This window comes from Bos taurus, chromosome 3 (genome assembly GCF_002263795.3).
Source record: "Bos taurus isolate L1 Dominette 01449 registration number 42190680 breed Hereford chromosome 3, ARS-UCD2.0, whole genome shotgun sequence".
Taxonomy (NCBI): Eukaryota; Metazoa; Chordata; class Mammalia; order Artiodactyla; family Bovidae; genus Bos; species Bos taurus.
In genome coordinates this window covers 37,900,722-37,972,810 of record NC_037330.1, presented here as the reverse complement: position 1 = coordinate 37,972,810, position 72,089 = coordinate 37,900,722, and the positions used below count along the sequence as shown (strand labels likewise).

Here is a 72,089-nt window from a genome sequence, read left to right as displayed (position 1 = left end):
GAGAGTTGGACTGTGAAGAAGGCTGAGTGCCGAAGAATTGATGCTTTTGAACTGTGGTCTTGGAGAAGACTCTTGAGAGTCCCTTGGACTGCATGGAGATCCAACCAGTCCATTCTGAAGGAGATCAGCCCTGGGCGTTCTTTGGAAGGAATGATGCCAAAGTTGAAACTCCAGTACTTTGGCCACCTCGTGTGAAGAGTTGACTCATTGGAAAAGACTCTGATGCTGGGAGGGATTGGGGGCAGGAGGAGAAGGGGATGACAGAGGATGAGATGGCTGGATGGCATCACTGACTGGACAGACGTGAGTCTGAGTGAACTCCAGGAGTTGGTGATGGACAGGGAGGCCTGGCGTGCTGCGATTCATGGGGTCACAAAGAGTCGGACACGACTGAGTGACTGAAATGAATTGAACTGAACTGATAGCAACTGAGCACATGGATAAAATGACGTTTGGTTGCGTTTGTCTCTCTTGTCTTCTATGAAACAATATTTAAAATTGTGCATTTTTAATCAAGCTTACCAGTGCAGTTAAATGAGGCAAAAATAATCAGATTATATTTATTACATTAATTTTTCTTTTTAAAAATAAAATCTGAAATTACTTGTCATGTCAATCTTCATGTTTATCTTTTGTACAAAACATTATCATCTTTATTGTGTAAAACTCTGAACACATCTAAAATTAACTAGCTTATACACAAATACTGCATTCTATTCTTTTAACCATATTATGCCTAAAATTTTTTATAATTTATTCTAAAAAGTATAGAAATCTATATCTCAGAGGTAAAATCTTATTACTAGCATAAATAACACAATGTCTTTTAAAATCTACTGAGTATTAATCAGGAGAGTAAAACATAAAGACATTAAAATAGTAAATCAGTTCATTTCAGTCACTCAGTCGTGTCCAACTCTTGCAACCCCATCAATTGCAGCATGCCAAACGTCTCTGTCCATCACCAACTCCTGGACCTTGCTCAAACTCATGCCCATTGAGTCGGTGATGCCATCCAACCATCTCTTCCTCAATCATCCCCTTCTCCCCCTGCCTTCAGTCGTTCCCAGCATCAGGGTTTTTCCAATGAGTCCATTGTTTGCATCAGGTCGCCAAAGTATTGGAGCTTCAGCTTCATAATCAGTCCTTTCAAATATTATTCAGGATTGATTTCCTTTAGGACTGATTGGTTTGATTTCCTTGCAATCCAAGGGACTCTCAAGAGTCTTCTCTAACATCACAGTTCAGAAGCATCAATTCTTTGGCGCTCAGCATTCTTTATGGTCTAACTCTCACATCAATACATGACTCTTGGAAAAGCCACAGCTTTGACTAGGTGGACCTTTGTTGGCAAAGTAATGTCTCTACTTTTTAATATGCTGTCTAGGTTGGTCATAATTTTTCTTCAAAGGAGCAACTGTCTTTTTTTTTTTAATTTTATTTTATTTTTAAACTTTACATAATTATATTAGTTTTGCCAAATATCAAAATGAATCCATCACAGGTATACATGTGCTCCCCATCCTGAACCCTCCTCCCTCCTCCCTCCCCACACCATCCCTCTGGGTTGTCCCAGTGCACTAGCCCCAAGCATCCAGTATCGTGCATTGAACCTGGACTGGCATCTCGTTTCATACATGATATTTTACATGTTTCAATGCCATTCTCCCAAATCTTCCCACCCTCTCCCTCTCCCACAGAGTCCATAAGACTGTTCCATACATCAGTGTCTCTTTTGCTGTCTCGTATACAGGGTTATTGTTATCATCTTTCTAAATTCCATATATATGCGTTAGTATACTGTATTGGTGTTTTTCTTTCTGGCTTACTTCACTCTGTATAATAGGCTCCAGTTTCATCCACCTCATTAGAACTGATTCAAATGAATTCTTTTTAATGGCTGAGTAATACTCCATTGTATATATGTACCACTGCTTTCTTATCCATTCATCTGCTGATGGACATCTAGGTTGCTTCCATGTCCTGGCTATTATAAACAGTGCTGCAATAAACATTGGGGTACACGTGTCTCTTTCCCTTCTGGTTTCCTCAGTGTGTATGCCCAGCAGTGGGATTGCTGGATCATAAGGCAGTTCTATTTCCAGTTTTTTAAGGAATCTCCACACTGTGCTCCATAGTGGCTGTACTAGTTTGCATTCCCACCAACAGTGTAAGAGGGTTCCCTTTTCTCCACACCCTCTCCAACATTTATTATTTGTAGACTTTTGGATGTCAGCCATTCTGACTGGTGTGAAATGGTACCTCAGAGTGGTCTTGATTTGCATTTCTCTGATAATGAGTGATGTTGAGCATCTTTTCATGTGTTTGTTAGCCATCTGTATGTCTTCTTTGGAGAAATGTCTATTTAGTTCTTTGGCCCATTTTTTGATTGGGTCATTTATTTTTCTGGAGTTGAGCTGTAGGAGTTGCTTGTATATTTTTGAGATTAGTTGTTTGTCCGTTGCTTCATTTGCTATTATTTTCTCCCATTCTGAAGGCTGTTTTTTCACCTTGCTGATAGTTTCCTTTGATGTGCAGAAGCTTTTAAGGTTAATTAGGTCCCATTTGTTTATTTTTGCTTTTATTTCCGATATTCTGGGAGGTGGGTCATAGAGGATCCTGCTGTGATGTATGTCAGAGAATGTTTTGCCTATGTTCTCCTCTAGGAGTTTTATAGTTTCTGGTCTTATGTTTAGATCTTTAATCCATTTTGAGTTTATTTTTGTGTATGGTGTTAGAAAGTGTTCTAGTTTCATTCTTTTACAAGTGGTTGACCAGTTTTCCCAGCACCACTTGTTAAAGAGATTGTCTTTAATTCACTGTATATTCTTGCCTCCTTTGTCAAAGATAAGGTGTCCATATGTGCGTGGATTTATCTCTGGGCTTTCTATTTTGTTCCATTGATCTATATTTCTGTCTTTGTGCCAGTACCATACTGTCTTGATAACTGTGGCTTTGTAGTAGAGCCTGAAGTCAGGTAGGTTGATTCCTCCAGTTCCATTCTTCTTTCTCAAGATCGCTTTGGCTATTCGTGGTTTTTTGTATTTCCAAAGGAGCAACTGTCTTTTAATTTCATGGCTGCAGTCACTATTTGCTGTGATTTTGGAGCCCAAGAAAATAAAGTCTGTCACTGTTTCTATTGTTTTCCCATTTATTTGCCATGATGTGATGAGACCAGATGCCAAGATCTTAGTTTTTTGAATGTTGAGTTTTAAGCCAGCTTTTTCACTCTCCTCTTTCATTTTTATCAAGAGACTCTTTAGTTCCTCTTCAGTTTCTACCAAAAGGATGTGTCTTCATATCTGAGGTTATTGATATTTCACCTGGCAATCTTGATTCAAGTTTGTGCTTTATCCAGCCCTGGATTTCCCATGAGTTAAATAAGCAGAGTGACAATATACAACGTTGACATACTCCTTTCCCAATTTGGAACCAGTCCGTTGTTCCATATCCATTTCTAACTGTTGCTTCTTGACCCACATACAGATTTCTCAGGAAGCAGGTAAGGTGGTCTGGTATTCCCATGCCTTTAAGAATTTTAAACAGTTTGGTGTGATCCACACAGTCAAAGCCTTTGGCGTAGTCAATAAAGCAGAAGTAGATATTTTTCTGGAATTCTCTTGCTTTGTGTCCAGCTCTTTGTGACCCCATGGAGTGTAGCCCACCAGCCTTCTCTGTCCATGGAATCCTCCAGGCAAGAATACTGGAGAGGGTTACCATTTCCTTTTTCATAGGATCTTCCCAACCCAGAGATTGAACCTGGGTCTCCTGCCTTGCAGGCAGATTCTTTACAAACTGAGCCCAGGGAAGCCTGAAATAGTAAATGCTACATACTAATATAAACATATGTTTCAAATCATACAAGAGACTTGAAGATTGAAAGTACATTTCAGGTAGTAAGGTCTATGTGTTAAGTTAATAAAATAGATGTTGAGCAGTATGAGAATCACCACTCTTACAAGACAGAAAGTACTGAAAAAAAATGGAAATTTCTACCCACAAACCCTTGTCAGTTTATACATCTAACTCAGGTTTAGAGAAACATTTAATACTTTTGTATTCTTATATATAGTATATAAATAAATTTTCTGTTTGCCTTTTTCTGTTTCCCCACACGCTCTCTAAATATGTTAGGAAAACAACAACAGAGGGTAGAAATTATTGGCTACTAATTTAAAAAAATTAAAAGACTGACTAGAAAATATAGATTTGTGATCTATCCTGAAAACAATAGTTTACTAGAAGATTAGAAATTTATAAGAACATTCACTGAATGAAAATTCACTAAATTGCTTAACTATGCTAATTATTTGATAGGTGTAAGAGAGTGTGCACAAGTTTCCATTATAGGATTCTGATTGCTTCAATTCACTGCCTATGAAGCCTGAGCTCGCATGCAAAGGAATAATTGTAACTGCTGAAGTTGAAATTAGAATTAAGTCACTGGATAAACTATGTTTATGTTTGTGTAAGCATTTTTATTATAGGAGAAATTTTAGAGATGTTTACATATTTGCATACAACTAAAAATATGTAAAATGCATTTAAGTGGTACAATGAACTCTGAATAATAATATAAATTTAAAAGAACAAATAAAATTTGAAAAATGTATACACATGAAAGCCATTATGTTCATAAACTCTAGCAAATATTATGCCATTTTAATTTCTTTAGGATTTCATGAATTGTTTTTAACCTTGCCTCATTCACTTAAATTAATTTCAGAATAACAAGACACAATATGACTTTACTTACGAGTTTTGGCAAATATTTATATCAAGCATACTTTTTTTTTACTTCAATGAAATATTTTGATTCCTGTCTATATAGATTTTTTTTGTTTATTAGTTCAATTATCTTTCATTTAATTTCTACAATTTTCAAGCACTGTACTTAAAATTGTTGTCTGATTGTTGTGTCTGACACTTTGAGACCTCATGAATTGCAGCATGCTGGGCTTCCCTGTATTTCACTATCTCCCTGATTTTTCTCAAACCCATGACCATTGAGTCAGTGATGCCATCCAACCAACTCATCCTTTGTTGCCCCTTTCTCCTCTTGCCCTCAATCTTTCCCAGCAACAGAGTCTTTTCCAATGTATTGGCACTTTGCATCAGGTGGCCAAAGAATTGGAGCTTCAGTTTCAGGATCAGTCCTTCCAATAAATATTCAGGATTGATTGCCCTTAGGATTGACTGGTTTGATCTCCTTGCAGTCCAAGGCACTCTAAATAATCTTCTCCACCGCCACAGTTTGAAAGCATCAGTTCTTCAGTGCTCAGCCTTCTTTGGGCTTCTTTGACTGATAGCTCAATCGGTAAAGAATCCGACTGCAATTCAGGAGACCCCAGTTAGATTCATGGGTCAGGAAGATCCACTGAAGAAGGAATAGGCTACCCACTCCAGTATTCTTGGGCTTCCCTTGAGGCTCAGCTAGTAAAGAATCAGCCTACAATGCAGGAGACTTGGGTTTGATCCCTGGGGTGGGAAGATCCCCTGGAGAAGGGAAAGGCTACCCAATTCAGTATTCTGGCCTGGAGAATTCCATGGACTGTAGAGTTCATTTCAGTTCAGTTCACTTCAGTCACTCAGTACTGTCTGACTCTTTGTGACCGCATGAACTGCAGCACGCCAGGCCTCCCTGTCCATCACCAACTCCTGGAGTTCACTCAAACTTACGTCCATCGAGTCAGTGATGCCATCCAGCCATCTCATCCTCTGTTGTCCCCTTCTCCTCCTGCCCACAATCCCTCCCACCATCAGTCTTTTCCAATGAGTCAACTCTTCGCATGAGGTGGCCAAAGTACTGAAGTTTCAGCTTTAGCATCAATTCTTCCAAAGAACACCCAGGACTGATCTCCTTCAGAATGGACTGGTTGGATCTCCTTGCAGTCCAAGGGACTCTCAAGAGTCTTCTCCAATACCACAGTTCAAAAGCATCAACTCTTCAGCACTCAGCTTTCTTCACAGTCTAACTCTCACACCCACACATGACTACTGGAAAAACCATAGTCTTGACTAGACGGACCTTTGTTGGCAAAGTAATGTCTCTGATTTTGAATATGCTATCTAGGTTGGTCATAACTTTCCTTCCAAGGAGTAGGCGCCTTTCAATTTCATGGCTCCAATCACCATCTCCAGTGACTTTGGAGCCCCCCAAAAATAAAGTCTGACACTGTTTCCCTATCTATTTCCCATGACGTGACCGGACCAGATGCCATGATCTTAGTTTTCTGAATGTTGAGCTTTAAGCCAAATTTTTCATTCTCCTCTTTCATTTTCATCAAGAGGCTTTTTAGTTCCTCTTCATTTTTTCTGCCATAACGGTGGTGTCATCTGCATATCTGAGGTTATTGATATTTCTCCCGGCAAACTTTATTCCAGCTTATGCTTCTTCCAGCCCAGCGTTTCTCATGATATACTGTGCATATAAGCTAAATAAGCAGGGTGACAATATACAGCCTTGACGTACTCCTTTTCCTATTTGGAACAAGTCTGTTGTTCCATGTCCAGTTCTAACTGTTGCTTCCTGACCTGCATACAGATTTCTCAAGAGGCAGGTCAGGTGGTCTGGTATTCCCATCTCTTTCAGAATTTTCCACAGTTTATTGTCGTCCACACAGTCAAAGGCTTTGGCATAGTCAATAAAGCAGAAATAGATGTTTTTCTGGAACTCTCTTGCTTTTTTGATGATCCAGCAGATGTTGACAATTTGACCTCTGGTTCCTCTGCCTTTTCTAAAACTAACTTGAACATCTGGAGTTCATGGGGTCACAAAGAGTCAGACAGGACTAAGTGACTTTCACTTTCACTTTTGAGCCTTCTTTATGGTCCAACTCTCACATCCATCCATGACACTGGGAAAAAGTCTAACTTTGACTATATGGACATTTGTTGGCCAAATGATGTCTCTGCTTTTTAATACACTGTCTAGGTTTGTCATAGCTTTTCTTCCAAGGAGCAAGCATCGTTGAATTTTGTGGCTGCTGTCACCATCCATATTGAATTTGGAGCCCAAGAAAATGAAATCTGACACTGTTTCCATGTTTTGTGCTTTATTGAAGCCACACAACTCAGGTGAGTCTTGAATCCACAGGCCAGGACTGGATCCCATGGGCTAGAACTTGAACCTAGTCAAAATTCAGATTGGGACCTACCCACGATCTTTTTTTTTTTTTTTTTTCATCTGTGCTGGGTCTCCTTTGCTTTGCATGGCCTCTCTAGTGGTGGTGATCAGGGGCTACTCTTCACTGCTGTGTGCAGGTATCTCATTGCATTGTCCTGTCTTGTTGTGGTGCAAAGGCTCTAGGTCTGCAGTCTTCAGTAGCTGCAACATGCAGGCTTAATAGTTGCAGTGTGTGAGCTCCAGGATGCGGGCTTAGGTAATTGGGGCACATGGACCTAGCTTCTCCACTGCATGTGGAATCTTCTCAGATCAGAGACTGAATCTGTGTCCCCTGCATTGGCAGGCAGATTCTTAACCACAGTGCCACCAGAAAAGTCCAAACCCACTGTATTTTAATCAAGATCACACACCTGGTCTCAGGGCTTAATGAAACTGAGGTTCTTTATGTCTCATGGCAGAAAGAATTCATTACAGTAAGAAACAAAGTGATAGATAAGCAGTGGATTCATTAAGAGAGATTCACATTCCATAGACAGAATGTGGTCTGTCTCAAAAGGTGAGAACAACTTTGGGGAAAACATACTCTACAGAAAGAGTGTGGGCCATCTCAAGAGGTGTGAGGTCCAGAGATATGGTGTGGTTAGATTTTTATGGGCTGCGTAATAAGGATAGCGCAGGCGGCTGCCTTGGCGCACATAGTGCAGCCAAGAGGAGCTACCCCACGTCAGAGGTCAGGGGCAGCGACCGAGAGTGCCAGGGTGCGACAGTGCAGGAATAGCCGAGAGGAGCTACCCAACCTCCGAGGTCAGGGGCGGTGGACTGGAGGAGCTACCCCACGTCCAAGGAGGGGTGGCTGTGTGGGCGCAGGAGGGCCTAGAGGAGCTATACCATGTTCAAGGTTAGGAGGGGTGGTGGTGAGGAGATATCACTCATCCAAGGTAAGGAGCAGAGGCTGCGCTTTGCTGGAGCAGCCATGAAGAGATACCCAATGTCCAAGTTAAGAGAAACCCAAGTAAGATGGTAGGTGTTGCAAGAGGGCATCAGAGGGCAGACACTTAAACCATAATCACAGAAAATTAGTCAATCTAATCACACTAGGACCACAGCCTTGTCTAACTCAGTGAAATTAAGCCATGCCCCTGGGGCCACCCAAGATGGGTGGGTCATGGTGGAGAGGTCTGACAGAATGTGGCCCACTGGAGAAGGGAATGGCAAACCACTTCAGTATTCTTGCCTTGAGAACCCCATGAACAGTATGAAAAGGCAAAATGATAGGATACTGAAAGAGGAACTCCCCAGGTCAGTAGGTGCCCAACATGCTACTAGAGATCAGTGGAGAAATAACTCCAAAAAGAATGAAGGGATGGAGCCAAAGTCAAAACAATACCCAGTTGTGGATGTGACTGGTGATAGAAGCAAGGTCCGATGCTATGAAGAGCAATATTGCATAGGAACCTGGAATGTCACGTCCATGAATCAAGGCAAATTGGAAGCGGTCAAACAGGAGATGGCAAGAGTGAATATCAACAATCTAGGAATCAGAGAACTAAAATGGACTGGAATGGGTGAATTTAACTCAGATGACCATTATATCTACTACTGTGGGTAGGAAGGAATCACTTAGAAGAAAAGAAGTAGCCATAGTAGTCAACAAAAGAGTTTGAAATGCAGTACTTGGATGCAATCTCAAAAATGACAGAATGATCTCTGTTCATTTCCAAGGCAAACCATTCAATATCACAGTAATCCAAGTCTATGCCCCAACCAGTAACGCTGAAGAAGCTCAAGTTGAATGGTTCTATGAAGACCTACAAGACCTTCCCGAACTAACACCCAAAAAAGATGTCCTTTTCGTTATAGAGGTTGCTGCTGCTGCTAAGTCGCTTCAGTCATGTCCGACTCTGTGCGACCCCATAGAAGGCAGCCCACCAGGCTCCCAGGTCCAGGATTCTCCAGGCAAGAATACTGGAGTGGGTTGCCATTTCCTTCTCCAATGCATAAAGGGAAAAGTGAAAGTGAAGTCACTCAGTCGTGTCTAACTCTTAGCGACCTCATGGACTGCAGCCTACCAGGCTCCTCCGTCCATGGGATTTTCCAGGCAAGAGTACTGGAGTGGGGTGCCATTGCCTTCTCCTCATTATAGGGGACTGGAATGCAAAGGTAGTAAGTCAAGAAACACCTGGAGTAACAGGCAAACTTGGCCTTGGGATACAAAACGAAGCAGGTCAAAGTCTAACTGAGTTTTGCTAAAAGAACACACTGGTCATAGCAAACACCCTCTTCCAACAACACAAGAGGAGACTCTACACATGGACATCACCAGATTGACAACACTGAAATCAGATTGATTATATTCTTTGCAGCCAAAGATGGAGACGCTCTAAACACTCAAAAAAAAAAAAAAAGACTGGGAACTAACTGTGGCTCATCATGAACTCCTTATTACCAAATTCAGACTGAAATTGAAGAAAGTAGGGGAAACCACTAGACCATTCACGTATGACCTAAATCAAATCCCTTATGATTATACAGTGGAAGTGAGAAATAGATTTAAGGGACTAGATCTGATAGATAGAGTGCCTGAAGAACTATGGATGGAGGTTCATGACATTGTACAGTGGAGAAATAACTCCAAAAATAATGAAGGTACGGAGCCAAAGTCAAGAGACAGGGATCAAGACCATCCCCATGGAAAAGAAATGCAAAAAAAAAAAAAAAAAAAATTGCTGTCTGAGGAGGCCTTACAAATAGCTGTGAAAAGAAGAGAAGCAAAAAGTAAGGGAGAAAAGGAAAGATATAAGCATCTGAATGCCGAGTTCCAAAGAATAGCAAGAAGAGATAAGAAAGCTTTCCTCAGAATCAATGCAAAGAAATACAGGGAAACAACAGAATGGGAAAGACTAGTGATATCTTCAGGAAAATTAGAGATACCAAGGGAACATTTCATGCAAAGATGGGCTCAGTAAAAGACAAAATTGGTATGGACCTAACAGAAGCAGAAGATATTAAGAAGAGATGGCAAGAATACACAGAAGAACTGTACAAAAAAGATCTTCATGACCAAGATAATTACAATGGTGTGATCACTCACCTAGAGCCAGACATCCTGGAATGTAAGGTCAAGTGGGCCTTAGAAAGCATCACTATGAACAAAGCTAGTGGAGGTGATGGAATTCCAGTTGAGCAATTTCAAATCCTAAAAGATGATGCTGTGAAAGTGCTGCACGCAATATGTCAGCAAATTTGGAAAATTCAGCAGTGGCCACAGGACTGGAAAAGGTCAGTTTTCATTCCAATCCCAAAGAAAGACAATGCCAAAGAATGCTCAAACTACCACACAATTGCACTTATCTCACATGCTAGTAAAGTAATGCTCAAAATTCTCCAAGCCAGGCTTCAGCAATATGTGAACTGTGAACTTCCTGATGTTCAAGCTGGTTTCAGAAAAGGCAGAGGAACCAGAGATCAAATTGCCAACATCCATTGGATCATCAAAAAAGCAAGAGATTTCCAGAAAAACATCTATTTCTGCTTTATTGGCTATGCCAAAGCCTTTGACTGTGTGGATCACAATAAACTGTGGAAAATTCTGAAGGAGATGGGAATACCAGACCACCTGACCTGTCTCTTGAGAAACCTACATGCAGGTCAGGAAGAAACAGTTAGAACTGGACATGGAACAACAGGCTGGTTCCAAATAGGAAAAGGAGTTCGTCAAGGCTGTATATTGTCACCCTGCTTATTTAGCTTATACGCAGAGTACATCATGAGAAACGCTGGACTGGAAGAAGCACAAGCTGGAATCAAGATTGCCCGGAGGAATATCAATAACCTCAGATATGCAGATGACACCACCCTTATGGCAGAAAGTGAAGAGGAACTAAAAAGCCTCTTGATGAAAATGAAAGAGGAGAGTGAAAAAGTTGGCTTAAAGTTCAACATTCATAAAACGAAGATCATGGCATCTGGTCCCATCACTTCATGGGAAATAGATGGGGAAACAGTGGAAACAGTGTCAGACTTTTTTTGGGGGGGCTCCAAAATCACTGCAGATGGTGACTGCAGCCATGAAATTAAAAGACGCTTACTCCTTGGAAGGAAAGTTATGACCAACCTAGATAGCATATTCAAAAGCAGAGACATTACTTTGCCAACAAAGGTCTGTCAAGTCAAGGCTATGGTTTTTCCAGTAGTCATGTATGGATGTGAGAGTTGGACTGTGAAGAAAGCTGAGCACCGAAGAATTGATGCTTTTGAACTGTGGTGTTGGAGAAGACTCTTGAGAGTCCCTTGGACTGCAAGGAGATCCAACCAGTCCATTCTGAAGGAGATCAGCCCTGGGATTTCGTTGGAAGGAATGATGCTAAAGTTGAAACTCCAGTACTTTGGCCACCTCATGCGAAGAGTTGACTCATTGGAGAAGACTCTGATGCTGGGAGGGATTGGGGGCAGGAGAAGAAGGGGACAACAGAGGATGAGATGGCTGAATGGCATCACTGACTTGATGGACATGAGTCCGAGAGAACTCTGGGAGTTGATGATGGACAGTGAGGCCTGGCATGCTGTGATTCATGGGGTTGCAAAGAGTCGAACACAACTGAGCGACTGAACTGAACTGAACTGAATTTCATAAGATCATAAGTGGGAGGATTATTCCAACTATTTTGAGGAAAGGGTAGGAATATCCCGGTATTGGGCCACCACCCACTTTTTGGCTACTTACACTTGGCCTCAGAACCGTCATGGCACTTGTAGTTGTGTCCTTTAGATGTTAATGTATTACAGTGTGCATATAATGAAGTCAATGTCTATGGGATGTCAAATCTTGGACCTAGTTGGTTCTAACCAGTTTTGGTTATTCCCTATGACTACGTCATTTTTAAAAAAGAATGTGCCCTGCCTCCTTCCTTCCTGTTTCATTATCAGTGTGAAGATTCCTGTCTCATGGAAAAGATATACATTTTTCAGGCAAACCTCAGATGTAGTGAGTTCAGTTCGAGACCACCACAATAAAGTGAATATTGCAATAAAGTGAGTTACATGAAAGTTTTGTTTTCCACTGCATGTGAAAGTTATATTTTACTATGTTGTATTCTGTTAAGTGTGAAATAGCATTACATCTTTAAAAAGTGTGCATGTTGTTTTTGTTTAGTTGCTAAGCTGTGTCTGCCTTTTTTGTGATCCCATGAAGTATATAGGCCACCAGGCTGCTCTGTCCATAGGATTCTCCAGGCAAGAGTACTGGATTGGGTTGCCATGCCCTCCTCCAGAATATCTTCCCAACTCAGGGTTCATACCTGTGTCTCTTTACCTCTCCTGCATTGACAAATGGGTTCTTTAGCACTAGAGCCAACTGAGAAGGCCCTCTGAGAGCATATCCTTGCTTAAATAAACTTTCACTTGCTTAAATAACATCTCTGCTTGTCTCTGAATTCTTTCACAACTAACATTAAATTTACCAGCAATAGATAATACCACAGCTTATTAATCTATACATCTACTGATTGGCATCTATATTGCTTCTGAGTTTTGACATTTATGAATAAAGCTGCTATAACATTAAATTTTGTAAGTATTAGCATATATTTTAAATATCACGTTTTTTGTGGGCACAAGTTTCCAATGCCTTTGGGTTAATACTAAGGAGCATGCTTGCTGGATATCGTGGTAAAAGTATGTTTAGTTTCTCAAAAAACATCATATTATCTTTCAAAGAGGATGTACCATTTTGCATTCCCACCAGCGTGAGCATTCTTCTTTCTCCATATTCTTGCCACCATTTTAGCAGTCAGTATTCTGGATTTTGGCCATTCTGATAGAGTGGCAAGAGGCTCAGCATAGCCAATACAATATTGAAGAAAAACAACAAAGTTGGAGGACTTATGCTCCTGACTTCAAGAATTACTGTATCACTATAGTAATCATGACAGTGTTGTAATATCAGAAAAAAAAAAAAAAAAAGACTAATGAAACAGAAGAGAGAACCAAGACATATATCCCCATAAATATTGTCAAATAATCTTTGACAAAGAGGCAAAGACAACATATTTCAACAAATGGTACTGAAACAGCTGAACATCTGCATGCAAAATCAGGAATCTAGACACAGTTGCTATAGCCTTCACAAAAATGAACCCAGAATGGATCATAGACCTATTTATAACATAAAACTATAAGATTCCTGTAAGACAACATAGGAGAAATCTAGAACCTTGGTTTTGGTGATACCTTTTTAAACAGAATGCCAAAAACATGATCCATAAAAGAAATAACTGATTAGCTGGATTTCATTAAAATTAAACACTTCAGCTCTGGAAAAGACAATATCAAGAAAACAAAAAGACAAGCCACAGACTGGGAGAAAATATTTTCAAAACACAACTGTTAAAGGACTATTATAAAAATGTATAACTAATACTTAAAACTTAACTCATTGACCAGAGATGTATTAATACATCTTTTGCTACCCAAACATTATTGACCAGAGTTGTTTCAGTATTAACTTACATAACATATTTTTGACCACAGGCATTAATGTTTGCAAGAATCCCCTGGTTGATAATGTTTATGGTAAAAAAAAAAGAATAATTTAATTAATAATTGGCCAAATATAGTATCAGATACCACATCAAAAAGATAGATGGCAAATAAGCATATGAAAAGATGCTCAATATCACATGGTTTTTAAAATTTTCATTCCTCTGGTAACATGATTTTGAGCATTTTTTCATATGCTTATTTGCCATCTATCTTCTTCAGTGTGGTACCTGTTAAGATATTTGGTTACAGTCCAGCTGATCTAATGTGGCATTTATTGCCAGTAATTTCTTATCACTTTTCTTCTAGATGATCTGTCCATTGATATGAGTAAGTCTTATAGTCCTCAACTGTTAATGTGTTTCTGTTAGTTTCTCCCTTTATGTTTGTTAATATTTGCTTTATGTATCTAGATTCTTCTGTGCTGGGTGTTTACATATTTATAATTGTTGTATTTTCTTATTAAGTTTATCCCTTTTTCATTATGTTTTCTTTTTTGTCTCATTATAGATTTTGTCTTAAAATCCATTTTGTCTGATACAAATATAGCTACCAAGATTTTCTTTTTATTTTCATTTGCATGGAATATCTTTCTAATCCTTTACTCCCTGAATGTGTCTTAGATCTTTAGTGAATTTCTTATAAGTAACATATGTATGGGTCTTGTTCTTTATTCAGGCACTCTGTGTCTTTTGATTAGAGCATTTACTCTGTTTACATTTAAAACAGTTATATACACACATGTATTGCCATTTTGTTAAATGCTTTTAGGTTGTTTTTGAAGGTCTTTTTTTTTTTTTCTTCTTCTTCTTCTTTTGTTCTTTTTCCTTGGGTTTTGTTGACTACCTCTAATGTATGTTTGGATTCCTTTTGGTTTTAGTGTGAGGTGTCTGTAGGCTCTTTGGAGGCTGGGGTGGGCTTCCCCTGCAATTGCGCCTGTTACCTAGGTGGGTGCAGAGCTGCTTCCAGCCTAAGATGGTTGGGACCAGTTCCCCAGACAGCCATCTGCAATGCCGAGTTGGAGACATGGCTGATGCCAGACTGCTATTGGGTGTGGTAAGCTCCCAGGTGTTAACAGGCTAGAGGGAGGATTTTAGAATGGTGCTTCATAAAACCAGTGTTTTTCAGTAGAAATAGCTCTTTGAAATTCCCACCATCACCATTTCTATCTCCAGAGTGAGGCCCACTTGCTTCCTACTTCTCTGAAAGGTTCTTCAAGATTAGCAGGTGTCTTTGACCAAGGCTTTTTTTGAACTATTGCCTTTGTGCTGGGACTCCAAACATATGAGATTTTGTGTGTACCCTTTAAGAGAAAAGTCTATTTTCTGTAGCCCTCCCCCTCTCCCAAACGTAAGCCCCTTGGTTTTCACAGCTAGATGTAATGGGAGCTCATTTTCCTGTGCAGGACCCCTGGGCTGGGGCACCCAGTGTGGCTATGATTTTGATATTTCTCCATTTGTGATCACCTACCTGCGGAGTCAATCCTGGCGATACTGAATCTCTGCCACTCCTACATGTCTCTTTGTGGTCCCTTCTTTATATCTTCAGTTGTGGAAAATCTCTTTTGCTAGCGTTCTGGTCGTTTGCATAGATAGTTGCTCTGTAATTAATTGTAACTTTTTCTGGGAGAAGAGGTGAGTTCAGTGTTTTCCTCTCAGTTTTGCCTAGGGCATCCTTCCCCTAGATTTTAGTCTTCATGAGATCAGAGTCAATGTATCCTTATTTACTACTTTCTTATCAGTGTCTTAATAAATGGCACATATTGGAAAACTGAACAAACATTTGTTTAAAGAATAAAATTAAAAGTAATTATTACCTAACATAATATCAAATTATATTTTATATGACATTACCAACTAGGAATATTAAAAATATATAATATTCAATCTATAGCAACTATAATATAAAAATAGTATGATTTTCTTGCTTTCAGTTCAGTTCAGTTGCTCAGTCGTGTCCGACTCTTTGCAACTCCATGAACTGCAGCACGCCAGGCCTCCCTGTCCATCCTCCTGGAGTTCACTCAAACTCACATCCATCGAGTCGGTGATGCCATCCAGCCATCTCATCCTCTGTCGTCCCCTTCTCCTCCTGCCCCCAATCCCTGCCAGCATCAGAGTCTTACTAATGGAATACATATAAATAAGTATATTTTACTGGTGGAAGACAGTATCATGTAAATATCAGCCACATATGGAAATAATTGATTTGGTTTAGCTTTAAATTATTCATTTTCTAGCCAAGGATATAAGCATGCCTCTGTTGCTGCTGTTGCTGTTGCTGCGTCGCTTCAGTCGTGTCTGACTCTGTGCGACACCATGGACTGCAGCTTACCAGGCTTCTCTGTCCATGGGATTCTCCAGGCAAGAACACTGGAGTTGGTTGCCATTTCCTTCTCCAATGCATGAAAGTGGAAAGTGAAAGTGAAGTCGCTCAGTCGTGTCTGACTCTTATCGACCCCATGGACTGCAGCCTACCAGGCTCCTCCAGCCATGGGATTTTCCGGGCAACAGTACTGGAGTGGTGTGCCATTGCCTTCTCCATGCCTCTGTAGGTATTATATATCAAGAGAGAAAGACCCATCTATTCTAGTTTAATCTGATCTTTACTTTTGTTCTTCAAATTAAGTCCTTCCAAGAAAAAGTAAATATAAAAGTCCCTTAGAGTTAATGGAATAACCCAGAACACAATTCCAAAGGCATAGCACTTTCAAAACTGTTAATTTGCTGGAAATCCATACCTGTTGTCATGGAAATCATCTTTATAAAATCCATATGTATAGATAACATAAATAAGATATAACCACAAATAAGATATAGAAGAATATAAAGATTAAATTATGAAAAAAGTTAACCAAATAATATCTTAATTATAATAATATAACTTTTCTTTTGTCAGTGTATGATGATCAGCTTATTTTTACATCAGAAAGAATTAGAATGTAAATTAAATTTACAGTGATTTGGTAAATTCACTTATATCCTCTGAAGTTACAGAGACTTATAGGGGAAGTTGTTCAACACATGATTTATATTTGTTTAAAATTTCTCCTACTGAAGTAGATACAGGTATTTTCTATTAAGTCAAGCTGATTTTCAGAAAGTAAAATATGTATGTAAATTTCAGTAGAGCATAATTTATAGTATTTGGAAATACTGTAAGTTATTTAAGTTCATAAAATTTAATTGACCTTTCAGCAAAAAAAAAAAAAAAAAATGCCCCTCCCCATCAAACCCAAAGCTCAAAGGATAAAAATAAACAAGATTGTTAAACACAAAAATAGGTATACTCATGTCAGTGATTCTTAAATTTTAGCACACAAAGTATTGACGCAGGAAGTTCATTAAAACACTGATTTCTGGGCTACATCCTTAGAGTTTATATTTCTACTTCAGTAGCTCTGGAACTGGGTTCAGAAATTTGCATTTATAACAAATTTTCAGGTGATATTTCTACTGCTGATTTGGGGCCACATATACAGAATTGATGATCTTAGACTCTCCCTGAGGAAGAGGTCTGACTTTAAAACTGCATGAGCTGGATTTTGATAATAACTATATCACAGATAAAAAATAAAATGGAATAATGTGAGTTTTAATTTTTAAATATTCAGTAGATGCAAAAACAATATTTGTGGCTTCAAATATTATTAATACTATTAAAATAGTAATGACAATGACACTCTTAGATTACCTGGTTATTTGTTTAGACAAAAGAAGTCTTTTTTTTTTTTTTTTTAGTATTTTTTTAAATTTTATTTTATTTTTAAACTTTACATAATTGTATTAGTTTTGCCAAATATCAAAATGAATCCACCACAGGTATACATGTGTTCCCCATCCTGAACCCTCCTCCTTCCTCCCTCCCCATACCATCCCTCTGGCTCGTCCCAGTGCACTAGCCCCAAGCATCCAGTATCGTGCATCGAACCTGGACTGGCAACTCGTTTCTTACATGATATTTTACATGTTTCAATGCCATTCTCCCAAATCTTCCCACCCTCTCCCTCTCCCACAGAGTCCATAAGACTGTTCTATACATCAGTGTCTCTTTTGCTGTCTCGTACACCGGGTTATTGTTACCATCTTTCTAAATTCCATATATATGCGTTAGTATACTGTATTGATGTTTTTCCTTCTGGCTTACTTCACTCTGTATCTACAAATGACTAATCTGTCTAGTCAAAGCTCATCATACCATACTGGTATGGTTTTACCAGTAGTCATGTATGGATGTTAGAGTTGGATTATGAAGAAAGCTGAGTGCCGAAGAATTGATGCTTTTGAACTGTGGTGTTGGAGAAGACTCTTGAGAGTCCCTTGGACAGCAAGGAGATCCAACCAGTTCATCCTAAAGGAAATCAGTCCTGAATATTCATTAGAAAGACTGATGCTGAAGCTGAAACTCCAATACTTGGCCACCTGATGCAAAGAACTGATTCATTGGAAAAGACCCTGATGCTGGGCAAGATTGAAGGCAGGAGGAGAAGGGGACGACAGAGAATGCAATGGTTGGATGGCATCACCGAGTTGATGGACATGAGTTTGAGCATGCGCCGGAAGTTGGTAACAAACAGGGAAGCCTGGCATGCTGCAGTCCATGAGGTCACAAAGAATCAGGCGCGACTGAGTGACTGAACTAAACTGAACTGAGCTGAAGTTTAAGACAACTAGCTGTTTCACAAGATGCTGTTGTGAACAGGGTACACCTGGTTGAAATTTCTAAGTTTATTTTTATGAAAGAGATGTAATGCAAATTGCTAAGTAGGACTTTATTAATATTAAAATCCCACGTTCTGTGAAAGACACTTAAGAAAATGGAAAGAAAAAGAATAAACTAAAAAAAGCAACTTTTGCATAACACACATCTGATAAATGTTTCATTTCCAGAATATATTAAGAGCTCTCATTAATAAGGAAACGAACTAGTTAATTTAAAAATAAAAATAAGCTAGAAGATTTGAACTGCAGTTTTGCCAGAGAAGATGTATGGATGACAAACATGCAGAAAGATGCTTAACATCATGATTTAATAGGAAAAAGCTAATCTAAAACAGGAGATACAACACATATTGCTCAGACACTCAGTCATCCCTGACTCTGCGACCCCATGGACTGTAGCCCTTTAGGTTCCTCTGTCCGTGGAATTCTCCTGGCAAAAATACTGGACTGGGTTGTCATGCCCTCCTCCAGTGGATCTTCCTGACCCAGTGATCGAACCCATGTCTCTTAAATCTCCTACACTGGCAGGCAGATTCTTTATCACTGTCATCACCTGGAAAATCCCACAACATGTATTAGAATGACTTAAAATGACAATACCAATTACTGATAAGGATTTGAAGCAATTAGAATTCTCATCTATTGTTGGCTTAAGTGCAAAAAGGCATACTTTGGAGAACAGTTCTCAGGTTTTCATAAAGTTGAACATATACTTATCATATGACCCACTGATCCCATGCCTAGGTACTTTGTCAACAGAAATAAAAAATTATATTCAAAACAAAGATCTGTAAATTAATGTTGCTAACAACATTTTCATAATTTCCTAAAACTGGAAATATGTAAATGCCATTAACTATAGAATGGATAAGTACATTTTGGTTCATCCATGTAATGGAATCCTACTGAGTAATAAAAAAGGAACAAACTACTAATATATCTCAAAATCTCAAAAATGTATTGCTAAGTGAAAGAAGTTGGACTCAAGAAGTTGGAAGTGCTCTGTGATTCAGTGTCTATGACATTCTGGAAAATGTAAAATTACAGGGACAGAAAAGAGATGACTTGTTTCAGGGTTGAAGGTGGAGCTAGAAACTTGACTAAATGGGACAAAAAGGAAGTTTGGAGGTGATGGAAATATTCTGTATCTTGAAAATAGTGATAGTTAAATGATAGGGAAAGTTTATAAAAATTCATAGAAAAGCACACCATAAAATTATGAATTTTAGTAAATAAATTATGCTCTAATCTGACTTCTAAATGTAATAATTTGCTGATACTGAGCTGCATGAGCTGCTTATATATTTTTGAGATTAATCCATTGTCAGTTGCTTCATTTACAGTTATTATCTCCATCCTGAGGGTTGTCTTTTTATTTTGTTTAGAGTTTCCTTTGCTGTTCAAAAGCTTTTAAGTTTAATTCAGTCCCATTTCTTTATTTTTGTTTTTATAGTCATTACTCTAGAAAGTGGGTCAAAGAGGATCTTGCTGTGATTTACGTCAAGGAGCATTCTGCTTATGTTTATCTAAGAGTTTTATAGTTTCTGGCCTTACATTTAGGTCTTCATTCCATTTTGAATTTATTTTTGTATATGGTGGTGGTGTTCAGTCACTAAGTTGTTTCTGACTCTTTGTGATCCCATGCCAGGCTTCTCTGTCCTTCACTATCTCCCTGAGTTTCCTCAAACTCATGTCCATTGATTCAGTGATGCCTTCCAACCATCTCATCTCTGTCGCCCCCTTCTCCTCTTGCCCTCAATCATTCCTAGTATCAGGATGTTTTTCAATGAGTCAGCTCTTTGCACCAGGTGGCCAATGTATTGGAGCTTCATCTTCAGCACGAGTCCTTCTGTGGTGTTAGGAAGTATTCTGATTTCATTCTTTCACATGTAGCTGTCCGGTTTTCCCAGCACCACTTACTGAAGAGGCTGCCTTTTCTCTATCATGTTTCTCCTCCTTTGTCAAAGGTAATCTCTGGGCTTTCTATCTGGTTGTCTTTTTCCATTGATCTATATTTCTGTTTTTATGCCAGTACCATACTGTCTTGATTACTGTAGCATTAGCTTTGTAGTATTGTCTGAAGTCAGGGAGCCTGATTCCTCCTCTTTTTTCTTTCTCAAGATGGCTTTAGATGTTTGGAGTCTTCTGTGTTTCCATACAAATTGTAAAATTGTTTGTCCTAACTCTATGAAAAATTCCCTTAGTTATTTGATAGGGATTTCACTGAATCATTAGATTATTTTGGGTAGTATACAGAGTGAAGTAAGTCAGAAAAACAAGCATCATGTATTAACACATATATATGGAATCTAGAAAAATTATACTGATGAACCTATATGTATAACAAACAACAGAAGCACAGATATAGAGAATGGAATTGTGGACACAGCATGGAAAGGAGATGGTGGGACAGATTGAGAGAGTAGCATTGACATATATACACTATCATGTGTAAAACAGATAGCTATTGAGAAGCTGCTGTAAAACACAGCAGCTGAGTGCCAAAGCTCAGCGCAGCACTCTGTGATAACCCAGAGGGATTGCTTAGTGGTGGGAGGGAGGTTAAAGAGGGAGGAGATATATGTACACTTATGGCTGATTCACATTGTTGTACAGCAGAAACCAACACAACAATGTAAAGCAATTATCCTCCAGTTAAAAATAAATTTAAATTAAATAAATAAAATGTAATAGGGATCATTTGAAACACATAGATACAGTTAAAAACAAACAAACAAACAAACAAACAGACCTCTTGTATAGAGAGTTCATGAGTTCTTCAATTCAATTCAGTCGCTCAGTCATGTCCAACTCTTTGTGACCCCATGAACCGCAGCACACCAGGCCACCCGGTCGAGCACCAACTCCCAGAGTGCACCCAAACCCATGTCCATTGAGTTGGTGATGCCATCCAACCATGTCCTCCTCTGTCGTCCCCTTCTCCTCCTGCCCTCAATCTTTCCCAACATCAAGGTCTTTTCAAATGAGTCAGCTCTTTGCATCAGGTGGCCAAAGTATTGGAGTTTCAGCTTCAACATTAGTCCATCCAATGAACACCCAGGACTGATCTCCTTTAGGATGGACTGGTTGGATCTCCTTGTAGTCCAAGGGACTCTCAAGAGTCTTCTCCAACACCACAGTTCAAAAGCATCAATTCTTTGGTGCTCAGGTTTCTTTATAGTCCAACTCTCACATCCATACATGACCACTGGAAAAGCCATAGCCTTGCCTAGATGGACCTTTGTTGGCAAAGTAATGTCTCTGCTTTTGAATATGCTATCTAGGTTGATCATAACTTTCCTTCCAAGGAGTAAGTGTCTTTTAATTTCATAGCTGCAATCACCATCTGCAGTGATTTTGGACCCCCCAAAAATAAAGTCAGCCACTGTTTCCCCATCTATTTGCCATGAAGTGATGGAACTGGATGCCATGATCTTAGTTTTCTGAATGCTGAGCTTTAAGCCAACTTTTTCATTCTCCTCTTTCACTTTCATCAAGAGGCTTTTTAGTTCCTCTTCACTTTCTGCCATAAGGGTAGTGTCATCTGCATATCCGAGGTTATTGATATTCTCCAGGCAATCTTGATTCCCGCTTGTGCTTCCTCCAGCCCAGTGTTTCTCATGATGTACTCTGCATAAAACTAAACTCATAGTTCCATCTTCAGTTCAGTTCAGTTCAGTCGTTCAGTCGTGTCCGACTCTTTGTGACTCCATGGACAGAAGCAATCCAGGCCTCCCTGTCCATCACCAGCTCCCAGTGTTTTCTCAAATTTATGTCCATTGAGTCAGTGATGCCATCCAACCATCTCATCCTCTGTCGTCCCCTTCTCCTCCCGCCTTCAATCTTTCCCAACATCAGGGACTTTTCAAATGACTCAGCTCTTTGCATCAGGTGGCCAAAGTATTGGAGTTTCAGCTTCAACATCAGTCCTTCCAATGAATATTCAGGAGTTAGAAATGAGTTAGAAATGATTTCCTTTATGATGGACTGGTTGGGTCTCCTTGTAGTCCAAGGGACTCTCAAGAGTCTTCTCCAACACCACAGTTCAAAAGCATCAATTCCTTGGCACTCCGCTTTCCTTATAGTCCAATTCTCACATCCATACATGATTACTGGAAAAACAATAGCCTTGACTAGATGGACCTTTGTTGGCAAAGTAATATCTCTCTCTGCTTTTTAACATGGTGTCTAGGTTGATCATAACTTTTCTTCCAAAGAAAGCATCTTTTAATTTCATGGCTGCAAATACCACCTGCAGTGATTTTGGAGCCCCCAAAATAAAGTCTGCCACTTTTCCCACTGTTTCTCCATCTATTTGCCATGAAGTGATGGCATGGAGTGGCGAGTGGCCAAGAAGAGATACCCCACATTCAAGGTCAGGAGTGGCAGCTGCGCTTCATTGGAGACTCTGTGTGGAGATACCACATGTCCAAGGTCAGAGAAACCCCAATAAGACGGTAGGCGCTGGAGTGGCTGTGAGGAGATACCCCATGTGCAAGGGCAAAGGAGAAGCCCCAGAAAGATGGTAGGAGGGGCGTATTCACATTTACAATTAAACCCCATTCCCGCCAGAGACGCTTACAGGGCTCAAACCAACCTTGTGCACACCAGGGCCCAGGCACCCCACAGAGACTGAGACAGAACTGTGTTTGAGCATCTCGTGTGGAAGTATAGGTCGGCAGTGGTCTGCTGCAGGGACAGAGGCTCTGGGTTCAGCAGACCAGGGTATGGCATAAACCCTCTTGGAGGAGGTTGACATTAACCCCATAGCAGAGCTGCCGGTTAGAACTGGACATGGAACATCAGACTGGTTCCAAATAGGAATAGGAGTACGTCAAGGCTGTGTATTGTCATCCTGCTTATTTACCTTATATGCAGAGTACATCATGAGAAACGCTGGGCTGGAAGAAGCACAAGCTGGAATCAAGATTGCCAGGAGAAATATCAATAACCTCAGATATGCGGATGACACCACCCTTATGGCAGAAAGTGAAGAGGAACTAAAAAGCCTTTTGATGAAAGTGAAAGAGGAGAGTGAAAAAGTTGGCTTAAAGCTCAACATTCAGAAAACTAAGATCATGGCATCTGGTCACATCACTTCATCGCAAATAGATGGGGAAACATTGGAAACAGTGGCTGACCTTATTTTTGGGGGGCTCCAAAATCACTGCAGATGGTGATTGCAGCCATGAAACTAAAAGATGCTTACTCCTTGCAAGGAAAGTTATGACCAACCTAGATAGCATATTCAAAAGCAGAGACAGTACTTTGCCAACAAAGGTCCATCTAGTCAAGGCTATGGTTTTTACAGTGGTCATGTATGGATGTGAAAGTTGGACTGCAAAGAAAGCTTAGCCTCAAACAATTGATGCTTTTGAACTGTGGTGTTGGAGAAGACGCTTGAGATTCCCTTGGACTGCAAGGAGATCCAACCAGTCCATCCTAAAGGGGATCAGTCTTGGGTGTTCTTTGGAAGGACTGATGCTAAAGCTGAAACTCCAGTACTTTGGCCATCTCATGCGAAGAGTTGACTCATTGGAAAAGACTCTGTTGCTGGGAGGGATTGGGGGCAGGAGGAGAAGGGGATGACAGAGGATGAGATGGCTGGATGGCATCACTGGCTCCATGGACATGAGTCTCAGTGAATTCTGGGAGTTGGTGATGGACAGAGAGGCCTGGCGTGCTGCAGTTTATGAGGTCACAAAGAGTTGGACACAACTGAGCGACTGAACTGAACTAAACTGAGAGCTGCCAGAACTTACACAGGACTTGGAAATAGACTCTCGGAGGGCACAACAGAACCTTGTGCATCAGGACCCAGAAGAAAGGAGCAGTGACCCCACAGAAGACTGCCCTGGAATTGCCTGTGAGTGTCTGGGAGTCTGGTTGAGGCAAGGGTTGGTGGTGGCCTGCTGCTGGTTTAAGGGCAGAGTGTAGCAGTACATGCATAGGATCTTTTGAGGGAGGTCACCATTATCTTCATTATCTCCACCATAGTTTGGTCCCAAGTTAATAGCAGGGATGGAACACAACTTCACCCATCAAAGAAAATTGTATTAATGATTTACTGAGCATGGCCTGGCCAATCAGAACAAGACCTAGTTTTCCCCTCAGTCAGTCTCTCCCACCAGGAAGCTTCCATAAGCCTCTTATCATTCTCCATCAGAGGGCAAACAGACTGAAAACCACAATCACAGAAAACTAACCAGTCTAATCAGATGGACCACAGCCATGTCTAACTCAATGAAACTATGAACCATGCCTTGTAGGGTCACCCAAGATGGGCGGGTCATGGTGGAGAGTTCTGACAGAATGTGGTCCACTGGAGAAGGGCATGACAAATCACTTCAATATTCTTACCTTGAGAACCCCATGAACAGTATGAAAAGTACCATCTTAGATTTATTTAATTACGTTGTGTTTGTATAGTGTACTTGTAAATGCTATTTATTTAGTTGGCTATATATTCTTTTTCACATTTTCCTGATGACTAAGACTTAAAAAAATTACCATCATCCAAAGCAAGCTGAGTTGCCAAAACAAGTAAAAGGAAGAATTGAGACCGGTCATAATTTTTTTATCTACAGAGGGCTTTCCAGGTGGCCCAGTAGTAAAGAATCTGCCTGGCACTGCAGGAGATGCAGGAGACACAGGTTTGATGGCTGGGTTAGGAAGATTCCCTGCAGTGGGAAATGGCAACCCACTCCAGTATTCCTGCCTGGAGAATTCTTTGGACAGAGGAGCCTGGTGGCCTACAGTCCATAAGGCCACAAAGAGTTGGACATGACTGAGCACACACACACATAGATACTCTGACAAATATTTTCATAAGAACCTCCTCAAACCTCTTCTTCCATTCATAAATGTTTAAAAATATAGCTTCCAATCTTGGGGTATAGAGTTCCAAAGTTTGGTTTTTTGTTTTTTTTTTTTATATGACAGCTTCAGATGCAAAAGAGGTGCTTTTCCTTCTGTTTCAGAGGCATGAAAAATGAAAGATAAATAAAGGATTTCACCTAACATGGAACTCACTCATCTGAATGGCAGTTTATTTAGGACAATGTTATCATTCCACAATAACAGAGTCATTTGCCATGAAGAATGTTACAAGATTTTGTTTAGTATATCTTATTTCATAAATATATTTTTTAAATTTTATTTTATTTTTAAACTTTACATAATTGTGTTAGTAAGTTACAGTAGCTTAAAGTATTAACCTACATGGTTTAGCAAGTATGAGCATACATTGGTAATTTGTAAATTACAACTTTTAAGTACATAAAGGATTCCAGGTTTTGGAGAAAGAACATAGTTTATAAAAAAGTTTCAAATTACTTTTGCCAAGAAAAAATGAAGCAACTTTTGATTAATTAAGTTATCATCACATGAGGAGTGGTTTAGTTAAAGGTCACATAATTTACTCTCCATTTTCAACTTATGATATGACACTTTGAGGCAAATTCATATAGTTATGAGTGATAACATATTGGGAAAGCATGTAGCAATATTATCTTATTATGCTCCTAGGCATTTATTATCTTCTTTGAACATGTTCTACCATATTTTATTACTTAAATAAAATTTTTAACTGCATTAAAAGGTAAAACAAGAGTAAAGTTACATTCTAAAATTATGAATATTATTTTGTAAGTGCATTCATATAATTTTAGAAATAATATTTTTATTTTCTTCCTTTCAATAAATTACTGGCTTTGTTTTTTTCTAGTATACTTTTTTCCAATTTTTTTATTTATAAGATTTACCTTTTAACCTTTTATAACTATACAGTTTAGTAATATTAAATACATTTGTAATGTGTGCAATCATTACTACTATCCATTTCCATAATACATTTCATTTTGTAAAACTGAAATTCTATGCCTGTTAAAAAAATAATTGTATTGATATATTTTCCCCTTTCCCCATTTCGCCTGAGAAACATCATTCTGCTTTCTGTTTCTGATACTGATTACACAATGTATATCCATATTGTAATATATTTTGAAATTTCCATCATTTTAAGGCTGAATTACATTCCTTTCATGTATATGCCACATCTTGATTATGCATTTCTCCAACTATAAATATTTGCGTTGCTTCTATGTTTTAGCAATTGTGAATACTGTTGCTGTAATCATGGGTGTGCAAATATCTCTTTAAGACCCCCTTCCAATTCTTTTGAGTATATACCCAGACATAGAATTCCTGGATCATATGGTAATTCTATTGTTAATCTTTCAGGGAACTGCTGCCCTGTTTTCCAAAATAACTATACCATTTAACTTTCCTTGCAGTAGTGGACAAGGATTTCAGTTTCTCCACATCCTCACCAACACTTATTGTTCTCTGTTCTCTTGATAGGAACCATTCTCATGCATGTGAGGTGACATCTCATTGTAGTTTTAATTTTCATTTCCCTAATTATTAGTGTTGTTGAACATCTTTTAATGTTCTTATTGACCATTTGTATAATATATCTTCTTTGGAAATGTCTATTCAAATCTTTTGACCATTTTTAAATTGGATTGTTTTTATCGTTTTTGAATTTCAGCCTTCTGTGTATAACTTAAATATTAATCCCTTATCAGATATAAATTTGCAGACATTTTCTCCCTTTGTATGGATTATCTTTTTACTCTATGGAGAGTGTCTTTTGATGCATACATTTAAAAATTTTCATGAAGTCCCTTTTGTCTATTTTTTTCTTTTACCACCTTGTGCCTTTGGTGTCATATCCAATAAGTCACTGTCAAATCCAGTGTTGTGAGGATTTTGTTATATGTTTCTTCTAAGAACTTGATTGTTTTAGATCCTGCATTTAGGTCTTTGATTTTTTAATTAATTTTGAATTTTTGTGTATGGTAATGCTAAGTAATTTCCATTTCAAAAATATAGCTGACTGAAATTCATTCCAAGTGAATTACTTTGTTTTAAGGACATTTGCTTTAATTACTTTTTTGGACTCCAAACTATTCACATAAATAATATAGTCTAGTCAATATTATTTCTTATTGTTGAGTAATACTGAAAAATAGGGAAAAGGGTAAAAGGTAGTTTTCTTTGTAATTCTGTACTAGAATTTTATATAGACTGGGAAGGAATTATGTCATTTAAAAAGCCTCCTTCAGTGTTGGGAGTCACCTATTTAGAATATTGAAAGTCAGTATTAAAATACATGTTCATTGTAGCAGCAACTACCAGAAATAATAAAATTTGCATAAATATGTGTATTAACTTACGAGAGGAAAACTGATTTTAGCCTTTGGGGAATGAGTTAGACAAATACATTTGTACAAAGGAGTAGGTTTATTTAGGAGATGAGCACTAGAAATGTGGGGTGTAGTAATAAAAAGATATTCAAATGAATCAAAGTATTTAAAAGAAAAAAGAAATGGAAAAACAGCAAATTTCATATTTCCACTTGAAGATAGAAATGATGAAAAGCTATAATGAAATAAATATATGAATGTTTATATATATGTTTAACATGATTTATATCTTTCTAGTGCTGTTTCAGTCATGTCCAACTCTTTGTGCCCCCATGAACTATAGCCCACCAGCCCATCAGATAATGGTATCTAAAAGATATAATAATGAAACCAATAATATCCACTAGTATGCCAGTAATGATACCAATGATATCTTTTAGATATCATTATTTCAAAGATTAAAAACTGGCTGTTAATCTGGTGGGTATCATTATTTGGTTGGTATCATTATTTAATTGGTTAACCTGATTTTTATCATTATTTCAGAGATCAAAATCTGGTTGTTTAATTTTACATATTTTCATTGTTGAACCAAGAGCATTATTGATAATTGATAAAAGTGACAACTTTAATGGTTTATGTTTACAGTTAATGTAAAAGTAGAAACTTAGATTTTTTATTAATATATTTAGGGATTTTAATTATAGGAGGAAAAGTCAATAAACATATTCAAGACTTCAAAGAGCCTCAACTATTAATTTCAGACACATCAACCTAATAGTGGTTACTGTAATGAACTCCTCTGTTTTTATATACTGCTTTTAAAAAATATAGTATAAAACAATTTCCAAAAGTTTGATTTTTTTTTTTTTAAACTCTGTGCCTTCTGACATGTGATTCTTGAATAAACACTGTGTCTGCATAGCTTTCTTTTAGGTAGGGTTCAGTTCAGTTCAGTTCAGTCCCTCAGTCCTGTCCTACTCTTTGCGACCCCATGAATCGAAGCATGCCAGGCCTCCCTGTCCATCACCAACTCCTGGAGCTCACTCAGACTCACGTCCATCCAGTCAGTGATGCCATCTAGCCATCTCACCCTCTGTCGTCCCCTTCTCCTCCTGCCCCCAATCCCTCCCAGCATCAGAGTCTTTTCCCATGAGTCAACTCTTCGCATGAGGTGGCCAAAGTACTGGAGTTTCAGCTTTAGCACCATTCCCTCCAAAGAAATCCCAGGGCTGATCTCCTTCAGAATGGACTGGTTGGATCTCCTTGCAGTCCAGGGGACTCTCAAGAGTCTTCTCCAACACCACAGTTCAAAAGCATCAATTCTTTGGCGCTCAGCCTTCTTCACAGTCCAACTCTCACATCCATACATGACCACAGGAAAAACCATAGCCTTGACCAGATGGACCTTTGTTGGCAACGTAATTTCTCTGCTTTTGAATATGCTATCTAGGTTGGTCATAACTTTCCTTCCAAGGAGTAAGCGTCTTGTAATTTCATGGCTGCAGGTAGGGTTATATCTAGCCATTCCACTTTGTAGCCTTCTAGATTTCTAACTGGAGAAGACAATGGCACCCCACTCCAGTACTCTTGCCTGGAAAATCCCATGGATGGCGGAGCCTAGTAGGCTGCAGTCCATGGGGTCGCTAAGAGTCGGACACGACTGAGTGACTTCACTTTCACTTTTCCCTTTCACGCATTGGAGAAGGAAATGGCGGCCCACTCCAGTGTTCTTGCCTAGAGAATCCCAGGGACGGGGGAGCCTGGTGGGCTTTCGTCTATGGGGTCGCACAGAGTCAGACACAACTGAACCGACTTAGCAGCAGCAGCAGCAGATTTCTAACACACACTTGACATGCTCAAAATTATTTTATAAAATGGTATTTTGCTATGAGAGGAAATCAGGAGACTTAGACTCTAAAATTGTTATTACTCAAATATAATGTGTATTTTTACACATTTTTACACATAAAAACCAAGACACATTTATTCAAGGTGATAAGCGTCCTCCATTTACAACATGTTACTTCCAAAGTCACCCTGATCATTAACATCCTTTTTGTAAAATAAGAGAGAACATAGATAATCATTTGTTAGAAATTGGCACTGAGGGAAATATGTCACTTTTGCCCACATCTCATTGGCTATAATATCATTTTTATAATCACTTATCTGCATGGGATACTTGGTTACTTAGGAATATGATCTATCTCCGTGTGCAGAAAAAGAAAATCAATTGGGAAGAGCAAGTATCAATCTCTTATGTCTCCCTTTTTTTTTTTTTTTTTCTCATACTTCACACTGCAACGTAAACACTGTAATATCTTCTATCATCACTAATAAAAATAATAGCAGTAATTGTAGCAATATAACACTCTTTAAATACTCTAATAATATAACAGCATTTCTTCATAGAGGTCCTATAGTTTCAATGATATTATTCAAGTTTACAAATGTGAAAATATAAGAAATGATAGTAAGGTAAATTGCCAAATGTTAACAAAACTATTACTGCAGGAAATTTGAGTCAAGATTATTTACTTTCCGCATATATAAACTGATATTCTTTAACACTGTGATTTGGGGGAAAGTTTGGTTTAAACTTTCTGAATCAGTTTTCTTATCTTCAATTCAGTTCAGTTCAGTCGCTCAGTCGTGTCCGACTCTTTAAAACCCCATGAATCACAGCACGCCAGGCCTCCCTGTCCATCACCAACTCCTGGAGCTCACTCAGACTCAGGTCCATCGAGTCAGTGATGCCATCCAGCCATCTCATCCTCTGTCGTCCCCTTCTCCTGCCCACAATCCCTCCCAGCATCAGAGTCTTTTCCAATGAGTCAACTCTTCGCATGAGGTGGCCAAAGTACTGGAGTTTCAGCTTTAGCATCATTCTTTCCAAAGAAATCCCAGGGCTGATCTCCTTATAATGTGGAAAATATATATATATATTAGAATTAGTGAATATGTACATTAGGCTGTGCCTGGAAATGGCAAAACTAGTTTTTAATGCAGAGTATCAATCACAATTTTAACCACAATGACATTCTTGCTTTCACTTTCTTCTGTTCTAGAATTAACTGTGATCCTCTTTGTATCATAACTATAGACACTGAACTTTTAATGTTATAACTCCATAACTTCATGTTGTATGCATGAAATACTTTATAAACGTAGTGTTTTAAGGTGTGGAACTAAAGATAATATAGTAAATTTTGAGAGATTATCATTTAATAATGCTTGCAAATGAGATTAAAAGACTTGCTCTCCTTCTCTTAGTTAGCTGTATTCCCATCCTGAAGAGGATGAAAACTTTAATTGATATTAAGGATAAGGAATAATTTTAGCAGAAATGAACTTTGCTCATGATAATTCTATATGAAGCAAAATGTCTTAAAAGAAATAAGAAAGAAGAGCTTAGTAAAAGTTTGGTGAAGTGTTCATAAACACAGGTCTTTTATTTATATCTGTAAAACATTTAATTGGTTCCAACTGCTCTTCTGGTAAGGATTTCAATCTTTAATATGGCTCTATGTCTTATTTCATTTAGACTCTATCTACCTCTAGAATATTATTGCTCATTAGTTTCACTTATTTTCCATGTTCTAGCCATGAAATTATTTTTACCTTTCTAAGCTCATTTCTGTGTAAGATGTTTGTACAAAGTTGGTGAAAAGTAATCTCACATGAGTATCTCCCTTAATACTCAAATGCTATTTTGAGTATTTAGCTCAAATGCCATTTTGTCAAAGAAACCTTGCTTTATTTATCAGATTACATTAATGCATGTCATTGTGTCTAACATTTGTCTCTGATTCTAAATTTTAGCACTTACCAGAATAAGAAATTATGTATTTATATATGACTATGAGATGACTGGATGGCATCACTGACTCGATGGACGTGAGTCTGAGTGAACTCCGGGAGTTGGTGATGGACAGGGAGGCCTGGTGTGCTGCGATTCATGGGGTCGCAAAGAGTCAGATACGACTGCTCGACTGATCTGATCTGATTGAACCAATGCCTTTCTCCTATCAGACTTGGGCTTTATTGGACCAGGGACTGTATGATTTTCTCAGTGTATTCCCAGCTCTTAATGCCCTAAATGGTACATGACAGAGTTTTGGAAATACTGCTAAGTAAATAGGTGAATCTAAAAAATATTTTTGTAGATTTTACATTCCTAATAATTTTTCCCATTGTTTTTCAATGTCCTTTTCCAACAAAATTCACCAAAAAACGGCATTGTTTTTTTGTAGTTGTACTTTAGAATATTGTTCATATTGAATCATGGTGGAGTAACATTTCTTGGAGTTGGGCAATATGATACAAATTAGTAAGCAGTGTGTAAACTACCAAGAATGCTGTTCAGTCACCCAGTCGTGTCAGACTCTTTGTCACCCTGTGGACTGCAACACACTAGGCCTCCATCCCTCACTGTCTCCTGAAGTTTGCCCAAGTTCATGTCCATTGCATTGGTGATGCCATCCAGCTATCTCATCCTCAGACTCCCTTTTCTTCTACCCACAATGTTTCCCAGCATCAGGGACTTTTCCAGTGAGTTGGCTGTTTGCATCAGTCACTAAAATACCAGAGCTTCAACATCAGTCTTTCCAATGACTATTCAGGGTTGATTGCCTTTAAGATTGACTGGTTTGATCTCCTTGCTGTCCAAGGACTCTCAGGAACCTTCTCTAACACCGCAGTTTGAAGACATCAGTTCTTTGGCATTCTGCCTTTTTTACGGTCCAGCTCTCACAACTGTACATGACCACTGGGAAGGACATGGCCTTGACTTTACAGACCTTAGTTGGCAGAGTGATATCTCTCCTTTTCAACACACAGTCTAGGTATGTCATAGCTTTACTACTAAGAGGCAATCATCCTATTTCACAGCTGCAGTCATCATCCACAGTGATTTTAGAGCCCAAGAAGAGGAAGTCTGTTACTGCTTCCACCTTTCCCCCTTCTATTTGCCATGAATTAATGGAGCCAGGTGCCATGATCTTAGTTTTTTTTGTTGTTGTTGTTGTTGTTTTTTAGTTTTAAGCTGGCTTTTTCACTGTCCTCCTTTACTTTCATCAAGAGGTTTTTTAGTTCCTCTTCACTTTCTGCCTTCACAGTGGTATCATCTGCATATCTGAGGTTGTTGATGTTTCTCCTGCCTATCTTGATTCCAGCTTATAACTCATTCACCCCAGCATTTCTCATGATGTGCTCAGCGTATAAGTTAAATAAACTGGGTGCCATCAGACAGCACTTTCTTAATCCTGAAACAATGAGTTTTTCCATACAGGATTCTAACTGTTGCTTCTTGAACTGCATACAGGTTTCTAGGAGATAGGTAAGATGGTCTGATAGTCACATTCTTTAAGAGCTTTCCACAGTTTGTTATGATCCACATAGTCAAATACTTCAGCATAGTTGACGAAAAAGAGGTAGATAATTTTCTGGAATTCTCTAGCTTTCTCTATGATCCAGCGGGTGTTGGCAATTTGATCTCTGATTCCTCTGCCTTTTCTATGAGCCATGCTATGTAAGGCCACCAAAGACAGATGGGTAATAGTGAAGAGTTTTGACAAAAAGTGATCCACATAGTATTCTTGCCTTGAGAAGCCTATGAACACTATGAAAAGGCAAAATGATAGGATACTGAAATAGGAACTCCCCAGGTCGGTAGGTGCCCAATATGCTACTGGAGATCAGTGGAGAAATAATTCCAGAAAGAATGAAGGGATGGAGCCAAAGCAAAAACAACACACAATTGTGGATGTGACTGGTGATAGAAGCAAGGTCTGATGCTGTAAAGAGCAATATTGCATAGCAACATGGATTGTTAGGTCCATAAATCAACAAAAATTGGAAGTAGTCAAACAGGAGATGGCTAGAGTGAACCTCGGCATTCTAGGAATCAGCGAACTAAGATGGACTGGAATGGGTGAATTTAATTCAGATGACCATTATATCTACTACTGTGGGCAGGAATCCCTTAGAAGAAATGGAGTAGCCATCATGGTCAAAAAAAGAGTCTGAAATGAAGTACTTGGATGCAGTCTCAAAAACGACAGAGTGATCTGTGTTCAGTTCCAAGGCAAACCATTCAATATCACAGTAATCCAAGTCTATGCCCCAACCAGTAATGCTGAAGAGACGGAAATTGAATCGTTCTGTGAAGACCTACAAGAACTTTTAGAACTAACACTCAAAAAAGATGTTCTTTACTTTATAGGGGACTGGAATGTAAAAGTAGAAAGTCAAGAAACACCTGGAGTAACAGGCAAATTTGGCCTTGGAATACGGAACGAAGCAGGGCAAAGGCTAATAGAGTTTTGCCAAGAGAATGCACTGGTCATAGCAAAAACCATCTTCTAACAACACAAGAGAAGACTCTACACATAGACATCACCATATGGTCAACATAAAAATCAGATTGATTATATTCTTTGCAGCCAAAAATGGAGAAGTTCTATACAGTCAGCAAAAACAAAACCAGGAGCTGACTGTGGCTCAGATCATGAACTCCTTATTGCCAAATTCAGACTTAAATTGAAGAAAGTAAGGAAAACCAAGACCATTCAGGTATGACCTAAATCAAATCCCTTATGATTATACACTGGAAGTGAGAAATAGATTTAAGGGACTAGGTCTGTTAGACAGAGTGCCTGATGAACTATGGACTGAGGTTCGTGACATTGTACAGAAGACAGGGATCAAGACCATCCCCGTGGAAAAGAAATGCAAAAAAACAAAATGGCTGTCTGGGGAGGCCTTACAGATAGCTGTGAAAAGAAGAGAAGTGAAAAGCGAAGGAGAAAAGGAAAGATATAATCATTTGAATGCAGAGTTCCACAAGAACAGCAAGGAGAGATAAGAAAGCCTTCCTCAGCGATCAATGCAAAGAAATAGAGGAAAACAACAGAATAGGAAAGACTTGAGATCTCTTCAAGAAAATTAGAGATACCAAGGGAACATTTCATGCAAAGATGGGCTTGATAAAGGACAGAAATGGTATGGACCTAACAGAAGCAGAAGATATTAAGAAAAGGTGTTAAGAATACACAGAAGAATTGTACAAAAGAAGGTCTTCATGACCAAGATAATCACAATGGTGTTATCATTCACCTAGAGCCAGACATCTTGGAATGTGAAGTCAAGTGGGCCTTAGAAAGCATCACTACGAACAAAGCTAGTGGAGGTGATGGAATTCCAGTTGAGCACTTTCAAATCCTGAAAGATGATGCTGTGAAAGTGCTGCACTCAATAAGCCAGCAAATTTGGAAAACTCAGCAGTGGCCACAGGACTGGAAAAGGTAAGTTTTCATTCCAATCCCAAAGAAAGGCAATACCAAAGAATGCTCAAACTACCACACAATTGCACTCATCTCACATGCTAGTAAATTAATGCTCAAAATATTACAAGCCAAGCTTCAGCAATACGTGAACCGTGAATGTCCAGATGTTCAAGCTCATTTTCGAAAAGGCAGAGGAACCAGAGATCAAATTGCCAACATCCACTGGATCATAGAAAAAGCAAGAGAGTTCCAGGAAAACATCTATTTCTACTTTATTGACTATGCCAAAGCCTTTGACTGTGTGGATCACAATAAACTGTGGAAAATTCTGAAAGAGATGGGAATACCAGACCACCTGACCTGCCTCTTGAGAAAGCTATATGCAAGTCAGGAAGCAACAGTTAGAACTGGACATGGAACAACAGACTGGTTCCAAATAGGAAAAGGAGTACGTCAAGGCTGTATATTGTCACCCTGCTTATTTAACTTATATGCAGAGTACATCATCAGAAACGCAGGGCTGGAAGAAGCACAAGCTGGAATCAGGATTGCTGGGAGAAATAGCCATAACCTCAGATATGTAAATGACACCACCCTTTTGGAAGAAATTGAAGCGGAACTAAAAAGCCTATTGATGAAAGTGAAAGAGGAGATTGAAGAAGTTTTCTTAAAGCTCAACATTCAGAAAACTAAGATCATGGCATCTGATCCCAGCACTTCATGGGAAATAGATGGGGAAGCAGTGGAAACAGTGTCAGACTTTATTTTGGGGGGGCTCCAAAATCACTGCAGATGGTGACTGGAGCTATGAAATTAAAAGATGCTTACTCCTTGGAAGGAAAGTTATGATCAACCTAGATAGCATATTCAAAAGCAGAGACATTACTTTGCCAACAAAGGTCCGTCTAGTCAAGGCTATAGTTTTTCCAGTGGTCATGTATGGATGTGAGAGTTGGACTGTGAAGAAAGCTGAGTGCGGAAGAATTGATGCTTTTGAACTGTTGTTTTGGAGAAGACTCTTGAGAGTCCCTTGGACTGCAATGAGATCCAACCAATCCATTTTAAAGGAGATCAGTCCTTGGTGTTCTTTGGATGGAATGATGCTAAAGCTGAAACTCCAGTACTTTGGCCACCTCATGCGAAGAGTTGACTCATTGGAAAAGACTCTGATGCTGGGAGGGATTGGGGGCAGGAGGAGAAGGGGACAACAGAGGATGAGATGGCTGGATGTCATCACCGACTCAGTGGACGTGAGTTTGAGTGAACTCTGGGAGTGGGTGATGGACAGGGCGGCCTGGCATGCCGCGATTCATGTGGTTGCAAAGAGTCAGATACGACTGAGTGACTGAACTGAATTGAACTGATCCACTGGAGGAGGGAATGGAAAATCACCTCAGTACACCTGCTGTGACAACCTCATTATCTGCATAAAAAGACAGAAAGATATGATACCTAAGTATGAGTACCCCAGGTCGGAAGGTGTCCAATATGCTTCTGGGGAAGAGTGGAAGACAACTGCTAATAGCCCCAGAAAAAATGAAGTGACTGGGCCAAAGCATTAAAGACACTCAGTTGTGGATGTGTCTGGTGATGAAAGAAAAACCTAATGCTGCAAAGAACAGTATTGAATAATAAACTGGAACATTAGGTCCATGAATCAAGGTAAATTGGATGTGGTCAGGCAAGAGATGGTAAGAATAGACATCAATATCTTAGGACTCAGTGAACTAAAATGCACAGAAATGGGCAAATTTAATTCAGATGACCATTATATTTACTATTGTGGGCAAGATACCCATAGGAGAAATGAGTAGCCCTCATAAACAACAAAAGAGTAATAAATATAGGACTTGGATGCAACCTCAAAAACAACTGAATAATATTGGTTTGTTTCCAAGGCAAGCCATTCAACATCATAGTAATTCTAATCTATGCCCTGACACCAGTGACAAAGAAGCTGAAGTTGAACAGTTCTATGAAGACCTAGAAAATCGCCTAGAACTAACACCAAATAACGATGTCCTATTCATCTTTGATTGGAATTGGATCTTTGATCCTGTCTTTGATTGGGATTTGAATGCAAAAGTAGAAAATCAAGAGATACTCCAAGGCAAGTTTGTCCTTGGAGTACAAAATGAAGCAGGGCAAAGGCTAATTGAATTCTGCCAAGAGGATGCACTGGTCATAGCAAACACCCCTTTTCAACAACAAAAGAGACAAATTTACACATGGACATCACCAAATGGTCAGTACCAAGTTGATTACATTCAAACTTTTTTTTTTATTACATTCAAAAAAAGAATATTAAATTATAATTTTATTGACTTGAAAATAGATATTTAAGATTAAGGCAAAGTTATATTAATTACATATTTTCAGAGAATAGGAATTCTAACATGCCAAAACTAATTTTACATAAAATAGAAATATTTAATGGCTAACTCTTCCATTTCCAATGTAGTGGTGAAAAAACAATCTCATCACCTTGCTTATCACTAGGCTGGCAAATTTTGGAACATTACGCAAGTTATATAAACATTTAAAAGGTTTACATAATTATAGAATGTTTCTATGCTTCTGTAGCTTCTCTTAAAATCACTTTTGTGGTTATTGGAATGAAAGCCAATGAGAACTACTGTTTTTTGAGAAGACACAAATAAGAAACAAATCATTTATCAAATCCTCTGGTAGCAAGATTAACAAACATAATTATGTGCCAGATTTTCATCTCTAACCTAAGCCCCCAGTGAACATTTACTTTGAAAGAGCCAATAACAAATTCAAAGGGAGGATAGAATCCATAAGGTGAGAAAAAAAAAAATCAACATCTGGCTCCAAGTCGTCCTGTATGCAAATATCCAACCAATTACACAGACTGAGCAATTGAGAATTGAGTTTACAATCTCATTGCAAATTTTTAAAGAACTTCATACTTCAGTCCTTTCATTTTTGTGTGAGTTAATCTATGTTCATGTTCAAACCTGTCCTCTGAATTCTTCAGAGCTGATTTATTTTTCTAAAGTCATATGTGCCTCAGGCAGCATCCAGCTATCAGGTCTCTGCACACCTAGGAGCTAATTGGTGGAACTGCTTTCCATAAAATATTCATTACAGAAACTATTTTTAAAGTTAATTTCAAAACTATTTCTCTTTTCATTTTAATCTCAAATATTGCCACTGAAATTTTATGTGATATCTTTACCTACAGACAAACCCAAAAGGTATTGCAAGTTATGAACTTCCTTAGAGAAAAGGTAGTGTGACTTCACAGTCAGTGGCTCACTACTCTAGACTGCAGCTTGACTTTATTGAAAGTTGATAGGAGTCACCAGTCCCACAAGACAGTATGAGAACTTATAAATTCATTTTCTTGAAAGCACTTTGATGTTTCCATGTATGATGTGTTCTATTTTATTTAAATCCTTTGGTCTTGGGAAAAACAAAAAACAAAAACACATACACACACAGAGTTTGATACTGCTATACAAAAGAAAAGCAGATATATTTTCTTTAATTTTGTTTTTATTTATAAGTGATTGCATAATTTTATACTTCTAAAAATATTTAAAAAAATAGCATGGAATTTCAGAGATCTTGAAATTCACTCTCAATAATTTCTATCATTCAAGGAAGCAAAGGAAGCATGTCCCCATATCCTAGCTCTAATAAAATTTACTTAATATTTAATGTTCAATTTTTCAATCAATAGAATTAGAATAATAGCAGTATAGCATCATAGTATTAATAAGATAATTAAATTAGATAATAATATACTTTAAATTCTTCTAAAAAGTAGATTTTCATTAAATATTGCCAATTTCAACTTTAGTTTGTTTTCACTGTGAACTTCAGGATTATATGTGGGCCTGCATCAGAATAATTTTTCTTTAATAAAATATCATATTATGAAAGACCTGTTCAATTCTTGTGTAGTCACTGCCATCTATAAATATAAAAATAATTAATGAAATGTAACGTGCATGCAATCTATACAGTTGGTGTCATATATATCATTTAAAGGATTTTGGGATAGAAATCCTTTAAAGCATGCTGTTTTCACAAAAGTAAAATCCTATTTTCAAAGAAAATAGACAAGGAGAAAAAATATATGTATGGTTAAATTTAATGTGCATAACTAATTGAATGTTGTTCTAATAGGCAACAAAATTTAAGTCTTGAAAATGGATACTTTATGCCACACTGATAATAATATCAATTCATACGTTTTCTGGATACTTTTATGCTGATTATTTCTCTTGTGTCTCAAATGAAAAGAAGATATAGGTGATAAGCAGCATTATAAAATTATTCTGTCTCCAAAGAGATTATAGAACATGAACAGACCAGCTTTCCATAAACTTGCTTCACTTGAACTAAAAATATATAACTTGTGGGTTTATTGACTAACTAATAATTAGAATCAATCATTTGCCTTTAGATATGTAAACTTCATAGTTGGAATGGACATCTTACTGATATTGACATTGCATTTATACTGCATCTCTCATCACTAGCGATACTGCATTTTGGATGATTTCTTACAATTCATTTAATACACACACACACGTATGGATATGTATTTTTTTATTCAGAAGTTGGACCCAGAGATTTGTTTCTTGACAGGGACCTGTTTTAAAGGTGATTCTCATGCATTTAAAATATCAGGTTTACTGCTTTAAAAAATGCATTTCTTTTGTGTTTATTCATTTGTTTGTATTTTTGCATACCTTAATTCCTCTCATAACTCCTTTAGTCCATCTGAGAATAATTTTACTCAGCCTGAAGAACTGGTATTTTGGTACTGTTATTCTACTGGTGACCAGTTATTTAAGCTTTTATCTGAGGATATCATTACTTGGGTTTAATTTTGAGGCATGTTTTTAGCTGGGTATAAAATTATAGATTTGTAGATTTAGTGAGGGGAGTTCAGTGTCTGAATTGAATTAGCAAATGCTTTTGGTGAGAAAACAATCAGTGATAATGTGCTTAGGTTAAATCACTAATTCAGATCCATTTTAATACTGCAAATATTATTTATAAGATTTCTTATTAAAAAAATATGTTACAACGGGGATGGTGTTATTTTTTATCTATTCCAATCAGTAAATGGAGTTCCATTTACAATAATAATTAATAATAACTGAGGTAAATGTATTTCTATATTAAAAAGATACTCTAAGAATGAAAGTAACAATTAATAAAGAAGCTAAATTTCTAAACCTCATATTATTACTATTATAGAATGATGCAAATGCCATTTTTATTCATTCTGCTTAATTATTGAGACCATTTCAATCAAATGTGTTTTTCTAAATTAATATGGAAAAGATTTTGAGGATCTCCAAAATCTATAAGATAAAGACAATCGAAGTACTTAATAAACCAAGTAAAGGAGTAAAAATTATAATCAAGGAATTCATTTTATTGATAGTGGATAAATGCATTCTTTATACCAAAATGCCTCTTCAGGAGCCAAAGTAATTAATAAAAACTACTCAATTCATGTTATCACTGCAAAACAAAATAAGGCAGAAGACTGTTTAAAATTATGTAATTAATTTTGCTACAATAAGAAAAAAATCTACTTGGCATCATAGTCATTGAAATGCAATATGCAATGTGTATCAGTCAGTTCAGTTCAGTCACTCAGTTGTGTCTGACTCTTTGCAACTCCATGAATCGCAGCACGCCAGGCCTCCCTGTCCATCAACAACTCCCAGAGTTCACTCAGACTCATGTCCATTGAGTCAGTGATGTCATCCAGCCATCTCATCCTCTGTCATCCCCTTCTCCTCCTGCCCCCAAATCCCTCCCGGCATCAGAGTCTTTTCCAATGAGTCAACTCTTTGCATGAGGTGGCCAAAGTACTGGAGTTTCAGCTTTAGCATCATTCCTTCCAAAGAAATCCCAGGGCTGATCTCCTTCAGAATGGACTGGTTGGATCTCCATGCAGTCCAAGGGACTCTCAAGAGTCTTCTCCAACACCACAGTTCAAAAGCATCAATTCTTTGGTGCTCAGCCTTCTTCACAGTCCAACTCTCACATCCATACATGACCACAGGAAAAACCATAGCCTTGACTAGACGGACCTTTGTTGGCGAAGTAATGTCTCTGCAATGTGTGTGTGTGTGTGTGTGTGTGTGTGTGTATATATATGAGCAAAATGAAACATATATATGGGTGTTCTCTCTCTCTCTACACATACACACACACACACACAATCTGAATTGAGTATAGTAGGGGGAAAAAAAGGGATTATGAGATGATATTCTATACCAAGCCACATTATGATTCACTGCAATCGTAATGAAAAGTGTATCTTTTTGGAAACTCCTTGGCCAAAATGACATTATACAGTCATCTTGTCCTTATCTTATGATTCTATTTTTCTTCTGTCCTTATAAATGGAATGATTTCTGAAGCATATTTGTCTTTCGCTAGAGTATCCTCCAAAATACCACATTGTGATGGACATGGAAATGCACTAACCATATTTCTCCTCAAAGAACTACTTGTTACCTCAGTTGTTAGCAGACAGCCTACAGGTTTCAGCTCCAGCATAATATTTAATAATCCTTATCTGCAGAGAATCACATTAAAGGGCATATGCTAACCAGAGCAGCCAACATCCAATGAATAGTTGAGGTATGGGTGCAAACACCCTGCTACTTTGACTCAATGTGGGTTTCCTCTGATGGGTTATATATGCTCCAGCTATCCCCATATAAATTTGACCAAGCCTTTGTTGAGCCAACATTGCAGTTAAACTTTTTTCTCTGCTCTGCTTTTTTTCTCCATCTTTTCCATAGGTGTTTATCACCTATGGAATATCCTGTATGCCAAACTCTATCTCAGCGCCTGCTTCTGAAAATCACAAGCTATGCCATGTAGATACCACTGTGATACTGCAGAAATCAAAGTACAGATAGGAAGGGATATGGTAGCAGTGCACACTAGGTATCACAAGTTTCCAGATATTCTACCTAAATAGAAAACATGAGGCTATGTTTTATCTGTGCTGTACTGTGCTTAGTCACTCCATCATGTCCAACTCTCTGTGGCACCGTGGACTGTAGCTCATCAGGCTCCTCTGTCAATGAGGATTCTCCAAGCAAGAATACTGGAGTGGGTTGCCATGCCCTCCTCCAGGGGATCTTCCCAACCCATGGATTGAATCCCGGTCTCCTGCCTTGCAGGCAGATTCTTTATGGTCTGAGCCATCAGGAAAGATCAAGAATACTGGAGTGAGTAGCCTATCCCTTCTCCAGGGAATCTTCCCCACCCAGAAATTGAACTGGGGTCTCCTGCATTGCAGGTGGATTCTTTACCAGCTGAGGTACCAGGGAAGCCATTATTAGATACTGGTAATTGAAATACTCAGCATATTATCCAGATTTGTATTAGAAAACCAGCTTTGAATACTAAACAAGTGAAAAGAGTAAGAAAAGCAGAACCAGATATATTTGCTTTAGATACACATTGAATCTAGGTATATAAAATTTTTGTTTGAGGAAAAATTTTTAAAAAAACAAGCAAAAAACACAGCCCTGATAACAAGATTTAAATATTAAGAAACCCATGTAGAATTATTGATGCTTAACCTCAGCCCTCAAAATTATTTTTTCCTACCCTCTCAACTTCAATAAGTAAACCCCATAAGCATCTTAATTTAACTTACTTTAATAATCAAAAAAGTGCTTATAAATACCTGACATTGTCTTATTTATTTGCTTCCTAATTTACTTGGTACAGAATGTAAGCTCAGGGACCTTAGTATCATATGCATCACTATTTCTTCATATAATGATAAAAAAGAAGTTCCTAGCACACAGCAGATGATTCAGCACAGTAAAGACAAAAAGATCTTTAAAAATAGGCCAAACGGAAGACTAAGGCAAAACACAAATGAAAATATGCACATTAAAAGATGGTCAGTTTTATTAGTAATCAGGGAAATTACTTAATATAAATGTTGTCATGGAAACAGCAAATATTTATGAAGGAATGCATCAGTGGAAATTGTCACATTCTGCTGATGTGAATATAAATTGACACACTTCATTGGAAAGCAGTTGACCTAACCTAGTACATTTGAACTTATGCATACTCCATGATCTTGAGATCTTTCTTCTTGGCCTATAAACTAAATAGATCCTTTTTTTTTTTTTTTTTCCTCCAAAAGATATGTAAAATCATTCTGCAAAAATAATATACAGAACTGCAATAATGTGAGAAACTCAAACAGCCCTCAGCAGAAGTATGGGCATTTTGGGTTTTTCAAACAATATCTGACAGCTGTGGAAATAGATGACAATTACATGTATAAGGAAGGATAATTAAGATAAACAAACAAACAAAAAATGAAACGGAAGAATGCACAATGAATTATTCAATTAATATCCTGTTCAAAATGTGCTAAATTAAGCAAGCTATTTTTTCAGGGGTATATACATTTGTGATGAACTGTAAATGAAATTTAGATAAACATCACATTAGGACAGTGGTTATTTCAAGTAGTAAAGAAGAATAGTGCAATAGAGATGGAGTCCACAAAGGGATCTACATTTATTAGTAATGTCTCCTTCTTGAGCCGGGTAGATTGTTCACTAGAGAACATTTTATATTTTTCATAATATAAATAATTAAAGATAAAATGACTACCTGCTGTTGCTGCTAAGTCGCTTCAGTCGTGTCCGACTCTGTGCAGCCCCATAGACGGCAGCCCACCAGGCTCCCCCGTCCCTGGGATTCTCCAGGCAAGAACACTGGAGTGGGTTGCCATTTCCTTCTCCAATGCATGAAAGTGAAAAGCGAAAGTGAAGTCGCTCAGTTGTGTTCGACTCTTGGCGATCCCACGGACTGCAGCCCACCAGGCTCCTCCTTCAATGGGATTTTCCAGGCAAGAGTACTGGAGTGGGGTGCCATTGCCTTCTCCTAACCTTCTGTAAAAACATGGAAAGACTTATTTCACAAAAAAGATATGTAAATAACAATAAACATGCAAAATGTTAAAGATTCTGAATAAGTATTCTTTCTGAAGCATTTTGAATTTTTAGTGAAAAATAAATCTAAAAATTATCTATTAAAATTGGTGTCTATATTTTGTATATATACTATACGTTTATAGAAATAATATCTATGAAGTCATGAATATGGAAAATGGAATGAATACCCCATTCATGTAATAAATGCTATTCCATCATCAATGGCAAATGTAAGTCATTTTTATACTGTATTATAAAGTCTAAAAATTAGAGTGCAGAGAAACCTCTAATCATGTACATATTTGTAGTTAAGCACTGAGATAAAACTCTGAACTTATATAGTTAAACATTCTAATGAGGGAAAGAAAAGATAATGATGTATGAGACCAATATCAGAATAAAACAGGAAGTGCTAAAGAGAGATTTTGAGATTTTGAAAAAGAACCATATTCTTGCCAGAAAGCTTCATTGTGTGAGTAATAAATCTCTGCATATCCTATTGCTAAGTGTGTCATAAATTCTGACCTCTCAACTAATTTTTGAGTGGAAAGTCCATTCAGTCTTTTTGGCATTATCACAACAGTATTAGTGAATACATTATTTTCACCCCTATCAGGGGAGACTATAATGTGGTTCATATTCCCATGGAAAGGACAAAGTATACACTAATTGTCTTCCTTATGCCTGTGTTAACGTTCTATCCTTCCACCACAGTTTTGTCTGAAAGGAATTAGACTGCTCATACATGACAAAGAGCATCATATGGTCTACTGTTTTGATGACAGCATGTTAATAATATGAGATAAACAAGATTAGCTAGTTGTTGTTGTTCTGTTGCTCAGTCACGTCTGATTCTTTGAGACCCCATGAACTGCAGCATGCTAGGTTTCCCTGTCCTACACTATCTCCCAAAGTCTGCTCAGACTCATATCCATTGAGTTGATGATGCCATCCAACAATCTCATCCTCTGTATACCACATCTCCTCTTGCTCTCAATCTTTACTGGCATCAGGGTCTTTCCCAAAGAATTAGCTCTTTGCATCAGGTAACCAAAAGTATTGGAGCTTTAGCTTTAGCATCAGTCCTTCCAATGAATATTCAGGGTTGATTTCCTTTAAGATTGACTAGTTTGATCTCCTTGCAGTCCAAAGAACTCTCAAGAGTCTTATCCAGCACCACATTTTGAAAGCATCAGTTCTTCAGTGCTCAGCCTTCTTTATGGCCCAACTCCCACATCCGTACATGACTACTGGAAAAACCATAGGTCTAACTATATTAACCTTTGTCAGCAAAGTTATGTGTCTGCTTTTTCACACACTGTCTAGGTTTGTCATACTGTTTCTTCCAAGGAGCAACATCTTTTAATTTCATGGCTGTAGTCACCATCCACAGTGATTTTGGAGTAAAAGAAAATAAAGTCTGTCACTGTTTCCATTTTTTTTGCCATCTATTTGCTATGAAGTGATGGGACTGGATGACATGATCTTAGTTTTTTTAATGTTGAGTTTCAAGCCAGCTTTTATACTCCTTTCACCTTCATCAAGATTGTCTTTAGGAGGCAGTCCCAAGATGGTGGAGGAATAGGATGAGGAGACTACTTTCTGCCCCACAAATTCATCAACAGATCATTTGAACGTTGAGAAACTTCCACAAAACAACTTCTGAATGCTTGCAGAGGACACTAGGCACCCAGAGAGGCAGCCCATTCTCTTCAAAAGGAGGCAGAGCAAAATATAAAGGACAAAAAGACAGACTGCCCAAAGACATGCCAAACCCATAGATATCCCAAAACTCACTATTGGGTATTTCATTACACTCCAGAGAGAAGAGATCCAGCTCCACCCACCAGAACACAGATGCAAGCTCCCACAACCAGGAAATCTTGACAAGTCACTAGTCCAACCGCCCCTCACAGGGAGCAGGCTCCACAATAAAAAGGAACCATGAACTTCCAGCCTACAGAAAGGGCATCCCAAACAAACTAATCTAAACAAAATGAAAAGGCAGAGAAATATTCAGCAGGTAAAGGAACATGATAAATGCCCACCAAACCAAACACAAGATGAGGAGATAGAGAGTCTACTTGAAAAAGAATTCAGAATAACGATAGTACAGATGATCCAAAATCTTGAAAACAAAATGGATTTACTGATAAGACAAGGATTGAAAAGATGCAAGAAATGTTTAACAAGGACCTAGAAAAATAAAGAAAAGTCAGTCAATAATGAATAATGCAATAACTGAGATCAAAAGCATTCTGGAGGGAACCAACAGTAGAATAACTCAGGCAAGATGGTAGTATAAGTGAGGTAGGATGTTACAATAGTTGAAATAAATGAAGCAGAGAAGAAAAAATAATTTAAAAAATGAGGGCAACCTCGGAGACCTCTGGGACAATGTTAACCGCCCCAACATTCGAATCATAGGAGTCCCAGAATAACACTTGAGGAGATAATAGTTGAAAACTTGGCTAAAATGAGGAGGGAAATAGCCACTCAATTCCCATAAATCCAGAGCTCCAAACAGGATAACCCAAGGCAAAACACCCCAAGACATATATTAATCAAACTAATGAAGATCAAGAACAATGAGCAAATATTAAAATCAGCAAGGAAAAAGCAACAAATAACTCACAAGGGGATCCTCATAAGAATAACAGCTGATCTTTCAATAGAAACTGTTCAGGCCAGAAGGGAATGGCAGCACATACTTAAAGTGATGAAAGAGAAAAACCTACAATCAAGATTACTATACTCAGCAAGGATCTCATTCAGATATGAAAGAGAAATCAAAAGCTTTACAAACAAAAACTGAGAGAATTCAGCACCACCAAACCAGCTCATCAACAAATGCTAAAGGATCTTCTCTAAACAGGAAATACAGAAAAGGTCTATAAACTAAAATGCAAAACAACAAAGTAAATGGCAATGGGATCATACTTATCAATAATTACCTTAAATGTAAATGGATAGAACACCCCAACCAAAAGAAAAAGACTGGCTGAATGGATACAAAAATAAGACTCTTATATATACTGTCTACAAGAGATGCACCTCAACCAAGGGACACATACAGACTGAAAATGAAGGGCTGGAAAAAGATATTTCATTCAAATGGAGGCCAAAAGAAAGCAGGAGTAGCAATACTCATATCAGATAAAATAGACTTTGAAATAAAGACAATGTAAAGAGACAAATAAGGACATTACATAATGATATATTTCTCATTTCCACTGTATAATTATAAGGAATTTGATTTAGATCATACCTGAATGGTCTAGTGGTTTTTCCCTACTTTCTTCAATTTAAGTCTGAATATGGCAATAAGGAGTTCATGATCTGAGCCACAGTCAGCTCCCGGTTATGTTTTTGCTGACTGTATAGAGCTTCTCCATTTTTGGCTGCAAAGAATATAATCAATCTGATTTTTGTGTTGACCATATGGTGATGTCCATGTGTAGAGTCTTCTCTTGTGTTGTTGGAAAAGGGTGTTTGCTATGAGCAGTGTGTTCTAGCAAAACTCTACTTTAGCTTTTGCCCTGCTTCATTCGGTACTCCAAGTCCAAGTTTGCCTGTTACTCCAGATGTTTCTTGACTTAATATTTTTGTGTTCCAGTTCCCTATAATGAAAGGGACATCTTTTTTGGGTGTTAGTTCCAACAGGTCTTGGAGGTCTTCATAGAACCATTCAACTTCAGCTTCTTCAGTGTTACTGGTTGGGGCATAGACTAGGATTACTGCGATATTCAATGGTTTGCTGTGGAAACGAACAGAGATCATTCTGTTGTTCTTGAGATTGCATCCAAGTACTGCATTTCGGACTCTTTTGTTGACCATGATGGCTACTCCATTTCTTCTAAGGGATTCCTGCCCACAGTAGTCGATATAATGGTCATCTGAGTTAAATTCACCCATCCAGTCCATTTTAGTTCACTGATTCCAAGAATGTCAATGTTCACTTTTGCCATCTTCTGTTTGACTACTTCCAATTTGCCTTGATTCAAGGACCCAACATTCCATGTTCCTATGCAATATTGCTCTTATAGCATCAGACCTTGCTTCTATCACCAGTCACATCCACAGTTGGGTATAGTTTTTGCTTTGGATCCATCCCTTCATTCTGTCTAGAGTTATTTCTCCACTGATCTCCAGTAGCACATTGGGCGCCTACCGACCTAGGGGGTTCCTCTTTCAGTATCCTTTCATTTTGCCTTTTCATACTGTTCATGGGTTTCTCAAGGCAAGAATACTGAAGTGGTTTGCCATTCCTTTATCTAGTGGCCCACATTCTGTCAGACCTCTCCACCATGACCCGCCCATCTAATCTAAATCAAATTCCTTATGATTATACAGTGGAAGTGAGAAGCAGATTTAAGGGACTAGGTCTGATAGAGTGCCTGTTGAACTATGGACAGAGGTTCGGGATATTGTACAGGAGACAGGGATCAAGACCATCCCCATGGAAAAGAAATGCAAAAAAGAAAAATGGCTGTCTGGGGAGGCCTTACAAATAGCTGTGAAAAGAAAAGAAGCAAAAAGCAAAGGAGAAAAGGAAAGATACAAGCATCTGAATGCCGAGTTCCAAAGAATAGCAAGAAGAGATAAAAAAGCCTTCCTCAGCAAACAATGCAAAGAAATAGAAGAAAACAACCGAGTGGGAAAGACTAGCAATCTCTTCAAGAAAATTAGAGATAACAAGAGAACATTTGATGCAAAGACGGTCTCAATAAAGGACAGAAGTAGTATGGACCTAACAGAAGCAGAAGATATTAAGAAGAGGTTTGCAAGAATACACAGAAGAACTGAACAAAATAGATCTTCACGACCAAGATAATCATGATGGTGTGATCACTGACCTAGAGCCAGACATCCTGGAATGTGAAGTCAAGTGGGCCTTAGAAAGCATCACTATGAACAAAGCTAGTGGAGGTGATGGAATTCCAGTAGAGCTATTTCAAATCCTGAAAGATGATGCTGTGAAAGTGCTACACTCAATATGCCAGCAAATTTGGAAAACTCAGCAGTGGCCACAGGACTGGAAAGGTCAGTTTTCATTCCAATCCCAAAGAAAGACAATACCAAAGAATGCTCAAACTACCACACAACTGCACTCACTCACAGGCTAGTCAAGTAATGCTCAAAATTCCCCAAGCCAAGCTTCAGCAATACGTGAACCGTGAACTTCCATCTGTTCAAGCTGGTTTTTAAAAAGGCAGACGAACCAGAGATCAAACTGACAACATCCACTGGATCATAGAAAAAGGAAGAGAGTTCCAGAAAAACATCTATTTCTGCTTTATTGACTATGCCAAAGACTTTATTGTGTGGATCACAATAAACTGGAAAATTCTGAAAGAGATGGGATTACCAGACCACGTGATCTGCCTCTTGAGAAACCTATATGCAAGTCAGGAAGCAACAGTTAGAACTGGACATGGAACAACAGTTCAGTTCAGTTCATTTCACTCACTCAGTCATGTCCAACTCTTTGTAACCCCATGAACTGCAGCACGCCAGGCCTCCCTGTCCAACACCAACTCCCAGAGTTCACCCAAACTCATGTTCATGGAGTTTGTGATGCCATCCAGCCATCTCATCCTCTGTCATCCCCTTCTCCTCCTGCCCCCAATCCCTCCCAGCATCAGAATCTTTTCCAATGAGTCAACTCTTCGCATGATGTGGCACTAGTATTAGAGTTTCAGCTTTATCATCATTCCTTCCAAAGAACACCAAGGACTGATCTCCTTTAGAATGAATTGGTTGGATCTCCTTGCAGTCCAAGGGACTCTCAAGAGTCTTCTCCAACACCACAGTTCAAAAGCATCAATTCTTCAGTGCTCAGCTTTCTTCACAGTCTAACTCTCACATCTATACATAACTACTGGAAAAACCATAGCCTTGACTAGACGGACCTTTGTTGGCAAAGTAATATCTCTGCTTTTTAATATCTCTGCTGTATAGGTTGGTCATAACTTTCCTTCCAAGGAATAGGCTACTTTGTTTTCATGGTTGCAATCACCATATGCAGTGATTTTGGAGCCCCGACCCCCCCCCCCAAAAAAAAAAAAGTCTGACACTGTTTCCACTGTTTCCCCATCTATTTGTCATGAAGTGCTGGGACCGCATGCCATGATCTTCGTTTTCTGAATGTTGAGCTTTAAGCCAACTTTTTAACTCTCCTCTTCTCTTTCATTAAGAGGCTTTTTAGTTCCACTTCACTTTCTTCCATAAGGGTGGTGTCATCTGCATATCTGAGGTTATTGCTATTTCTCCCAGCAATCGTGCTTCTACCTTGTGCTTCTTCCAGCCCAGCGTTTCTCATGATGTACTCTGCATAGAAGTTAAATAAGCAGGGTGACAATATACAGCCTTGACATACTCCTTTCCCTATTTGGAATCAGTCTGTTGTTCCATGTCGAGTTCTAACTGTTGCTTCCTGATCTGCATATAGGTTTCTCAAGAGGCAGGTCAGATGGTCTGGTATTCCCATCTTTGTCAGAATTTTCCACAGTTTATTGTGATCCACACAGTCAAAGGCTTTGGCATAGTCAACAAAGCAGAAATAGATGTTTTTCTGGAACTCTCTTGGTTTTTTGATGATACAGTGGATGTTGGCAGTTTGATCTCTGGTTCCTCTGCCTTTTCTCAAACCAGCTTGAACATCTTAAAGTTCATGGTTCCCGTATTGCTGAAGCTTGGCTTAGAGAATTTTGAGCATTACTTGATTAGCATGTAAGATGAGTGCAATTGTGTAGTAGTTTGAGAATTCTTTGGCATTGCCTTTCTTTGGGATTAGAATGAAAACTGACCTTTTCCAGTCCTGTGGCCACTGCTGAGTTTTCCAAATTTGCTAGCATATTGAGTGCAGCACATCTTTCACAGCATCATCTTTCAGGATTTTAAATAGCTCCACTGAAAGTCCATCACCTCCACTTGCTTTGTTCCCAGTGATGCTTTCTAAGGCCCACCTGATTTCACATTCCAGGATGTCTGGCTCCAGGTGAGTTACCACACCATAATGATTATCTAGACTATCAAGATCTTGTTGTACAGTTCTTCTGTGTATTCTTGCCACCTATTCTTATTATCTTTTGCTTCTGTTAGGTCCATACCATTTCTGTCCTTTATCGAGCCCATTTTTGCATGAAATGTTCCCTTGGTATCTCTAATTTTCTTGAAGAGATCTCGAGGCTTTCGCATTCTGTTGTTTTCCTCTATTTCTTTGCATTGATCACTGAGTAATACTTTCTTATCTCTTCTTGCTTTTCTTTGGAACTCTGCATTGAGATGCTTATATCTTTCCTTTTCTCCTTTGCTTTTCACTTCTTTTCTATTCACAGCTATTTGTAAGGCCTCCCCAGACAGCTATTTTGCTTTTTTGCAGACTAGTTCCAAATAGGAAAAGGAGTACGTTAAGGCTGTATATTGTCACCCTGCTTGCTTAACTTATATGCAGAGTACATCATGAGAAATCTGGCCTGGAAGAAGCACAAGCTGGAATCAAGATTGCCAGAAGAAATATCAATAACCTCAGATATACAGATGACACCACCCTTATGGCAGAAAGTGAAGAGGAACTAAAAAGCCTCTTGATTAAAGTGAAAGCAGAGAGTGAAAATGTTGGCTTAAAGCTCAACATTCAGAAAACCAAGATCATGGCATCTGATCCCATCACTTCATGGGAAGTAGATGGGTAAACAGTAGAAACAGTGTCAGACTTCATTTTGGGGGGCTCTAAAATCTCTGTAGATGGTGATTACAGCCATGAAATTAAAATACGCTTACTCCTTGGAAGGAAAGTTATGACAATCTAGATAGCATATTCAAAAGCAGAGACATTACTTTGTCAAAAAAGATTCGCCTAGTTAAGGCCTTGGTTTTTCCAGTGGTCATGTATGTATGTGAGAGTTGGACTGTGAAGAAAGCTGAGCCTCAAAGAATTGATGCTTTTGAACTGTGGTGTTGGAGAAGACTCTTGAGAGTCCCTTGGACTGCAAGGAGATCCAACCATTCCATTCTGAAGGAGATCAGTCCTGGGTGTTCTTTGGGTGTACTGATGTTAAAGCTGAAACTCCAATATTTTGGCCATGTCATGTGAAGAGTTGACTCATTGGAAAAGACTCTGATGCTGGGAGGGATTTGGGGGCAGGAGAAGAAGGGGACAACAGGGGATGAGATGGCTGGATGACATCACCGACTCGATGGACATGAGTTTGGGTGAACTCTGGGAGTTGGTGATGGACAGGGAGGCCTGGCGTGATGCAATTCATGGTGTCGCAAAGAATCAAACACGACTGAGAGACTGAACTGATATGAAGTGACACAATGATCAAGGATGAATCGGAGAAGAAGATATAAAAATTATAAATCTATATGCACTCAACATAGGAGCATCTCAATATGTAAGGCAAATGCTAATGAGCATGAAAGGCGAAATTAACAATAACACAATATTAGATGGAGGCTATAATATCCCACACATCAATAGATCAACCAAACATAAAATTAGCAAGGAAACACAACTTTAAATGATACAATGGACCTGTTAGTCCTAATTGATATCCATAGAACATTTCACCCCAAAACAATGGATTTCACCTTTTTCTCAAGTACACACGTAACATTCTCCAGGATAGATCACATTCTGGCCCATAAATCTAGCCTTGGTAAATTAAAAAAAAAAAATTGAAATCATTCAAAAATCTTTTCTGATCACAATTCAGTAAGTTTATGTTTCAACTACAGGGGGAAAAAAACCTATTAAAAATAAAAACATATGGATGCTAAACAACACGCTTCTGAATAACCAATGGAGCATGGAAGAAATTAAAAAGGAAATCAAAATATGCATAGAAACAAATGAAAATAAAAATGTGACAACCCAAAGCCTATGGGATTCAGTAAAAGCAGAGCTAAGAGGAAGGTTCATAGCAATACAAGCTTGCCTCAAGAAACAAGAGAAACATCAAATAAATAACCAAACTTTCCACTTAAAATAACGAGAGAAAAAGAAAAAATGCAGAACTCTAAAGTTAGTAGAAGGAAATAAATCATATAAATCAGAGCAGAAATAAGTGAAAAAGTAACAAAGGAGAGTATAGCAAAAAATATCAACAAAACTAAAAGCTGGTTCTTTGAGAAGATAAATAAAATAGACAAACAACTAGCCAGACTCATCAAGAAAAAAAGAAGAATCAAATCAATAAAATTGGAAATTAAAATGGAGAAATCACAACAGTCAACACAGAAATACAAAGGATCATAAGAGACTGCTATCAGCAATTATGTGCCAATAAAACACAACTTGGAAGAAATGAACGAATTCTTAGAAAAGTATAATCTTCCAAAACTGAACCAGGAAAAAATAGAAAATCTTAAGAAAACCATCATAAGCATGGAAATCAAAACTGTAATAAAAAATCTTCCAATAAACAAAAGCCCAGGACCAGATGGCTTCATAGGTGAATTCTACCAAAAATTTAGAGAAGAGCTAACACCTATCCTACTCAAACTCTTCCAGAAAATTGCAAAGTAAGATAAACTCCCATCTCATTCTGTGAGGCCGCCATCACCCTAATACCAAAACCAGACAAACATGCCACCAAAAAAAAAAGAAAAAGAAAGAAAACTGCAGGCCAATATCACTGATGGACATAGTTGCAAAAATCCCCAACAAAATTCTAGCAAACAGAATCCAACAACATATTAGAAAGGTCATACATCATGACCAAGTGGGTTTTATTTCAGGGATGCAAGGATTCTTCAATATTCACAAATCAAACAATGTGATACACCACATTAACAATTTGAAAGATAAAAACCATATGATTATCTCAGTAGATGCAGAGAAAGCCTTTGACAAAATTCAGCAACCATTTATGATAAAAACTCTCCAGAAACAGGCATAGAAGTAATCTCAACATAATAAGAAACATATATAATAAACCCACAGCAAACATTATCCTCAATGGTGAAAAATTGAAAGCATTTCCTCTAAGGTCAGGAACAAGACAAGGGTGCCCACTCTCACCACTACTATTCAACATAGTTTTAGAAGATTTAGCCACAGCAGAGAAGAAAAAGAAAGAAAAAGATCCAGATTGGAAAAAAAGAAATAAAACTCTCACTGTGTGCAGATGACATGATCCTGTACATAGGAAACCCTTAGGACACAACCAAAAATTACTAGAACAAATCAGTGAATATAGTAAAGTTGCAGGACATAAAATTAATACACATAAATCCATTGCAGTCCTACACACTAACAATGACAATACAGAAAAAGAAATTAAGAAAACAATCCCATTCACTATTGCAAAGAAAAGAACAAAATTCTTAGGAATAAATTTACATAAAGAAACAAAGATTTATATATAGAACACTGTAAAACACTGATTAAAGAAGTCAAAGACGGCATAAATAGATGGAGAAATATACCATTCTCATGGATAGGAAGAATCAACATAGTGAAAATATGTGTACTACCCAAAACAATCTACAGATTCAATACAATCCATATCAAGCTACCAATGGTAATTTTCACATAACTAAAACAAATAATTTCACAATTTGTATGGAAACACAGAAACCTCAAAGAGCCAAAGCAATCTTGAGAAAGAAAAATGGAACTGGAGGAATCAACCTGCCTGACTACAGACTGTACTACAAAGCTACAGTCATCAAGACAGTATTGTACTGGCACAAAGACAGAAATATGGATCAATGGAACAAAATAAAAGCTCAGAGATGAATCCATGCACCTATGGATACCTTATCTTTGATAAAGGAGGCAAATACACAATGAAGAAATGGAAATCTCTTAACAAGTGGTGCTCGGAAAACTGGTCAATCACCTGTAAAAGAATGAACCTAGAACACTTTCTAACACCATACACAAAAATACACTCAAAATGGATTAAAATGCAAGACCAGAAACTATAGAATTCCTAGAGGAAAACATAGAAAGAACACTCTCTGACATAAATCACAGCAAGATCTCTATGACCTACCTCCCAGAGTAATGGAAATAAAAGCAAAAATAAACAAATAGGACTTAATTAAACTTAAAATCTTTTGCACAATGAAGGAAACTATAAGTAAGGTGAAAAGAGAGCCTTCAGAATGGGAGAAGATAATAGCAAATGAAGCAACTGACAAAGAATTCATCTCAAAAAACAAAACAAACAAAAAAAAAAGCTCATGCAGCTCAATATCAGAAAAATAAACAACCCAATCAAAAAATGGGCCAAAGAACTAAACAGACATTTCTCCAAACAAGACATACAGATGGCTCAGATCAGATGAGATCAGTCTCTCAGTCGTGTCCGACTCTTTGCGACCCCATGAATCACAGCACGCCAGGCCTCCCTGTCCATCAACAACTCCCGGAGTTCAATGAGACTCATATCCATCGAGTCAGTGATGCCATCCAGCCACCTCATCCTCTGTCGTCCCCTTCTCCTCCTGCCCCCAATCCCTCCCAGCATCAGGGTCTTTTCCAATGAGTCAACTCTTCGCATGTGGTGGCCAAAGTAATGGAGTTTGAGCTTTAGCATCATTCCTTCCAAAGAAATCCCAGGGCTGATCTCCTTCAGAATGGACTGGTTGGATCTCCTTGCAGTCCAAGGGACTCTCAAGAGTCTTCTCCAACACCACAGTTCAAAAGCATCAATTCTTCGGCGCTCAGCCTTCTTCACAGTCCAACTCTCACATCCATACATGACTACTGGAAAAATCATAGCCTTGACTAGATGAACCTTTGTTGGCAAAGTAATGTCTCTGCTTTTGAATATGCTATCTAGGTTGGTCCAAGGAGTAAGCGTATTTTAATTTCATGGCTGCAGTCACCATCTGCAGTGATTTTGGAGCACCCCCCCAAAAAAATCTGACACTGTTTCCACTGTTTCCCCATCTATTTCCCATGAAGTGATGGGACCAGATGCCATGATCTTTGTTTTCTGAATGTTGAGCTTTAAGCCAACTTTTTCACTCTCCACTTTCACTTTCATCAAGAGGCTTTTTAGTTCCTCTTCACTTTCTGCCATAAGAGTGGTGTCATCTGCGTATCTGAGGTTATTGATATTTCTCCCAGCAATCTTGATTCCAGCCTGTGTTTCTTCCAGTCCAGCGTTTCTCATGACGCACTCTGCAACAAACACGTAAAAATGCTCAACATCACTCATTATCAGAGAAATCAAATCAGAACCACAATGAGGTACCATCTCTCACCAGTCAGAATGGCTGCTATCAAAATGTCTGCAAACAATAAATGCTGGAGAGAACATGGAGAAAAGGCAACCTTCTTACACTGTTGGTGAGAATGCAAACTAGTACAGCCAATATGGAGAACAGCATGGACATTTCTTAAAAAACTGGAAATAGAACTATCATATGACCTAGCATTCCCACTACTGGGTATACATACTGAGGAAACCAGAATTGAAAGTGACATGTGTAACCCAATATTCATTGCAGCACTGTTTACAATAGCTAGGACATGGAAGCAAGCTAGATGTCCATCAGCAGACGAATGGATAAGAAAGTTGTGGCACATATACACAATGGACTATTCTTCATTTACTAAAAAGAATGTATTTGAGTCAGTTCTAATGAGGTAGATGAAACTGTGGCCTATTATACAGAGTGAAATAAGTCAAAAAGAAAAAGACCAATACAGTATATTAAACTTATATATGGAATTTAGAAATATGGTAATGATGACCCTATATGCAAGACAGCAAAAGAGACACAGATATAAAGATCAGACTTTTGGACTCCATGGGATAAGGAAAGGGTGGGATGATTTGCGAGAATAGCATTGAAACATGTATATTACCATATGTAAACTAGATGACCAGTTCAAGTTCAATGCATGACACAGTACACTCAAAGCTGGTGCGCTTGAACAACCCAGAGGGATTGCTGTGGAGGAAGATGGGATGGGGTTTGGGACAGGGGGATACATGTACACCCATGGCTGATTCATGTCAAAGTACAGCAAAAACCGCCACAATATTGTAAAGTAATTAGCCTCCAATTAAAATAAATAAATAAATTTAAAAAAAAGATTATATCTTTAGGTTCTTCTTCACTTTCTTCCATAAGTGTGGTGTTATCTGCATGTCTGAGGTTATTCATATTTCTCCCAGCAATTTTGATTCCAGGCTGAGCTTCATCCAGCCCAGCATTTCACATGATGTACTCTGCATATAAGTTAAATCAGCAGGGTGAAAATATACAGCCTTGACATACTCCTTTCCCAATTTTGAACTTGTCCATTGTCCCATGTCTGGTTCTAACTGTTTCTTCTTGACCTGCATACAGGTTTCTCAGGAGGGAGGCAAGGTGGTCTAGTATTCTCATCTCTTTAAGAGTTTTCCAGTTTGTTGTGATCTACACAGACAAAGGCTTTATCGTAGTCAATGTAGCTGACATGGATGTTTTTCTGGAACTCTCTTGCTTTTTATATGATCCAGTGAATATTGGCAATTTAATCTCTGGTTCCTCTATATTATCTACCTTGTACAACTGGAATTCTTGGTTCATGTATTGTTGAAGCCTAGCTTGAAAAATTTTGAGATTGCCTTGTTAACATGTGAAATGATTGAAGTTGTGTGCTAGTTTGAACTTTCTTTGGCATTGCCCTTCTTTGGGATTGCAATGAAATCTGATCTTTTCCAGTCCTGTGACCACTGCTGAGATTTCCAATTTGCTGGCATATTGAATGCAGCACATTAATAACATCATCTTTTAGGATTTGAAATAGCTCAGCACTGGAGATTTTGGTTAAGACATATGCTATCTAAAAGTTTTGTAAAGCCCATGATGATTCAGGGAAAATTCCCTAACAGAATTTTCCCTAATTCTGGAACATTCTTGGTTATCTACCCCAAAGCAAAGGGTATATTATTGCATATTGCAGTGTCCACCACTAGAAAGAACAGTGTTAGCAGAACTTTTAATTGTGTACTTCACATATGATAATATGACTGATGCATTTGACATATGATGCAGAAGGCAACTAGATTTGAGTGGGCCAAGCGTATCACTGTTCACTAGAGTATTGTAGTATCTGTCATGGGAAAAGATGCTAAGTGGACTTATGCTGAGCTCCAAAACAAGTTTCAGAACATAGATTCCCCAGACTTCTGGAAAGAGGACACAATATTTGTAATAGAGAATTGTATACCATTGGAAAAAAAAAAATGTGGCATCTGGCCTCAAAATGTCAAATGATCATGCCCTTAATGAGTGAAGATATGTCATATCTTACACCTAAGGTAAAAATAAGAAAAGGAAAACGAAAATTAGAAGAAAAGAAATAATAAAGATTAGAGTTGAAATAAATGAAACATACTTTAAAAAGCAAATCAATGAAACTAAAATGTTTCTGAGATGATAAACAAAGTTGATAAAAAGTTTAGCTATATTCATCAAGACAAAAAGAGGAGGACTGAGTAAATAAAATTAGAAATGAAAGAGGAGAAGTTATAACCTACACCACAGGAAAAAAAATATTGGTCTAATATTCACAATCATTTAGTAGTTGATTCTGATACATAAATTGAAAATTAAACTCATGGTGTTGGAGAATGTTCCTTTGCTTCTAACAAAAAGTAGATTGAATGCAATGTTTCATGAAAATTAGATGACTTTACAGGTGTCAGTTGTAACTATTGAATCTAATAACCCACAAAGTGTTAGTGAAATAATAGAATTTATTTTTGACAAGCCAAAATAAAAATCACCAGCCACAGGCATTAGTTTTTGCAAATGTCCCCAGCCAATGAGTTAGTCTTATATGTAAGACCTAAAACCATAAAACTCATATAAGAAAACATAGGAGCTGTATGCTCTTTGATGTTGTTTATAACAATATGTGGGATATTTTGGGATCTGTCTCCTCAGGCAGGGGAACAAAGGAAAAATAAATGGGAGTATATCAAAATAAAAATTTTTATAGTACAAATCTTTTGTATCTTTAGGAAAGTTTATTCCTAGGTATCCTTTTGAAGCAGTGGTGAATGGGATTGTTTCTTTAATTTTACATTTTGTTGTTAGTGTATAGAGGTGCAACACATTTCTCTGTATTAGTTGTGTATCCTACAACTTTAGCAGATTCTTTGATGAGCTCTAGTACTCTTCTGGTAGCATCTTTAGGATTTTCTGTGTATGGTATCACGTTATCTGGAAACAGTGACAGTCTTACTTTCTCTTTTCTGATTTACATTCCATTTATTTCATTTTCTTCCCTGATTGCTATGGCTAGGACTTCCAAAATTATGTGGAATAAAACTGACAAAATGGACATTTTTGTCCTCTTCCTAATCTTAGGTGAAATACTTTCAGGTTTTCACTGATGAATCACAAAAACAGAAATATTGACCACCTCACACCGTATAACAGGACATCTATGATCAATTGATCTATGACAAAGGAGGCAAGACTATACATTGAAGGAAAGCCAGTCTCTTCAATAAATAGTGATGGGAAAACTGGATGGCTGCATGGTAAAATATTGAAATTAGAACATTCTTTAACACCATGTACAACAATAAACTGAAAATATATTAAATAATTAAACGTAAGACCAGATGCTATAAAACTCTTACAGGAAAAATAGGCAGAACACACTTTGATACATCACAGCAGGGTCTTTTCCAAGCCATCTCCTAGGGTAATGGAAATACAAACAAAAATAAACAAATGGGACCCAATTAAACTCAAAACCTTTGCATAGCAAAGGAAATCATAGACAAATAGAAAAGACAACCCACAAAATGGGAGAAAATATTTGCAAACAGTACATCCAATAAGAGATTAATCTTCAAAATTTACAAACAGCACATGCAGCTCAATATCAAAAAAATAAACAGCCCAATCAAAAAATGGGCAGAAGACCTACATAGACGTTTCTCCAAAGAGGCCATCCAGATGGCCAATAGGCACATGAAAAGATGCTCAACATTGCTAATTTATAAATAAATGTAAATCAAAACTACAATCAGGAGGTATCACCTCACACCAGTCAGAATGGCCATCATCAAAAATCTATAAATAATAAATGCTGCAAAGGGTGTTGAGAAAAGGGAACCCTCCTACACTGCTGGTAGGAATGTAAATTGGTGTAGCCACTATGGAGAACAGTATAGAAATTCCTTAAAAAAACTAAAAAAGAGCTACCATAGGATCCAGAAATCCCACTCCTGGCCATAGATCTGGAGAAAAACATGGTTCAAAAGGATACGTGCACCCCAGTATTCATTGCAGCGCTGTTTACAGTAGTTAAGACATGGAAACCTAAATGTCCATTGACAGATGAATGGATAAATATGTGATATATAAATACAGTAGAATGTTATTCAGTCATTAAAATGAAATAAATAATGCCATCTGTAGCAACATTGATAGATCTAGAGGTTATCATACCAAGTGAAGTAAGTCAGACAGAGAAAGATGAATATCATATTGCTTAAATTCAGAATCTAAGAAAATGGTACAAATGAACTTGTTTACAAAACAGAAATAGACTCATAGACTTAGACAATGAACTTATGGTTACCAGGAAGGAAGGGTCAAGGGGAAGGATAGATTGGGAGTTTGGAATTGACAGGTATACACTTCTATATTTAAAATAGATTACCAACAAGGACCTACTATATATCACAGGGAACTCTGCTCAAAATTCTGTAGTAATCTAAATATAAAAATAATTTGAAATAAGAATACATACATGTATATGTATAACTGAATCGCTTTGCTATACAACTATAACAAGCACAATAGTATTAATCAACTATGCTCCAATTAAAAAAATTATTATTATCTTTGTTTTGGCATGGGGAAGGAAACTACCAACAAAATGCAAAAGCAACCTAAAATGAGAGAAAACATTTGCAAATGATATATTAGATAAGAGAGTGATAACCTAAATATATGAAGTACTCATACAACTCAACATCAGAAAACAAATAACCTAATTAAAAACGGACAGAGGACCTTAATAGATGTTCTTCCAAAGAAGGCCTATAGATGGCCAACAGGCACATGAAAAGATGCTCAATATCCACTAATCATCACTAAAATGAAAAATAAACCGCAGTGGAATACCAGAAGGATGGCTGTCACCAAAAGACAACAAATAACAAGTGTTGACAATGATGTGGATTAAAAGGGAATTTTTGTGCCTTGTCGCTGGAATTGTAAATTAGTGCAGTCACAATGGAAAGCAGTATGAACATTCCTTTAAAATTTTAAATTAGAACTGCTTTATGAGTCGGTGATTTCACTTCTGGATATTTACCTGAAGAAAATTAAAATATTAATTAAAAAAAATGTGCATGTCAGTGTTTATTACTGAATCATTTTCTGTAGTCAAAATGCAGAAGCAAGATATGGAACTTATCATATTGATAGTTGAATGGGGGCTAGGTGTGGTGTGTGTGTACACACACACTCTCATAATGGAAAATAACCTTGACATAAAAATGAAATCTTGCCATTTGTGATAGCATAGATGAATCTAAAGATTATTATGCTAATTAAAATAAGTCAGAGAAAGACATCTACCATATGACCTCACTTTTATGTGAAATGTAAAAAACAAAACAAACATTATGAAAACAATGGAACCAGACTCATAAATACAGAGAATAAGTAGATGATTACCAGAGAGGAGACAGATAAGGGTGTGAAATAGATAAGGGGATTAAGCAGTACATACCTCTGGTTATAAAATAAGTAAGGCTTAGGGTTGTGATATACAGCCTAAGGTATATTGTCAATGATATTTTAATAACTTTCTATGGGGATAGATCAATAGTCGGTTTACTGTGGTGATCATTTCATAGTGTATGCAAATGTCAAATCACTATGTAGAATACCTGAAACTAATATAATATTGTACATATATCTTTCAATTATATATTGAAAAAAATTTTGTCAAAATTAAAAAAAATATATATATTTAAGTTATAACAGTTCAAATTCAAATAATACTATCATGGTGTATATAGAGAGTAATGGCTTCAAGTATCATATTTGTAATTTCTCCCTCCATGCTTTATGCTATTGTTTTCATACTCTCTATGTATGCTATAAGCATATATATATATATATAAAATAAATTGCTACTGTATTTCTTTGGACAATTTTCTAACAAAACAGGAAAATTAAATTTAATTTTATCTCATTCTGTTTTGTTGCAACACCATTCACCCATTTTTATAGACCCATCTTTCAGTCTGGTACTGTGTTCTATGATAAGAGTTTTTGTTACCATTTATTTTATAATAGGTCTGCTGGCATGGATGTTCTAGGGTTTTGTTTGAGGATTTATGTTACTTTTATATTTGAAATAGTCACTAGTTACATTATTGTAAACAGTGTTTTTGTTTTTTTTGTTTTTTTTTTTTCTGTTTGAGCACTTTTAAGATGTCATCCCTTTATTTTTGGCTTCTGTGATTCCCAAGATGTCTGCAATAATTTTTTGCCTTCACATCCCCCCCTCCTTTTTTTTTTTTAATGGTCAAAAGTTTCAATACAATGTGCCTGGGTCTGAGCATATTGTCTCTTTGTTTCTTTGCAGTTTTCTTCTTGGTGTTCTTTGAGCTACTGAATCTGTGTTTTCATGTCTGGCATTTGTCTGGAGCTCTGCTGATCTTGGAGTGAGCTGACATTTTGAAAGTTGGAGTAGCTGACGAAAATAAGAAGTCAAAATGGAAAATACCAAGCCCTCTGATCACTTACTCTGATAGTATACATTGTTCCTTTCCGCCAATGGAATAATATGCCAGTTGAGGTCTGAGTGGATCAGCCCAGAAACAAGATTCTTCTCCCCATTGAGGAAGCCTTCCTAAAAAAATGTGAAGTCTGCAGTTTTATGTACCCAAGCATCAGGGGAAAGAGGAGAGGATGAGCCACTAGTGGGTAAGTATCAACTCAGAGTGAAAGAAATGTCTTCATGTTTTCCTGATAAGATCTTCAAATGGAGGGGCCTTGGTTACAAATGTAGGTGTACATTTGCAGGTGTACTAGGGTGGCTGGTGCTTTATTACAGCAAAATTCACTTGATTCTGAATTTTAGGTTTCCCATTCTTCTGTAACTCAGAGACAGTACTTTTGTATGCTATTCTTCTTCTGTCCTCCTAGCAGTATGCTTCTGTCATTGTAATTCACACCATCTAGGTTGATGATGATGTGGATGGAAATAGTCTCTGTTCTTGAGTTTAAGACTCAGTCTCAGGAATGTGCCATGTGTGTGACTCCAGGGGATAGAGCATTCTTAGTTCTTTTCCTTCCCTGCCTGAAATTTTGGGATCAGTGCTTAATTCTACTCCCTTCCCCAGGAGGTTCCTTTACCTCTCATTCCTCATTGCTTTCCCTTATTTGAAATAGATGTTTACCAACTAAAGTCAAAAGCATTACTCTTTCTTTGCAAAACAGTGTTTTATGGTGGAGTTAAAGGAAAGGATCTGGTCAGAATTATTTGTCCCTACCATATGGCTGCTTGCCCCTTCTATAACAGGTCTGTAGCACAATTGCACAGCTCCAGACTCTTTCTCATCTTTTCAGTGTGTTTCTAGCAGGTTTGTGGAGAAACAACTGACAAGATTTTACAAACTGTTCCCAATTTCTGCAGCTCCCAAGGGCTTCAGAGTTTCAACAGCTGTTTACTGGGGTTGCCTCTACCTCAGTTGGATGAGTTTCAGCATTTCTTCTCTTCCTGTAAGCAGTGTATCTCCTTAAATTTTGGATCAGTTTATTCTGTAACCATAGCTTTTTGATTAGATTCAAAAAGCTGTGAATTTGATGTTAGTCCAGCTCTTTATGTAAGAGTGGGAGTTCCTTCTAGTTTTTTACATTCTAGAGAGGAAACTAGTTCATTTTAATTAAATAAATATTTATTTTGTTCCAATAATATATATAATAATATATATTATATATAGTCCAAATGGCATTTCAATGAAGGTCTTGGAGGTATTTACTGAAATCTTCCATAAAGTGGCCATCACTTATATTTTTCCTAGAAAGACCAATTCTTAAAGTGTCATTTGTATGACCAAATAATTATTGGCAAGTTACATAAGTAAAGGATTTGAAATATCTGAAATTCAAAGCTAATGCAAACAACAAATTGATAGAAGACATCAGTGGTTTTCTGTGAACAATTAAACGGGCTATATCTGCATTCCGGCACCATTATGAAATAATTTGCAAAATGTTCATTTGATCTGGAACATGATCAATTTTAATTACTTAGAAATAGCAGTATAAATTTGGTCAGTAATAACATTCTAATTTTGAGATTTCCCTCCCTCTAATGAATATAACTCTTATTGATATGAAACCCTGGTTACACAAATTTCAGAATAATGATATTTTACTCAAAGAAGGCTTAAAATCTTTAACCCCATCATCAACTAAAATTAACATATGTCAGGTAGAAACAGAAGGTGTCACAAAGAATTCCTTTCAGAAAGTTATATACAAATTAGAGAGCATTATCCCATCCTGGAAGTTATCTTCCTTCTTCTCAATTATTTAAAAATAGTTTATGAAATTTCAAAGAACACTTTAAAAACAATATAAACTTCTATTTTTAAAATAATCAATGATTTTGTGTCATATCAATTTACTATACCACTTCTGTGTTGACTATTAAAAAATTCTGTAACTGACTTATTCTTCTGCAGAAATTAAGTCTGTTATTTTTAGCCTGCAATTTTAGTCCAGGCGACTAGAAAGGTGAATAATACATCACTTCTGAGATCAAATAACTAATTAATAGGAGAAACATGGGGGATAAAATAGGATTCAGTGGATTAACTATATAGTACAAGGATGGCAGAGGAACCAGAGATCAAATTGCCAACATCCAATGGATCATAGAAAAAGCAAGAGAGTTCCAGAAAAGCATCTATTTCTGCTTTATTGACTATGCCAAAGCCTTTGACTGTGTGGATCACAATAAACTGTGGGAAATTCTGAAGGAGATGGGAATACCAGACCACCTGACCTGCCTCTTCAGAAACTTGTATGCAGGTCAGGAAGCAACAGTTAGAACTGGACATGGAACAAGAGACTGGTTCCAAATAGGAAAAGGAGTTCGTCAAGGCTGTATATTGTCACCTTGTTTATTTAACTTGTATGCAGAGTACATCATGAGAAATGCTGGATTGGAAGAAACACAAGCTGGAATCAAGATTGCCCAGAGAAATATCAATAACCTCAGATATGCAGATGACACCACCCTTATGGCAGAAAGTGAAGAGGAACTCAAAAGCCTCTTGATGAAAGTGAAAGGGGACAGTGAAAAAGTTGGCTTAAAGCTCAACATTGAGAAAACGCAGATCATGGCATCCAGTCCCACCACTTCAGGGGAAACAGATGGGGAAACAGTGGCAGACTTTATTTTTCTGGGCTCCAAAATCACTACAGATGGTGACTGCAGCCATGAAATTAAAAGACGCTTACTCCTTGGAAGGAAAGTTATGACCAACCTAGATAGCATATTCAAAAGCAGAGACATTACTTTGCCAACAAAGGTCCGTCTAGTCAAGGCTATGGTTTTTCCTGTGGTCATGCATGGATGTGAGAGTTGGACTGTGAAGCAGGCTGAGCGCCGAAGAATTGATGCTTTTGAACTGCGGTGTTGGAGAAGACTCTTGAGAGTCCCTTGGACTGCAAGGAGATCCAACCAGTCCATTCTGAAGGAGATCAGCCCTGGGATTTCTTTGGAAAGAATGATGCTAAAGCTGAAACTCCAGTACTTTGGCCACCACATGCAAAGATTTGACTCATTGGAAAAACCCTGATGCTGGGAGGGATTGGGGGCAGGAGGAGAAGGGGACGACAGAGGATGAGATGGCTGGATGGCATCACTGACTCGATGGACGTGAGTCTGGGTGAACTCTGGGAGTTGGTGATGGACAGGGAGGCCTGGCGTGCTGAGATTCATGGGGTTGTAAAGTGTCAGACATGACTGAGTGACTGATCTGATCTGATCTGATCTGATAAGGATGGCCAATTTAATTTAGATATTCCTAAAAAGGATTGTTTACCTCTGTCCCATAATGGCTAGAGAAAGACCATAGTAGAGAGGAGAAAGAATAAGAATGTGTTGAATACAGTGCTCAAAGTTTTCATGGTAAAATTCAGAGGATAAAGGAGGCATATGCCCCCTTGACTTGGGAGACAAAAATGGATATCAGTGTTTAGGATAATACACGTCATTCAGTTCAGTTCAGTTGCTCAGTCGTGTCCAACTCTTTGCGACCCCATGAATTGCAGCATGCCAGGCCTCTCTGCCCATCACCAACTCCTGGAGTTCACTCAGACTCACGTCCATTGAGTCAGTGACACCATCCAGCCATCTCATCCTCTGTCGTCCCCTTCTCCTCCTGCCTGCCCCCAATCCCTCCCAGCATCACAGTCTTTTCCAATGAGTCAACTCTTCACATGTGGTGGCCAAAGTACTGGAGTTTCAACTTTAGCATCATCCCCTCCAAAGAAATCCCAGGGCTGATCTCCTTCAGAATGGACTGGTTGTATCTTCTTCCAGTCCAAGGGACTCTCAAGAGTCTTCTCCAACACCACAGTTCAAAAGCATCAATTCTTTGGTGCTCAGCCTTCTTCACAGTCCAACTCTCACATCCATACATGACCACTGGAAAAACCATAGCCTTGACTAGATGGACCTTTGTTGGCAAAGTAATGTCTCTGCTTTTGAATATGCGTAGCAATCTAATCACATGAGATGTTCAAGAGGTTTACCACATGCAACAATGTTTCCATTTGAAAACTGCAAGAAGTGAATTATGTTCTTAACATTAAAGCCAAGTGTTATTCATGAAATTACTTTGCATTTTTTTGCAATTATATTCATCAAGCTGGAAATATATATAATAAAATTATTGAAACCTTGATAACTGCTTGACTAGCACTGCTATCAAGAGCCCAACAAGGATGTCTAAATCCTAATCCTGGAAGCTTTGAATATATTAAACTATCAATACATGGCAAAGGAGAGTTAAAGTAGCAAATTAAAAATAAGATTTTAATGACATGTCTTTAAAATAGGAAGATTATCTTGGATTATCCAGGTAGGACCAATGTAAACAAAAGGGCCCTTATTGAGAAAGTAAGACTGAAATGTCAAGCTAAGGCGAGATGTGATTATGCAAATAAATTCAGGATGATACAGTTGCTGGCTTTCAAAGATGGAGGATGAAAGTCATCAGCCAAGGAATGAGGTCAACCTGTAGGTGTATGAAAGGCAAAGAAACAGCTTCTCCCCAGCCCCCATAAAGAAGTGTGACTCTGCTGGCACCTTTATTTTGTAGCATGGTGACATTCATCTCAGATTTCTGAACCACAAAACTATAAGATAATAAATTGTGCTGTTTTAAGCTTCTGTACTTATGGTCATTAGATTTCTAATACAAAATCTACACAACTAATTTTGAAAACTAATACAACTGCTTAACATATTTAATTAATAAAATAAAATAATCTTATTTAGTAACAGTTTCTTCTGGTGGGAGACAATGTCATGGAAATATTCTCTTTATGGGAGGATCTCATGGGAATAGAAGCCAACAAAAGCCACATAACTGAGAGGAAAATTGATTGGCTAATATGGTAGACACAATGGCCTAATGTCCAGAATTGTCTAGTGTTGGGACAATTCTTGGGATGGAAATGAATAAATATCTCTTAACTTCATCTTCAAAAGAAAGTCATCCAATTCTCATACTTAAATTATTTCACACCTCAGAACCATTTGAATGAAGTGGATCCTTAATGCTCTTAAGGAGATACCCTGTGATATTTATTATGAGTCATTCATTTAATACTCCCCAATGTGACCAATTACTAGAGTAACTGTGCATTGGAAAAAGAAAGGTACCTAGATCTTGTAGAAGTTATTCAACAATGGCTGTAAGTGGCAACTCCTTCATGAAGATAGTTTTTTTTGAGTGACTCACTAGAGTATCAATTTTAAAAATCAGCTGATATAGGTTTAATCTAAATCTGTTTGACTATATGTCCCATATTATTTATCTGCTATTTCTCCTGTTACCAAGTATATAATTGGAATTGAGAGAAAGTTCACATTTTCCCCTTGAGTAAATGATACGATGATAAGAAATATCAAATGAAAATCCCTGGAGCTTGGTTACCAAAATAGTAAATGAAAAAAAAACAAAATCCCACATTCCTTAGGCTATTTGAGACATTAATCTCATCACAGAAGCCTTGAAAAATGCTGGACTAATCCCACCATAACTCTTTAGTTAGATGCTGCCATAGATGATGGATTCAGTGGAAAACCTACATGCACTGGACCAAATATGATCTCTTTATTGGAATAACTAAATTTGGCCCTTCCACTTTTTGTGAACTTGTTTTTCTGCCAGATTCCACCCATCTCCATATATCCAAACAGACACAAATAATCATCTCTGTCACTTGACCCTAAATTTTCAGTGGTTCCAATACTGCTTGGAATGTCTATAGTAGATTCATATAAATTCTGGAAATTGTGCCAATCCCCAGTGGGAGAGTTGCAGCAGTAGTGCTTAAGAATTTTTCAACATTGCAATGCCCGCTTAAGGAAGTAAAATTTTACTTTGAGAAGAGTCTCCATATCTGGCACTGATAGGGATGGAATTCCTGATGATAAGACACTAGTAGACAATGAAACCTAAGTTGCCCTTCCATAAATTATCCCTAACTAGACATTAAAGCATGCCTATCAAAAATCAACCATCTAATAGAAGTGATATATATGAGCCCAGTTTTAGGCATGTGGAGGAAGCCTGTGTAAGTTAAGCTGCATAAGACTGTCATTCACCTTCCTGGTACACTTCCAGCTCCTGCCTTAATCTTTCTCCCTCAAACTACATGTATTGCCTCATGGGCATTGATTATAAGTTGCCTGAAAAGAATGCATGTGGATTCTACATGCCTCTAAGCCTTTTGCTGTTGCTGGCCTGAATCAGAATGTTTGAGCATAATAGTGCCAGTAAAATGAGACATGAAAAGACAGTCATCACCCAGCACTCTCCCCCAAACAACTGACGTCTACCTCTAGAAATAGGTATGCATAAAATTAAGGGTTGTGGATGTGGGCAGTGAGGAGAATTGGATTTGTAAGTCCATTGCAAAGTAATTTTTGTGGATGAAGGAGTTATTGCATACTAAGATAAGACAGGATGTTTCTGTTTTCAAGGAAAGCTCAGTGCAGCTTGTTGTTTATATGCTAAAAGTTTTTTGTTTTAATCTATATATTTATTGCAACTCTTTGGATCTCTATTTTTCTTACTGTATTCCCAAACTTTCACATAAAATGCCTGTAGAGAATATGAATTCAATGATACTGTAATTCAAGTATCAACATAAGGAAATTTGGGTTTGGCTGACAACTACATCAGCCCTTAAGCTACTAGAAATATTATTTTACCATGTGTTTAGAAATCTTTGCATATCAATCCACACTTTGAGACAAAAGATTGTGATTTCAACTTGTCACACTATTTTAAGGGACTGTCCTGGAGTCTTAGAGTCTTTTTTGTCACATGACAAAGTATTTTAGGCCATAAAAGAAAAAGAAACAAAGCATTATATACTTCACAAAACATGAAGTAAGAATACAAATAAATATGTGAAAAATAATTTTGTTAGTAATCAGGAAAATCCAAATAAAAGCGACAAAAAATGTTAAATGCCTGAGAATATTAAATGTTAGAAGAATGTGGAGTGCAGAATCGACCTTCCAAGATGGTTCCCAATAAGTTCTACTCCCTGGCATTAACACCTTTTCCAAATGCCCTCCAAACTGAGTCAAGACTGGCCTATGTGACCAATATGATCAGGCAGAAGTAATGTGAGTCTTTTGATACTAGGTTACAAAGGGCATTGAAGTTTCTGTCTTGCTCCCTTTGATCACTCATTCCAGGGCAAACCAGCCTACATGCCATTCACAGGACATCCAGAGCAGCCTTGTGAAGAGGCCCAGTGGAAGTGAGACCTTTCGCTATTTGCCTGCCACCTGAATAAACCGCGTGTGAAGTGAATCTTCTAAGGCCTGAAAAGCTTTGTGAGACTACAGTTCCGAATGGCATTTGATTGCGACCTAATGAGGGACAGAACCAGAAGTGCCTAGCTGAACAGCTGTTTAATTTCTGATCCACAGAAAATGTGAGATTGTAAATCACTAATGTGATGTTAAGTCATGTTTTAGAGAAATGTATATGGAACAGTCAATTACTAACAGGTGAAAAAATAACAGCGTTCATATATCTCCTTTGAAAGGGTAAATTGCTACAGATGCTTTCAGAAAAACTTTTATTACCTAATAAAGTTGAAAACATGCATACCACTGTGCTTAGAGAAACCATTCATTCTCATATAAACCAGGGTCATGTGACAAAAAATCCATGACAGCCTCATCTATAACAGCAAAACTGGAAACAACACAAATATCTGATAACAATAGATAAATTAATAAATAAATGGAATATAATCATCAAATATTTTATAGTAATGAAAATAAGCAGAGTGTACCAGAATGAAATGTCCAGACCTAAGCTAGATTCAGAGTAATGATATAATCTCATTCTATTTATATAAATTTCAGAAACAGAAAATTGACCATATTGTTTAGAGATATGTATCAAAAATAAGTAGATAAGTAGCAAAAATACAATGCAGCAAAAACCTAGTAGCTCAGCTAGTAAAGAATTTGCCTGCAATGCAGGGTACCCTGGTTTGATTCCTGGTTTGAGAAGATCCACTGGAGAAGGGTGGAGAAGAAAATGGCACCCCACTCCAGTACTCTTGCCTGGAAAATCCCATGGATGGAGGAGCCTGGTAGGCTGCAGTCCATGGGATCCTGAAGAGTCTGAAACGACTGAGCAACTTCACTTTCACTTTTCACTTTCATGCATTGGAGAAGGAAATGGCAACCCACTACAGTGTTCTTGCCTGGAGAATCCCAGGGACGGGGGAGCCTGGTAGGCTACCGTCTATGGGGTTGCACAGAGTCGGACACGACTGACACGACTTAGCAGCAGCAGCAGCAGCTAGAGAAGGGATAGGCTACCCACTCCAGTATTTTTGGGCTTCTCTGATTGCTCAGATGATAAAGAATCTGCCCACAATGTGGGAGACCTGGGTTCCATCCCTGGGTTAGGAAGATCCCCTGGAGAAGGGAATGGCTGAGCCCAGCAGGCTACAGTCCACGGGGATCACAAAGGGTCAGACACAACTGAGTGACTTTCACTTTCAAGAAATTGGTTATTTAAGATGGCATAATAATGGATTATACTTGACTATTTTTCAGGGAATTTTTCAAGGAAGAGAGAGGAATTTGCCTTTTAAACAGTGGTGGAAGTGGGGGGCCATTTTTCTGGGGTGGAAGACTTGGTTTGTTTATATAGTCACATGGGTGTTTGCTTTATATTTGTTAAACTAGACATATATAATGAATGCACTTCTGTGTATTTTATTTTATGATATAAATGTATTTAATAAATGCTATATAGCTCAACATTCAGAAAACGAAGATCATGGCATCCGGTCCCATCACTTCATGGGAAATAGATGGGGAAACAGTGGAAACAGTGACAGACTTTATTTTTCTGGGCTCCAAAATCACTGCAGATGGTGACTGCAGCCATGAAATTAAAAGGCACTTACTCCTTGGAAGGAAAGTTATGACCAACCTAGATAGCATATTCAAAAGCAAAGCCATTACTTTGCCAACAAAGGTTCGTCTAATCAAGGCTATGGTTTTCCCTGTGGTCATGTATGGATGTGAGAGTTGGACTGTGAAGAAGGCTGAGCGCCAAAGAATTGATGCTTTTGAACTGTGGTGTTGGAGAAGACTCTTGAGAGTCCCATGGACTGCAAGGAGATCCAACCAGTCCATTCTGAAGGAGATCAGCCCTGGGATTTCTTTGGAAGGAATGATTTTGAGGCTGAAATTCCAGTACTTTGGCCACGTCATGCGAAGCGTTGACTCATTGGAAAAGACTCTGATGCTGGGAGGGATTGGGGGCAAGAGGAGAAGGGGACGACAGAGGATGAGATGGCTGGATGGCATCACTGACTCGATGGACATGAGTCTGAGTGAACTCCAGGAGGTGATGGACAGGGAGGCCTGGAGTGCTGCGATTCATGGGGTTACAAAGAGTCAGACACGACTGAGCGACTGATCT

General features: G+C 37.9%; 1 long non-coding RNA gene across 1 annotated transcript; it reads left to right on the top strand.

The window, feature by feature from the left end:
- Nucleotides 1–24,102: 24,102 nt before the first annotated feature.
- LOC132344990 (uncharacterized) lies at nt 24,103–70,237 on the top strand. The gene is made up of 3 exons (XR_009494089.1): nt 24,103–24,250; nt 62,453–62,793; nt 69,827–70,237. It is a non-coding gene; the product is annotated as an uncharacterized lncRNA (long non-coding RNA).
- Nucleotides 70,238–72,089: the final 1,852 nt, after the last annotated feature.